Source organism: Dermacentor silvarum, chromosome 1 (genome assembly GCF_013339745.2).
Source record: "Dermacentor silvarum isolate Dsil-2018 chromosome 1, BIME_Dsil_1.4, whole genome shotgun sequence".
NCBI classification, from domain to species: Eukaryota; Metazoa; Arthropoda; class Arachnida; order Ixodida; family Ixodidae; genus Dermacentor; species Dermacentor silvarum.
The window spans coordinates 53,591,112-53,660,706 of NC_051154.1; the positions used below are offsets into that span (position 1 = coordinate 53,591,112).

At 48.0% G+C, this 69,595-nt stretch overlaps 1 protein-coding gene, 1 long non-coding RNA gene and 1 pseudogene across 5 annotated transcripts; 2 read left to right on the plus strand and 1 right to left on the minus strand.

The window, feature by feature from the left end:
* Window positions 1–25,753: 25,753 nt before the first annotated feature.
* LOC119438917 (uncharacterized) lies at window positions 25,754–27,986 on the plus strand. Its single transcript, XM_037704814.2, has one exon. It carries the CDS (start codon window positions 26,214–26,216, stop codon window positions 27,396–27,398), a length of 1,185 nt encoding a protein of 394 aa, XP_037560742.1. The 5' UTR covers window positions 25,754–26,213; the 3' UTR covers window positions 27,399–27,986.
* A 12,392-nt stretch (window positions 27,987–40,378) lies between these two features.
* Window positions 40,379–42,126, minus strand: LOC125942840 (uncharacterized; annotated as a pseudogene).
* Window positions 42,127–55,715: 13,589 nt separating this feature from the next.
* LOC125945842 (uncharacterized) lies at window positions 55,716–60,596 on the plus strand. Of its 4 annotated transcripts, none has more exons than XR_007467151.1 (4): window positions 55,716–55,887; window positions 58,314–58,450; window positions 59,124–59,249; window positions 60,352–60,596. It is a non-coding gene; the product is annotated as an uncharacterized LOC125945842 (long non-coding RNA). The 4 variants fall into 4 exon arrangements; XR_007467152.1 differs by having other exon boundaries at window positions 60,359–60,596; XR_007467153.1 differs by having other exon boundaries at window positions 59,137–59,249.
* Window positions 60,597–69,595: the final 8,999 nt, after the last annotated feature.

Here is a 69,595-nt window from a genome sequence, read left to right on the forward strand (position 1 = left end):
CCTCCACCTTATCGGCGGCGGCCTGCAGTACGTCTTGAATCTCACCGTCTGAGCCACCTGTGACCCAGAGGGTGATGTCGTCCGCGTATAGGGAGAAGTTCAGCCCTGGGATGGTCTTAAGGGAGCGTGCAAGGTGGAGCATGGCGAAATTGAAGAGCAGGGGAGATAGCACGGACCCCTGGGGCGTGCCAAAGCTCCCAAGGTGATAGGTAGGGGATTGCTCCGCGCCAATAAATATTGTCGCGGTGCGGTTGGAGAGGAATGCGGCAATGTAATTGTGGATCCTTTCGCCTACCCCAAGAAGGTTTAGCTCCTGAAGTATGATGCAATGATCCACATTATTAAAAGCGCCATGAAGGTCAAGACCCAGAATTGCTTGTGTGTCGTGAGTAGGGTTGGGTGTCAATATGTCGTGCTTCAAGCGAAGCATAACGTCCTGGCACGACAGGGAGCGGCGGAATCCCACCATCTCTGGTGGAAAGAGGTTGTTGTCCTCAATATATTTATTGAGGCGGTTGAGGATAATGTGTTCGAAAGTTTTGCCAATGCATGAGGTGAGTGAGATTGGTCTGAGGTTTGACGTGTTTACGGGTTTGTGGGGTTTGGGAATAAAGATGATTTGGCATCCTTCCACGAGGATGGAAGGGTGCCAGTGTCGAAGCAGTGGTTGAAGTATGTTGTGAGTGCCTTGACAGAATTGTCGTCCAGGTTTCGGAGAATTTTGTTATTTATCTGGTCGGGGCCAGGAGCGGAGGTCTTGCGGAGGTTAGCCAACGCGTGGCGCACCTCGGCTTCTGTGATCGGTGTAGCAAGGTCCGGATTAGGTATGCCGATGTAGTGGGGAATGGAGAAACGACGTGCGGGGGGAAGGTGTTTTTCTCGAAGCTCAGCAAAGAGTCCCTTTAAGTTGTCTTTGTGAGCGTGTAAGAGTTTGCTTATATGATGGTTGTGTTGTGTGCGTGAGGTGGTGGGATCTATGAGGTGTCGTAATAGTTGCCACGTCCGCTTACTACCAAGCTGACCGTGCATGCTATCGCATATTTGGCCCCACTTTTGATTAGTCAGCTGGGTGGCATATGTTTGAATTTGGAGATCGAGCTGAGCAATTCTAAGTCTCAACCTTCGATTGTGGCGGCGCTTTTTCCAGCGTTTCAGGAGAGATGCCTTGGCTTCCCACATGTGTAGGAGCCTGGCATCGACTGTGGGGAGCGGTGTGTCAAGAGGGAGGGTTGTGGTGTGTGCCTGTGTATCGGCGTGGAGTTGTTGGATCCCATTCCGTGATGTTGGCAATGTCGGCAGGGGCGGACATTTGCTTGCATTGCGGAACTGGTCCCATTTAGTGAGATTGAGGGGCTTTGGTGCGAGGACTTTGTGGCGGAAGCGTAAGGTTGTTTGGATGATGTAATGATCGCTGCCGAGGTTGATTTGTAAGTTAGTCCAATTGGCGTGCTGAATTCTGTGTGTAGTGTTAGGTCGGGGGAAGTATCCCTGGAAACGCTGTTACCAAGTCGTGTGGGTATGTCAGTGTCGTTATGGAGTGTAAGGCGGTGATTTTGTATGTGTGCCCAGAGGGCTCTGCCCTTGGGTGTACTGCCGGAATGACCCCATAATTGGTTAGGGGCATTAAAGTCTCCTAAATTAGGAGGGGGTGTTTACCGGCAGCGGAGAGGGCATGAGCGAATAGTCTGTCGAATTTCTGATGTTTGTCTTTAGCGCGACTGTAAACGTTCAGAATGTATAACGCCGGAGTGCGAATTTTGCGAGGAAGAATTTCGATAAAGTCGTGCTCTATGTCAATGTCTTCGAATTTAGAGTGGGTGGCGGTCAGATGTTTAAGTATGAGTACGGCTGTATTAGGTTTGGTGTTGCATTTTGCTTGCATGATATTGTAACTAGGGAACTGCACGGTTCCATGGGTTTCCTGTAAGGCGATGACGGCAAGCGGATGGTTGCAGCTGGCAATGTACTGCTGAACCCTCTGCAGTTCCATTGCCAGACTACGAGTTCGGAGCGGGCAGGACTACTCGCCATCACTCGGGAGTGCGGGTGGGGAGTTAGTTGGGGGTGGAGTGATGGCTTGGGTGAGAGTGGCTAGTTGTGCCATGACGGACTCAAGAAAGCGGTCGAGTTTGTCATTAAGGGCGACAAATTGCGCGGTGCAGCTTTGTTGGAAGGCCATGAAGTCTTGTTGCAGTTGGTGGACTTTGGATTCAAGAGCGGTTATTCTATCGTTAAACCCAAGGAGGGTATCGTCTAGGCGATCTTCCGTGCGCGGCGTATCGGGGGTTTCGCGTTTGTTGGGGGGAGAGGGTGTCGTAGGTGGCTGAGATTCAGGAGCAACATCTATGGGAGAGGGCGGTTCGTTGGACGTAGGGGTAGGTGATGGGAGTGATGGTGTGAGAGGTTGCGATGATGGGAGAGTATAAGGTTGTGAGGGGGAGGGTGGCTGGGTGGACTGAAGCGACAGGTTTAGCTGGCGAATCTCCTCCGTGAGAGTGGTGTTCTCTCGAAGGAGAGATGTTTCGAGATTGGAGGGCTGAGATGGCGAGGAGCAGGTGGAGGCTACCCTAGCCCAGCTTACCTGGGGTGAGGGTGTTGCTTGCTTTGAGGGAGGCGGCGGTGGTGGTGGTAGGGCGGGCCAGGCTTCGCCCTGGGAGGTAGAGTGTGGCCCTGGGGTCTTGCTGCTGCTCCTGGCGCGGGCTTGGGCTGGATCTATGGCCGGGAATGAGGGTGCTTGTTGGCTCCTTGCCTTGGAGGGAGTCTGTTGGGGCTTGTAGCGCTGCTTGCACAGCTGGGAGCCCGTAGGGTGTGCACCGTTACAGACGATGCACACCGGTTTGCAGTCGTGGTCCATGGAGGGGTCGAGGGTTCCACAATTCGGGCAGCGTGTGTCTGTGGAGAACGGGCACACGTCCTGGCGATGGCCGACTTTGCGGCAGCGAGTGCAAGCCTCGATCTTCTGCCGGTAAGGGATACAGAGGAGGGCACAACCCTCGTAGTTGATGTAGTAGGGGACGCGCTTCCCTTGGAAGGTAATGAGGATGGACTCGGTGTTGCCCAATCGCCTGGCGGATCCTACTGTGAGGTCAGGATTGTAGCTGATGAGGGTGGGGAGGATGGCTTGCTCGGGTGAGTCGATGGGTAGGAGGATGACGCCGCAACAGGTGTCCGAGGGGTCAGCTACGTGGGTGGCCACCTCGTAGGTGGTTCCGTTGAAGTTGAGGGTGCGGATGGTATTGTAGGAGTCGGCCCGGTCCATATTCGGAGTGCTCACTAGGATAGTATTGCTGATTTCGTTGACGCGATGTTGTTCTTGAGCAGTGTGCTCGTTGATTGGTAGGCCGGCCGCCTTGAGGATGATCTGGCGTAGGACGCAGGAGTAAATTTTGCTGCAGTCGAGACCGCTCCGGATCCTGACAATGATTTTGTAGTCGTAATTGGCAGGCAGTGGTGGAGGTTTCGGTGATTTCTTGGATAGATGCGGCGGTGATGCTGCTAATATGGTAAGTGGCGAGAGTTGTTGATGACGACGGGCGATGTTGGTGTGCAGCTCACGCCAGCTATGCGCGCCGCCGACGCCAGCTGCGTCTCGCTCCGATCCTCCGTTCATGCCGGAGAGCTAGGCTAGCGTGGAGGGGTGAACGTCTCGTAAAAACGGCGACGAACTCGGAGTCATTGGCCGGCCGCCAGGTCGAGGAAAAAAGGGAGCCGAGACGGACGCTGCTTTCCCTGCTCCTGGCCTTGGTGGTGGGTCGGTGTTGAGGAGCTCGCTCGAAACACGTCCGGCCTGTTCGAGGAGCGAAGGACGAGTCCATTCTAAGCTAAGTCTTCGTATTCGATACGTATTCGAAAATTTTGGTATCCGCACGCCGCTAATTTTGTCCTTTGCGTATGTGGCAATGCCTTCTGCTCGTGAGTCCATGTGCTGTTCACAAACGATTTCAGTGTACCCATCAACTGAGACAATGCATGTTGATTTATTTATTTCATGTATTATTATTATTATTATTATTATTATTATTATTATTATTATTATTATTATTATTATTATTATTATTATTATTATTATTACTGGCATTAATGAATCTTCTCGCTTTGCTTTCAAGCGGGGTGATTATGTTGGCTTGTATGATTTCTTGTCCACCAGAGATTGGTCCCTGATCAGAGATAAAACCAATGTTGATGACCAAATAGATCAGTTTACGGAGCTTGTTTTGAGCGGTATGCGCAAATACATTCCTCAGTACAGTCCTAGGCGCTCTAAATATCTCCACTGGTTCTCATCTGAACTTATAACTGCCCTAAAGCATAAAGATCGCGCGCACCGTAAATCCAGAATTCCTGTGCCTAATGAGTGGAGAGAAGAATTCCGCTTTTTTCGAACTCTCTGCAAACGCCTCTATAAGTGGGATCATGACTCATATATTGCATTCTTGGAGAAGAGCGCCTCCGACCGGCCGGCGGAACTTTGTAAGTATATCCGCAAGCGTACTAGTAATCGCGGAAAGTTTTCGCCTGCTCGACTCTAGTGGAGTAGAAGTCCAAGCAGTTGCGGATTGTTTTGCTGCCCATTTCTCTTCCTTATATAAACCTTCAGGTTTCAACGCTGGTGTCAGTCAGCAGCACACAACGGCTCCTACATCTAGCCCTGTGGTGTTTGATGAAAAGCTGATCAGCGAATGCCTTAACCGCTTGAAGCCCTCCCTATCCTGCGGTCCGGATGGCATCCCTTCCGCAATCTTAAAAGCGTGTACGCATGCGGCGGTATATTTGCCCCAGTATTGACATCTATATTTAATAGCTCCTTGAATACTTCCACTTTCCCTCGCATGTGGAAAACTGCTCGTGTTTTTCCTGTATTTAAGTCTGGCTGTAAAACCGATGTCTCAAATTATCGCCCGATTTCTCTTCTCTGTGCCACGTCTAAGGTTTTTGAGCTTGCTCTTCACAACGTATTGTCTTGTACTGTGAAGAACACATTGATTCCGAATCAGCATGGATTCCTCACCGGCCGCTCGCTCCACTATCACAAATCTCGCAAGCTTCATGACACATATCTCCGCGCCGGTACTTCAATGGGGGCAAGTAGACATATATTGCGACTTCAGTAAATCTTCTGATGTGGTAAGCCTCTCACTTCTTCTCATCAAGCTTACGCACTTTGGTGCTGACTCGTCAATTGTAAATCTGTTGCGGAGTTATCTTATTGATAGATCACGTTTTGTTAACGTCAACGGCCAAACGTCTTCTTCGTGCATGGTAACCAGCGGCGTTCCTGAAGGATCAGTTTTAGGACCACTCCTTTTTTAAATTTTCATTAATGACGTTCTTTCCGCCATTCGGCATTCTTCATTCCTTCTATATGCTGATGCCATAAAGATTTTTAAGGCAATTCACACTGTTGATGACTGTCGCATCCTGCAGTCTGACCTGCTTTCTTTTTCTAAATGGTGCACAGATAATAACCTCACCTTGAATGCTGCTAAGACCAAAGTCATGACTTTCACCCGCAAAACAGCAAGCATTTCTTTTTCTTATTCAGTAGATTCTGTACCCTTGTGTAAGGTCCGTGAGATCAATGATCTCGGTGTACTTTTTGATACAGCCTTACACTTTTCAGCTCACACTAAACGCGTTGCAATGCGGGGCATGCACACTCTTGGCTCTGTTTGCAGACTGTCGAGAGAATTCGATTCTCCTACACCGTTCCGTAAGTTGTACACAACAATCTGTCTTCTTCAATTCTAATAAGCGTCGGTCGTCTGGAACGGCATTTCTAGAACGGCATATAGATCGGGTCCAGGAAAAGTTTCTAAGCATATATCATCACCGCTTTGCTAACACGGACTCTAGGCCCTGCTCTAGCACTGTTGGATTATTGCCATTGCCCTTACTTCGCTGCCGTATAGAATAGATTCACGACAGACAGAGGTAATGAGTGGCCTCGCTGAATTAAAAGAAAAACAAGCTGAATTAACTAAACAAGTGTTCGATTTAACCGGACATTTGAATCGCTTGTTGAATCACTTGAGCTTAACCCGTCGACAGCTGACATACCTGCAGCTGTATCTCACGCCGTTAAAAATGAAAATGCCTCTCTCCTGACGCGTCTCGATGATCTAGAAGACCGCTCCCGCCGTGATAACTTAATATTTTATGGTATTTCCGACAATCTGTCAGAAACATGGGCGCAGTCCGAAAAATTGGTATGTGAACTTTTATCTCATCATCTTCAGTTTGAGGTCCCCGAGAATATGGTATGTAGAGCCCAACGACTTGGCTAGTACACTGCTAATAAGACTCGATCGCCCGATTATTATTAAATTCTCTTGCTCAAAACTAAAGGATAAAATTCTGGCCCTAAAATAGAATCTGAAATCCACCGGGGTATCTGTGGGCGAAGATTTTTGCCGAGCAACGTGCCAGTCTAGGAAAAAGTTACTAGATTTTGCTAAGGCATCAGGCCAACCATATTCATTACGGCTAAACAAGCTATTTTTGAACAAGAAGTGTTACGTTTACTGTTCTACCACTGACAATGTATGCGAAGTCGACATGCCACGTGCAGCACGCTCTTCAGTTCGGTCGCGTCAAACTGTCGAAGGTAATAGTCCGGCATAACTAGCACATGCGCAATGGAATAACAGAATATCCGTTTTTTTCGCTAACGTGCGAAGCTTACTAAATAAACGTGCTGCAATGTCCTCACTGATTGATTCATGCGCTGCTGACATCGTATGTCTCACGGAAACATGGCTCTCTGCTAAGATAAGAACTAGCGAAATTTTGGTTGTGAGAAACTGTATTCATGTTATCGCTGCGATCGTGGTGTGCGAACAGGTGGAGGTGTCTTGATTGCAGTTACTGAAACTTCTAACTCCGTTTCCATAGAAACACCGCTAGAACTTGTTTGCGTGCGCGTTGTACTCGACAACAGAGATGTCATTTTTTGCACATGCTACCGCCCTCCAATTGCTTCGACGTCATTTTGCGATGACCTTCATGACGCATTAAACAAATTAGTTGTCAGATACCCTAACTCACCGCTTTTTCTTCTCGGTGACTTCAACTTTCCCGATATCATTTCGCATAACGACACGGCAAAGTCCCAGTCTTCTCAGAGTACCCAGTCTTTAAACACTTGTTTGGACTTCCACTTCACTCAGCTTGTACTGAAACCTACACGCGTGTCTGCCTCTTCATCTAACATACTAGACCTGATTCTCACTACGAACCCTGATGTAGTTCCCCCAATTCATTACTTAAAACGCTTAAGTTATCACCTTGCACTCACTTTTCAAATCAACACACGGGCTACTGCTAAGAAAACTGCCAAGGTCATCCGCGATTACAGCAAAGCCGACTTGGCTTCCGTTACCGCTGAAATGGAAACTTTCGCAGCTTCTTACATCGCTAATTGCGATCAGCGCTGTGTTGAGGAAGACTGGTGCATTTTCAAAAATAAATTGTTGTCACTTATCGAACGCTTCGTGCCGCAGAGAACAGTCGTTTGCAAGCCACGGTCCCCTTGGTTCAACCCCTTTTTGAATAGACTTCGTAACAAAAAAATAAAAATAAAAATAAAGCGGTTGTTTCGTCGCGCAAAAGCTTCACGCAGTGAAGTTACTTGGTCCGTTTACTACCGCACTGAAAGTAACCACAACGCAGCTGCCGCTAGTGCGAAACAGCATTTTTATTCTGTCACACTTCCGTCCCTTTTGCAAGCCAATCCTCGTAAATTCTTGACCATAGTTACTCCAACGGTACTCCAAGTAAACTAATCCAATTAATATACCCCAATGATGAACCTGTTGCTCCTGAAGAGTGCTGTAATGTATTTAATGATGTATTTTCTTCCCATGTTACCGCGATGCCACATAGATTACCGCTTGTATCTAATTCAGGTTTTTTGACCATGGATTCAATTTCTATTGACTGGGTTGGTGTTGGCTGCTTAATTAACAATCAAAAAGTGTCTTCCTCTGCCGGTCCAGACTGCCTGAATTCAAAAATTTTGAAGTGCACCAATGTATTTCCTGCTGCTATTTTGTCGCACATTTTCACTCAGTCATTGCAGCAGTCTGTTCTTCCATACGACTGGTGCGTGGGAAAGGTGATTCCAGTTCACAAATCAGGTAACACACACTTACCCAGCGATTACAGGCCTATCTCACTAACAAGAAATTTCACGTAAAATTCTCGAGCATATAATTTATTCGCATGTGGCTGAGTTTTTAAAATCCAACTCCTTTTTCAACCCCTGTCAACATGGTTTCCGTAAGTTCTTTTCGTGTGAAACACAGCTCTTATCATTTACTAACGATCTTTTTGCAATTCCTGATCTAGGTACCGACATCGATTGCACATTTCTTGATTTTGCGGAGTCATTTGATTCTGTGTCGCATGATTTACTTCTGCTTAAGCTGACTGAACTTAACCTGGACGTAAAGGTACTCGAGTGGATAAAAAAAAATTTCTTTCTAACCGGACGCAGTTTGTAAACGCTAATAACTGTACTTCTCGGTTTTCTAATGTACCAGAAGGTGTTCCTCAAGGCTGAGTCCTGGGTCCACTTCTCTTTTTAGTCTATATTAACGATCTTCCGAACTGTGTTCTTTCTTTTTCCATAAAGCTATTCGCGGATGACTGTGTTCTTTACCGTAAAATTACTAATCCTTCCGATTCCCAAGAACTGCAGGACGATCTTAACTGGGTAACTGAGTGGTGTTCTAATTGGTGTATGCAACTAAATTCAAATAAATGCAAGGCCATGCGAATATCTCGTAACACTGCCATTGCACCTACTTTATTAAGCAGCAGGCAGGAACGCGTGACCGCGTTCCTGCCTGCCGATTTGCTTCGCTCCTGCCATGGTGACATTTACACCTTTCCTCTCCTGTATCCTTTTTCTCCCACTCTCCCCTCCACGTTGGCGCTGAGAAACATCCCATAGACTAGAGAAGGCCGCAACGCTCGCTCTGTGACGTTACGAGGTGGAGGCGGGTGTATGTCGGCGGAACGCGCGCAGAAGACGACAGCGCGCACAAATTTATACCCATACTCGCGGACAATTTTCTGTGGCAATGAAGGGAAAGCTACGGGCGCCTGGATGCTGCACATATGTTACCACGCCAGTAGACCGGCAGCGTTTGACAGTGCTTTTGGCTGCTCGGAACAGACGCTGAATCGACGCAGCTTCCACTGCGACGGTTTCGCGTTTGCCCAGACACCGAGGATAAAAGCCGCAAAATAAGTGAAACTCAGTGGTGTGTTATGCCTTATTTAACTGTTGCTAATAAGCAGTTTATGTTTTCTCTTCCCCAGCCTAAACCAGCGTGGACTAAAACGCGAGACTTTTCAGAAGCGCTCTTACTTGTGCGCGCTTTGCCTCAGTAGCTTTCCATTCATTGCCACAGAAAGTTGTCCGCGAGTATAGTTACGCAAGAAATACTAGCATATTATGGGCTTCTAACACATGTACTGCTTATTAAGCTGAAGGGTTGAAGATTGAGCCTGTTGGCACGTTGTACCGTTCATTAAGAGAGGCGCTAGGCGACTAGACGGGACTGCGCCTACGTTTTGTGTTTTCTTGTCCCGTCGCCCAGCGCCTCTCTAAATTAAGAGTGCTTATTAAGTTTGATCTGCCTGATGGGAAGCTGGTCTACTTTTTTTATTTGATCGCCGATGCTTACATGCTGATGCTAATATATGACGCAAAATACACATGTAGAGCAATCAAAACATAAAACTTTATTCGTTTGTAATCAAAAAAGGCTTTAATGTAGATTTCATCCACCATCAGTGTGACAGTACGCTGGTAGTCATCCAAGTCGGAAATCATTGTATATGATAGAAGAAAAGGAGGAAATGGGGTATTGAGGTTACTCCTTTAGGGGAGGAACTGATCTGCCACAACCATTCCTCCCTTTAAGGGGTAAGTGAGAGGGGATGAACTGTTACTCCCCATGCGGAGGACTAACAGTTGCTGTTTTCCGATGCTCCTCAAGGGAGTAACGGTTATTCTTTCCGGTGCTCCTCGAAGATGGAATTAATTAAATGAACCATTTATTCGCTAATAAAAAAATTACTGGGCGAAAAAAAAAACGCACCGGCAAGTAGGATTCGAACTCACGTCCTCTCGCTTACAAGTCGGGTACCCTAACCACTTCACCATGGCAGCTCGGTTGACAAGTCAGGTTACCGAGTCGAGGTTAACCAGCTTAACGCAGGGGCGGCAATAACAGAAGAGACTCGGCATTTGGTGTATGCTATGCCGGAAGAGTATAACGTTGCGCATACTTACAAATCTAAGCGACTTCATAAAGAAAGCTGCCCGATTATTCTTACGGTCATTTAAACTGAGACATTACGCGTGATCTTTGTGTGTATAGCGAACGCAAACGGGGCACGCAAGATGACAGATGACAATTTCTCTATCGCTTAGCGTGCCCCTTTTGAGCTACACATCGCTTCAGTTAAGTTTATAATCTCCTTGCAACGAAAGGAACTCCTTAGGTACTACTGGCCAAGAAAATCTGGCAATCCATTTATGACTTGCGCGCTTAATGCGTATCGTTCACTTATGGTGTGCACGCACACGAAGTGCACGGCTCTTCAGATTCCACCTTTTAAATTTCAGGCAATTTTCTCACGAAGATGCAAAGTGCTGCTTTACATCTAGTTCAGATAGACAGTACACGAACTTCCAACTATTCATGATATATAGACAATACCGCGTTCGCCGCATCACTCCACGAGACGGACGAAAACAGCAAAGTGCATGGGAAGTAACTGTTGCAGTTCGTCCTCGCCGTTCCTCTCTTTCGGACCATGGATCGTACACTTACTCTCCAAAATTTGCACACGCCACGCACACTCCTGCAGTTACTCCCTTGAGGGATGAAAGTGCCGTTTTTTGGATTAACTGTGCAGTTACTCCCGTTTTCCCCGGAATACTTCTTAGAGTATAGCCATGTATTTCAGGAACGCCGAATTTTCATGCTCTATCTGAGGGTTCATGCCGTATGATGAGCATATAGATCTAATCGTCATGAGGTGTGGCAAGATGACATTCCCGTACGTACTTGTATATATAGGCATGGGGCGAAATTGTGAAGAAAAGGTAACGGAACACCATAAATTCAGCTGAATAACGCCTCCGAACCTTGCTCATTGGCAGCAACTTCAACTGCTCACGAATGAATTGGAGGGTGCAAATTCTTTCCTCTGTTGTGTCGCTCAGCTTATCGAGCAGGACAGAAATGGCTTTGAGCATTTCTTCCGATTTCTCAGTAGTTGATTCAAGCTGGCTGTCCCCTTTTTGGACGCCATCGCGAAATTCGTCTAGTTCCCTCTTGCTCTTTGCGGTAGGTGGAACGTGTAAGATAGACGCAAGCTTCGTGGTCAAGCTCTTCATGAAGTGAAACGTAACAACCAAGTCCGGTTTGACAGTCACAGAATACTTAATCCACGGAGCCTCGTCTTCAACGATGTGTAGGAACTGCTCATTGCTCTGAATAGTGTGCCAGAAGGTGGATTTCTCATGTGAGCAACTATGTCCTCAGTTCGCACAATTTTATCGGCTTCTTCCTCTTGACGAAATGTCCCGGCGGATTCCGCAAGAGCTCTTTGCATAGCTAAAGCGTCTAGACGGATCCACTTGGTATCAGGGCTGTCCCATGTGGTGCTCTCAGTCGACAAATACGACGGACAGTCTGGAAATCTCGATGGCACTGCGTTTTTTTCGAAGGCAAGGATAGGGCAAAGGAGCCGTGACTGTTCTCCCTGAAGCATCATCCAAGTATGACGCTTCACTCAGGGTCTCCTCTGGGAGGGACGGGGGGGGGGGGGGGGGGGGATGTGCTTCGCATACCTGAGGAAAATATCACCCAGGCCTGAGCAAATTCCCTCTCTCTAATACACCATAAACGCGAATTCATCAAGTGAAGTGTTTTTTTAAAACCACAATTTTCTTTACTCTTTCCTCATCGCAGGCAAGAAGTTGTTTTGGGGCCATAGGCTAAATACAATACAACGATATAACTATAAAACGTGAAGATAAGTGAACGTAAAATTTTCGTTATTCGCGGCACATAAAAAAGCAAACCCTTCCTCTGTGTACTGTTGCGCAAGCCAAGGTCCGAGCGGCCACGAAGGTTCCATGGATGGTGCCGTGCCAGGTGCCGAGAGGAGGAGATATCCGGGGAGATTAGAAAACTGTTTTATATACAAATGTACATACAGTATTTTACAAGAAGGGCTCCATGATATTGGAGCCGTTTAAATCCTAACATCTTTGCATGTAGTAGCGTTTCCATCTCCGAGCGTTCTACATGGTCGAGCCTCCTCACAACAATCAAGTCCCGCTGTTTTATCCCTTTCGTTTTCCTCTTTCACTCGACGAGGGAATACACTTTAGTTCTTTTAGCCAATCACCATCTTGGACCAGGTCGCCATATCCCGAACATGATGTGCCATCGTTTCCCGTCGGGCTCCACCTCTAATCTTGCCTGGTCGCCCCCGAACACAGGCAGTGGTTGACACCTTGGGAACCGAACGTTGATGTGGCTCCCACGGGATTGCTAGACGCTGGCCCTTTTCAAGAGTCGTCTCTCCGTAGCGGTCAGTTCGCGGAAGCCACCATTTCCAGGGAGGGCGGTGGCTGTTGTCTCGAAAGGGGCTCCAGGTTGGCGCGTCGCAGTCGGCGCCGGGCTTCGTCGTAGTTCGGGCGGCGCTGGTAATTCACGGAAACGCACCAAAGGCGACGTTGCCGTTTCAGCTACGCACGAGGCCGAGGACCCATTGAAATCTGGGGACTAATTGCTCATCCATTAGTCCCAGGTGACTGACGGTGACACTTCCCGGCCGCGAGAAACGACAAGCGTGAAGTGCACTTGATCTGTTCACGCCTGTCAATGAGGCCTCCTTTGTCCCGAAGGACCGCCAGACACAACAGTACAAAGGAAGGATACCAGGACGTCGCTTAATGGATATAGTTCTAATGCCTATCATAATCAATGTGATTAAAGACATCTGTGTACGAACCGGAATTACGAGATAAGCGCGGCTTTTTAAAGTGGGGCCCCCGCGGAACAAATACCCCATGCTAAGCACGATCACACCAGGAAGCGATTTTGCGGAGATTTACAACGAAAGCCTGCTCCACGCTCACAGAAGTACGTCTATTTCAGTTAGCACGACAACGAAGGAGCTTATTACTCATTATTCCACAAAATTAAATAGTAATCAGGACTGGACTGGACTGGACAAACTTTATTTGGGTCCTGACGCGCTTAGGGCGTAGCGGGCGTCTCCCACGCAGGGACCGACAGGGAATACCTGGCGGCCGCTTCGTGGGCCTGCTGGACGGCCCACTGCTGATCGGCGAGAAGCAAGCTTCTGAGGGACTTCTCCCACTTGTCCGAGGTAGAGTCGGGAGGAGCGTTTCTACACTTCCAGAGCATGTCTGCGAGTGTCGCCGTGTATCCGCACGAGGGGCACATGTCGCTGGGATACGCGTCAGGATAGAGAACGTGGAGTTTGGCGGGGTTTGTGTACGTGTCTGTTTGTAATAACCGTAGGGTTAGCGCCTGCGGTCTGTTAAGTTTGGGGTGTGGGGGCGGAAAGATGCGGCGTCCAAGGTAGAAGTGTTTTGTGATTTCATTGTACGTAATGGGTGCATTCCGGTTGGTCTCTATCGCGGCGAGGTGGGGTTGCCCTGGGACGGCGCGGTCAGTAAGCGCACGCGCTCCGTCGTGGGCGATCTCATTGAGGTTTGGCGGGGCACCCGGCACCCGGCCGAGATGGGCGGGGAACCAGATGACGGTGTGGTGCTTGAGGGTACTCTGATCCGCGCTGCGGAGGATGCGTAACGCCTGGTCCGAGACGACGCCGCGTTCGAAGGCTTTGATGGCCGGTCTGGAGTCGCTGTAGATGACTGCCCGTTTGCTGTCGAGCACAGCTAGGGCTATGGCTACTTGCTCCGCTACTTCTGGCTCTCGAGTGAGGATCGTGGCGGAGTTGAGGATCCGCTGCGAGGATGAGACCGCGACCGCGGCGAAGGCTCGGTTTTTGCGATAGGCAGCGGCGTCCACGAACGAGGCATCGTCCGTTTTCATGTCTATTAGCCTGAGAAGGGTGGTCGCTCGCGCAAGGCGCCTGCCTCTGTTTAGGTCAGGATGCATATTTCGCGGAATGGGAGCGATCGTGATAAGGTCTCGGATCTCGCGGGGGACCGGCGTCAAATCTGGGGGATCCCTGGTCATCGAGGAGAAAAAGCCGAGCTCGTGCAGAATGTGGCGGCCCGCCTTGGTGGTCGTGAGTCGGATCATCTGCGTTCGCTCCTGAGCCTCGGCGATCTCTTCCAGCGTGTTGTGCACGCCGAGCTCGAGGAGTTTATACGTGGAAGTGGTGATAGGGCAGAAGTCCTGTCGTGCTATTGCACGAATACTTTTCTTGAGCAGCTCCTTATCTCGTGGGAACCTGAACACGTGTGTTTTGCACTTTCCCGTGTAGTTTCCGCGGCAGCGGGGTACATTCGGCATCGTGCTGGCACAGTACCATCGCTGCAGCTACCCGTCGTCGGCACTTAAAGTCACGTTAGGCACAGAAAATCCAGCAACAGACAAAAAAATAGCACAACCACACGGAGCCCTACGGAGCGACGCCTACGGCATCCTGACACAACGAGAAACATTCAAAGACTGACCAAATAAAAAAGTTCGGCGAACGCTGCTTCACAACAACGCGCAGAACTGTTGTCGACGCCATCGACGTTGTGCCCGCGTTCGCACGCACGGCCGCCTCCGTATGATGACGCGCATCACGTCACCAGAGGCAGCGCTTCGGCCTTCTCTGGTATAGGGGGTGTTGCGCTGAGCCGTGCTCCCTCAAGGGCTGCAGAAGATAGCGCCAACCTTTCCTTTCTCATAACGAACCACTTAGTATTGTAGACCAGACGCGTTCGAGAGGAGAAGCGAGCAGCATGAAACAGCGAGCGAGAGAGAGAGAGCAAGCTCGCTCGGTTTATTCGGAGTGTGGCTTGCATCGCATACGAATCGAATGGTGAAAGAATTTAGGCGAGTCTAATCGAATACTTCTCGAATAGTTTCATGTATTGAACGTCCGTTCTCGAGCATCGATCTTCACACCCGAGTACATTCACAACGTCAGCAAGTTTCTGTCATTACAGGATACGTTATGAAGCGTTGCTTATTAAAGCCACAAATGGAGCATTCGATTCAAGCAAGCAATGTGTTCTCATAGTCGGGACTCGTTGGCGAGTGCTTATGATAGCGGTTTAGCGGGAAAGCAGCGTGCTCTATCACGTAACTATTCGGATTTTATGTCTGTTATGGCTGCCGGGATGAAATTTATCCCCCCGTTGGCGATTTGACGGAATTGAAAACTATTCGAAAAATGGCGGTATTTACGAATAGCGACTATTCGATCCTGTTACCGAATCGATGAAGACAATATTCGATCCATTATTCGAAAGTTTTGAATATTCGCTGACCCGTAGCCCGCGTTCGCTAAAGATACGTGCGGCGTTGGTGACTGTTGCCGGAGCCACTGATATAAATAGGCACTTGGTGCCGCAGCTAAACGCCGCCTCCCTTCCCTCCCCCCCCCCCCCCCTCCGCCACGGCCTCTCGCGCGTCGGAAGACGGAGCGTTTCTCCTCGCCCTCCGGACCGGTTCCGTCTGGCCTGCCGAGCGAAAACATCGCCTCCGCGGAGCCCCCTCGCCTCTCTGCCAAGACTGCGGCGCTACAGAAACGCTGCAGCATCTCCTCTGCGAGTGCCCTGCATTCTTCACGGCGCGCGCCACCCTCGCCCGCATTTACCGTGCGCACGGCCTCCCATGTTCTTCACCACACGAAATTCTGCACCCCTCGGGCTGCTCTTCAAGTCACCTGAAGCTGTACCGTGCCCTCCTTAGCTTCGTTGACGACACCGGCCTCACTGACCGTGTCTAAACCTTGACCTCCCTTTTCCCCGCGCCTCCGGCGCCTCGGATGCTGCTGCGACCGTATACAAATAAATACCCAAGGATAGACGGGATAATGGCCGCCAAAATGGCACGCGTAATTCGAAAGATGTGCGTTTGGACCCACCTGAGGCAAGTTGTTTTTTCGTTTGTCCGCTTTAATCTCCCTTTACCGCGGTGGCTGCATTCCGAAGGGGGCGAAATGGAAAAAAAGTTCGTGTACTTAGGTTTAGGTGCACGGTAAAGAACCCGTGGGGAGAAAAAAATTAATCTGGCATGCTCCGTACGAAGTGCCTCATAAACAGGTCGTGGTGTTGGCGCGTAATGCCCAAGGATCTAATCCTTTATTTCCCTTTACCATTTGTACATCTAATTTAAACAAACAGTTAATTTTTTCCTGTAATTTGGTACGCTTCGTTGTCTATTAGGTTTATGTGGACTATAATTACGAAAGCAAGCCATCGGTTTAAGATTGCCCTCGGCACCACGGTGCACGCGTCACGCCTACGTCACGCCCCGACGGGAAATGGCGGAATGTCAAGAATAGAGTCCCAGAGTAGTACTTCGGCCAGCCCCCGCCTACAGTTTACTAAGCAGAGCGAACACTGGTACTATAGAACTGGGATAGCTGCTGGCACTCCATTCTTCCGCTCGGGCGCCGAACGTGACTGCGCGACCGCTTTGGCGCCAATTGCCGTCGCGCTGTTGTATTGTCACCGCTACTCGATGGAAAAGCACATGGTTGTGTGTTTTAACGCTATAGCGTTAAGGGCCCCGTGTCGCATGCAATCCGGCGTCGGCGCCTTAAGCGGCAAAGAAATTCATCCCGAACCACCCAGACCAAACAGGCCCTCCGCGTGGCGCAAGGCGTTAGTGAACAAAAAATTGAATTTCGGAAAGTAAAATCCGTCAGCAAAATCGTAAAGTACGGCTTAACTACAACCTACAGACATGGTAGCGTCGGATTGTAATTTGAATGCACGAGAAAACATAAGTCTGTTATGAGGAAACTCAACCACAAACCCCTTTTCCAGTATTTCTACCACAACAACAGTGGCGCGCTCGGTTATGTTACTTGCGAAAACCCCATCTAGATGGCGCTGGCTTCCTCGGCAGCGTAAAACGGTAGCGGCGCGTAGAGGCGAAGGTGGAGAAAAAAAGAAAGCTCCAGTTGCCAGGAAGCCTGACAAGCACGCAGGGATCTTTGAATGATATCGCGTTCCACTCTTAGAAGCTTGGGCGTCCTCCAAATTTTTTTTATCGAGCGGTGGTGGCGTTGTTGTATTAGTGAGGTTGGGTGAGCATATAGTGTTGTACTTTTCGAGCTGCTGGTGCCGCCGATGGGGGCAGCGGACAGACGAAGAAGAAACGGGTTCCCGCAGCAGTAGTAGCGAGCAGTAGTAGAGCAGGAGATAGAGCAAGCTCGCACTGTTTAGTGAGTGTGGTGTATCGCGCAGCACGTAGCGAGAACGTTAAGGGACGGCGGGTCAATGTTCAGGCCTACATACAGTCCAGCGCATTTATAACGAAGTGCTTGGGAACCTCCGAAGTCATTCGTAATACAGGTCACTTCGTTGTAGATGCGCTCGACTGTAAGTGAGCCGCCGCCGGTGTGAATTGTGCCACCGGAGCTGGCGGTACAATTAAGCGCGCTACTAGTGTCGAAGAGGGCATTACCGCTTGATTCCGTATTCTGTATCGCAACACTGCTGACAACGATGGCACAACGTGACATGACGGACGAATGGAAGTACACGCTGACCGGCTTCGGCGAGTTCCTCGAGATGCGTCGCGTCTCGTTCGCCGAGGCGATGGCAGCCGCGAGCATTTGCGGCGTATACGCGACCTCTGTATCTTGCCGCACTGTGCAGCTGCCGTGCGGCCACGTTTTCTGCGGGCGAGAGCTGCAATGCGCAGTTCGCGCGAGAAGTCTGATTGTCCCTTCGACGGGAAGAAGTTGGCCCACCCGCCCTGGTTGCGTAGTGGCCATGGTGTTGGGCTGCTCAGCACGAGATCGCGGGATCGAATACCGGCCACGGCGGCCGCATTTCGATGGGGGCGAAATGCGAAAACACCCGTGTACTTAGATTTAGGTGCACGTTAAAGAACCCCAGGTGGTCCAAATTTCCGGAGTCCCCCACTACGGCGTGCCTCATAATCAGATCGTGGTTTTGGCACGTAATACACTATAATTAAATTAATTATTAAAGAAGTTGGCCGACTCCGACGTTCACTCGATGAGTATTGAGCTCTGCGCGCGGTCTGCTCCCGGGTGTGCAGCATCACTGGTAAAGTGTCCGAGCTGGGAGATCACATGACCCGTTGCGGAAGTGGCAAGACGAAGTGCGGGAAATGCAAGCGACTCGCCTTTCGCAACCTGGTGGTCTATCATTATTGGAGGTGTATACTGGTACGGTGGATGCAAAAAGCCGAAGGTGCTCTCAAGAGACCACTCGGACATGATGCCAAGAAAGGCGTCGAAAGGTGCACAGTCTGGAATGTTAGATGTTTGAAGCGCAGAAAAAATCCAGCAGCGACCAGCAGATATCGCTTGCTGCTGCGATGAAGGCGACGGTAATCCAGAGAACGTGTCACGCTTTATGCTCCGAGAGCTGGCGTTTTCACTACCACGTGAAGGTTCACTAGCATTTACGCCGGCACGACTCACTCAGTGAGAAGGAAAAGAAACTCAGGAAATCAACTTATACGTAATCGCTAGGAGGTTACAACTTCAGCCTCGACTGCGAGTGCTCAAATAACGAGCACGATATTAGACTGAGTTCAAGTCTATTTTTGCGCGATGGTGAATAGGACACTTGCGTGGAGTGGGCCTTTCGAGATGAAGCTGACCTTAATCGTCATGCACCCCAGAAATACGGCAAAATACGTGTGTGTGTGTCGATGTTATTTTTTTTATTGATATTGCCACCTGGTGTTTTGAGCCAGCAAACGATCAGCATTGCGTGCCCAGCAAGAACGGCGAAGAAGACGACGAAGTCAGAGATCCCGCGCCAGCTGGAGAACCGTCCCTTCGTGTCGGCCATTCTTCGTGTCTGGCTGCTGGTACTGTTGCTTGCTCTTGCGTTAGCGCGTGACAATATGATATAAGGAGATGTCGACGCACAAATAAGGCGCCGGCTACTCCTTAGCTCTTGATTGAGTCAAACCTACAACATACAGGGTTCAAGATTACATGTCAAACAACCTTCTCATACAAACACTAGAACATAAAAAAAGAGCTTGTCAAGCAACGTTTTCGCAGTCACTACAACGTAAAAAAAAATATGCGATACATACAATAAAGAAGTTAAATAACTCCATGGCACTGCAGAACAAAGTCTCAAAAATACAGAGAATACTGTCACCTAACAATGCAGTCTCTAGTCAGCGGGGGGTGCATACATCGTGTGAATGCATTATCACATATAGTCAGAACAGAATAGTCAACAGAACATAATCCACAAACACATACACATATACAGTGACGTTGAAATAAAAGGAACATTATAAGCGTAATAACGGCCAAAGATTCCGCTGTCTTCTAGAAAAGTTTTAATGCTGTTAAGCGCCCTTCTGCAAGGCCGTTGTTGACCAAGGGCTCAAAAGTTTCCTTAACTGAAAGGTATGTGGTCTAATGTCATTAGAGTTGATTTAAGTAGGCGTCTTGCTGTGTCATGATGTGGGCAATCTAGAAGGAGGTGATATATATCTTCATCTACAAATCCACAATCACATTCGGGGGTTTCCGCACGGCCAATTCTATGTAGAAATGTTTTGTGTAGGCAGTGCCTAACCTTACTCGATGAATAAGGCTTTCCATATTTCTGTCTAATGACAATGGAAATTTGAATTCAATACCACCATACCATCCACCACACCACCGTACCATCGATATGGTACAAATCAGACCTTTTAGAACTCTGGTCAAACCACGTATTTCTACACATTTTGAAAGACGTTGCCCTTATAATGCAGCGTAATTCATTTTTTGATAATGGGAGCGATACCACATCATCTTTGAGGTGTACTTGTCGTGTTGCTTCATCGGCTGCTGTGTTGCCAGGAATGTTGCAAGCCGCTTGAATGCCTGTGTCGATGTTGATGAATGGCTTTGCCACGGCGGGGGTTAGGCGGGCGCAAAAGGGAGGAATGGGGAGAACGCGGTTCCTCTTCGGGTTGGGGTCGGTGAGCGATGCGGACGTCCCGCGCGTGCGCCGATCCACGCTTCGCGAGACCGTCTCGCGTGGCTAGGAGGAGGGCACCGGTATGGATGAACACGGATCGTTCGAACGCGCCACCGTTCGCGTGACCGTTCGCGTGACCGTACCCGCGAACGACTAGGCGATGGTGTCATAGCATGGGGTGAACATATTCGCTCACTATCCGGTCGCGGTGAGTCGGACTTACTTGATTTGTCGCGCGCCCATGTGAATTTTCTATGCGTTGTAACTCGGCTAGATGATATTAGTGTATGAAAGGTGCAATAAATGCCCTTTTGATTGTTAGAACTACTGTGTTGTCGTTTCTTTGTCCCAAGAGCCCGTGTGAGACCCCACAAACTGCAGTAACCCGACGAAGAAAAAATGACAGCATATCCACGAAGTGAATGATGATGAGTGGGCGAAGCACCGGGGGATCATTCGGGTAAACCACTGCTACGGACGAGAGATAAAGAGAGCGCGCGTCGGGAACGAGAGCGAAAGAGAGCGCGCGTCGGGAACGAACGCCCTTGTAAAGCCCCTCAATGAAGAAAAGTAGCGCCATCTCCTCTCTCCTCCTCCTGCGCCGGCGTTCACTCTCTCTTCTGTCGACCGTGGCTCCCCCTACGCGGTGCATGTTCTAGCAGACGCTCTCCGAATGAAACGCTGTGGCTACGTGTCGCTCGCGCTCTTGAACTCGTATTCTGATCGGAATTTTTCGCGTTATGTTATGACTGGCTGCCGAAACAACGAGAGGACGTATAAATGCCGTTGCGCTTAGATGGCTGTACTATTAGCGGTGATACAGTGAGCCTAAAGCCTCTAAGTCGGGCTTTAACTGAGCCATGCCACGCGCGACTTCGGCGTTGGTTGACCTGGCGCCGTCATCTCCGCGTTTCAGTAGCTCCAGTCCCTCGTTGGCCAGCGGCTAACGTGCACAGCGGGCCTCTAACAATGACTACGCTTCGGGAGTGAATGATCCACCAGATGTATATATGCAGTTGTCTTACAGGTTTCACTGACTAGTGAGCTACCGATCATTCGGCGGAAGCGGTCCGTCGATAATGAGGCTAGTGGCTTCGCTCGCTTGCAGGAAGCCTTACACTACTCCACACATTTTTTCATCTTTTTTTTTGCGGACTTGAGTAGCGCGGCAGCGGTCATCTTACAGGTGTATGCGAGGCTGCTTTTGCGGATCATATTGCCGCTTGCATGTGCTGCGCGCGGGTCCGAGAAATTCTACCCTGCGTATTGTATCTACTATCTTATCAAATGCAGAGCAGAAACGATGAGTTAACATCCAGGTTTGTCCTGGCCACTGACAAAGCCACGCAGGAATGAGTTAACTCTATAATCAAGGGCATTGCAATGTGGATAGCATTGCAGGTCCTTGAAGTGCACGGTGTATTCCTACGTTTGGCAGGCGGCTTCCTTGGCTTCAGCTGCTTCCGATGAACGAAGAGCGATGGAATGGCTTGACGCTTCAATTTTAACACGAAAGTGTTTTATGCCGGGGTCCACCAAGACTTCACTGACGTATTTCCGTCACGGAAATACGTCAGCTTACAATGTACACGAACATAATACAAAGAAAGAAACCAGAAGAAAAAGTTCCACAAACATGGAAAATTTGGAAATCGAACCCACGACCTCTCGGTCCGCGACGATAGATCGCCGAGCGTTTAACCCATTGCGCCACAAACGCATTTGCAGAGAGCTACACAGACGCGCCTTATATATCTAACACTCCTCCGTGTACCCGCGCTCTTGCTCGGGGCGGTGCCGCCGCCTACGAGCAGAAAAGAGAAGTACTGCATTATGACACTAACGCGCACCGACAGTGAACGCTTCGGTGGTCTCAGCACTGAAGTTGATCGCGGAGGCTGCAATTACGACGCGCTGTACGCGCTGATTTGACTCCGTGACGATTCAGTTACGTGCTTTGTCTTGCGCGTTGTATTAGTGTGTCAGTTACGTGCTTCGTCTTTCGCGTTGTGCTAGCGTGTGCAGCGTAGTGCAGCTTCCATATGCACGACGGTTGCTCATGGTCATCGACGTTGGTAGTCGTGATGGAGGAGACGTGCCACCAGGCGTCAGCGTGGGTGCATCAACGCCTAAGGGCGCTTTAGCCACAAAACACCAATAGACATTATATATCAATGTGCAATAAACATTACACTACTTCTGTGAAGACACGTTTCACTTTCGTGTTCTATACCGATTCCTATATAAGAGGGATCAACCACATTTTTTGTGCCACAGCTCTGCAGAATCACCGGCTCAAATTGATCATCCGTGAAGTGATCTGCGCAAACGTGAAATCAGAAAACAAGGTCACCGTAAAACCTCACTCCTTCAAATATAAGGCGTAACACAACATTCCCGGCACAAGTTATTATCGCCGGGAAGTCTTGTATACGGTGTTCCTTTTTTAGCTCGCCACCAGCACAGGTCCTTATCTCTTGTTCTGCTACGCGATACACGACTAGAATACTGAGCACACTTTTCACGCGCAGCACTTTTTACCATTTTCGAGATAGTTATCGGTCCTCGAGGATCTAGGACGATAGCGACAAGAACATTGATCTTCGCCGACCACCGATTTGAGTTTTTGCTGAAGGTGCAAAGTCACCCTAACTAAATAGCCCTAATCGTCTTTCCGCAGGTAAGTGCCCATTTTTCCCTACGTACCGTCACCGCTTCGTAACATACTGCGATACACTCAAAACGTGCCGTTCGCATACATTCAGGCCACACAAACACAACGCCATGGATTGTATAACCGAGTCAACAAAAACCACGTGCGTTTGAGGACAAGATGAAATCCGGCCACGAAAGTTGCAAATGCAGCGCGAACATGCAGCGCGAACAGAGCGGCATTTAGGAGGGAGAAAAGCTAACGAAGCCTCACACAGCAAGTGGCAGCATGTGAGATTAGGGATCATTGAATAATCGCTCGCTTACCTCACACACCCGGGACCATTGTGCTGGGTTGAAATCAGCGCGGCTGATTCTTTGAAGCCAGACCTTCCTCTGCGCCGCGTCTCGCTTCGCTGATGGAATCCGGAAGAGTCGCTTGCCGTCTGTTTCGCGTGTTCTGCACCCGAATGCTGAGCAACACGGCATCGCGAACACTACGCCTTAAAAGCGCAAAGGAGACGCGATGCGTGGTGCCTCCATACACGGCTCGCAATGGTCTGGCACCGCGATGGCGGCGGGAGCAAAAAACAAGCAAGAAAAAAAGCGCGCGAGAGCACGTGACAGCATTCGGCCAATCGGAGGGCCGAGCGCCGAGAGAACGGGCAGGAGAGGAGGAAAGCGGCAATCTTCAAAGGATGTCGCTACTTTTTTTTATCGAGGGGCTTTACGCCCTTGTGCAATGCAGCGCCCCTAGCTACGGACGAGAAAGAGAGCGCGCGTCGGACGCGGGCCGTTGGGAACGAGCGCCCTTGTGCACCGCAGCGCCCCTAGCTATGGACGAGAAAGAAAGAGAGCGCGCGTCGGGAACGAGAGAAGACGCGTGCACCGCAGCGCACCTAGCTACGGACGAGAAAGAAAGAGCGCGCGTCGGGAAAGAGAACGCGCGTCGGGAACGAACGCCCTTGTGCACCGCAGCGCACCTAGCTACGGACGAGAGAGAAAAACGCCGAAGCGTTCTCCGGAAGCTGGCTTCCGGAAGTGGAACCGGAACCGGAAGTGGAAACGGAAGCGGAAGTCGGCTTCCGGTTATACTATACATATACATATATATGTATATATGCGTATACATAGATACATATATGCCAACTAGAGCTACGGACTTACGCCATCTAGTGAACACTTCATAAAACTACAGGTGGCTACATACTACATCGGAGGAAGGACAGACCCACGCCCTAAGGAGCTTCGCCCCTAAAAGGCCTGGAATGACATTGAACTACACGGGCATCTCGAAAGCGAGGTCCAATATGTCAACATCGAGTTCGAGTAAAATGAGGAGCATCCATTGTAAAGTTGTATTTATGGCTGCACCCTCACATCGTCCCTAGATTCGGTGAAGTAGATATGTGTACCCCAACCTTGTATCGTTACTCAATTGCATTTCGCACCAGGTGAAGTGAGAACAGTGCACGTAAGAGAGGTCGTTTACAAGACTTCATACGAACCATCAAGTTGCGGCCTTATTACGGCTCAAACCGAATACAACGTTGAGATAGGTCGTTTTTTCATGTGCCATTGTCTAACAGGTTTGCAATAATAGCGTGTGCTACTACTCATTTCCTTTCCGGAATAGCTTTTTCCGCAGCTTGCCATCGGGCGCGTTGTGTGACAGTTGGCCAAATGTAACCGTTGTGACCATCACAGACTTGTCTTGCTTTAGCGCAACTCAGTTTGAGTATGAAGGGAAAAAAGGAACAGGTGACAAGTGAACCCTGTCACTTGTTCCTTTTTTCCCCTTCATACTCAAACTGAGTTGCGCTAAAGCAAGACAAGCTTACCATGCACCAACTTGCCCAATCTGCAGTACTTCTGGAGTATCATAGAGCTCACTATTACACAGTATAATGCGTATTCCAATGATCTTCGCGTAAAAGTCCGTAATTTTAAGTTATCTCTTTAAAGTCGAAAATTTACATTTTGCCTGAGTGATATCCCTTCGCGGTCACTCAGTATGTATCCTAGCATGCACGAAAGTAACCGAAAACTCGTGTGCTCAAGTTTATATGTCAACTCATGTGTCATGACAAAAGTCAATTCATAGTTTGACACCATTAACAAATGTCAATTCATAGTTTGACACCACAACATTCCCTACTTTGATCTCTTTGATGTCTCCAGGACTCTTCGGGACCGGGGTGATGAGACGATGTTATCCCAGTGCTTTTCATTCTCGCGCTAAGTCAGTGAGGCGAGCTGCGTTCCACCGATACACATTCTCGCCAAGATCGGCCTGTCGTGAACGGTGGATGTTCACAATAGAATATAATGGAGCTGAAGGGACTCTTTCATTGTTATGGTGAACCATTTCTGAGAATCGCAGAACGATGATCGAGGCTGGACCTCACCACAGCACGACTGTCAAAAATAATGCAAACGTGGCGGCGACAAACTTGGCGGCGACCTAGTCTCCATGAGCCAGTCGGGTTTTACCACTTCTGTTGCAGTCTGGCAAATGATATCCTTATTCTTCGTTAAAACCTGACACCCGCTCTATTTGTCTATTCCCTGCGTTTACCCCTACCAATACACCTACCCTATACCAAATGTTTCTTGCTTACCTCGACCGCTAACCAAATTATGCTCCCATTCGCTTGAAATCCCAGGCGCTGTTTATGCTGGGAAATAACTGCTGCGTGAAAAACACTGGCGAGGCCGCGCGCATAGAGGGACACTGAAAAAAAAAAAAAAAAAAAAAAAAAAAAAAAAAAAACATAGTCGCATTCAAGACACTTTCCTTGCTGGTTTCGTTTTGCCTCGCTCACTCTAGCTCGACACACGATATTTCGCATAGACACTTTACAACAAAGGTAGTTTCCTAAGATAATTGTACCATTTTTTGTTTCAGTCATCATATTTAGTGATGCGGTTACCAGCGCCCGAAATTTTGTCGAATAAGTTATTTGGTCGGTTTGCATCTTGTTTTCAGACATTGTCAGTCACGCACGAGGCTTTGTCTGATAACAGTGTCGCTGTTCTCCGCGTTTGCGCTGGTTCCCGCTAGAGTACGCTAGCTACTAGTAGAGCCATGGGTGGTGTTCTGTGGTAGAGTCTAGTACACTCTACCTACTACTCATCGGCAACGTTCTTTATTCTGCGAGTGCCACTGTTGGTTACACGTGCTTCGATACCCCCGGTTACCTGGTTGCCTCCGGTATTGTTCATTTTGTACACTCTCCGTACGCTGCGTAACACTGCGGGTGAACGCTTTGGACGTTGAACTGGTTTTCGGGGCCGCTGAGCGTGTTGATTGTGTACACATCGGAGTGAGCGTTGCCCTGCCTGCTTCCGTGCTTTCTCTCCGTTATAAAGGCGCCACTCGCAAGGCACGATGGACGGCTGGGTATACACGCTGACCGGGTTCGGCGACTTCTTCGAGCTGCGAAAGGTCACGTTCGCCGAGCCGATGCCGGAATCCAGGGTATGCAGCCTCTGCGGTGTCCTGCCTTCCCTCACTCACATTATTCCGTGCGGCCACGTTCTGTGCGAACTCTGCTTGGCGCAGATCGCCAAGTCCCGGGGCTGCCCTTTCGACGGGGAGAAATTCTCGCTCGCCGACGTTCGCTCGATCAGCTTCAAGCGTTCCGAGCTCGAGCAGTGCCGCGTCTTCTGCTGCGCGGGAGGTGGCGGCTACGAGTGCGGCTTTGCAGGCCAGCTGTCCCAACTGAGGAATCACCTGTCCCAGTGCGGTAGCGGCAACGCCAAGTGCGGCAAGTGCCTTCGACCCGTAGTTCGTGGACTCTCGCTGCAACACTGTCTGCAATGCTCGGGCGATAGCGTTACTCGGGAGGCGGTGGTGGTGCGTAGTACTACCGACAGACGACTCGCTAGCGTCAATAGCAACGTCGATGGAGGTCGCTGGCGAGAAGAGACGCCGAGCTGGAACGTCGGCCCCGACGCCGCCGCTAACGGCGCGAACGCCTTAACTGAAAGAGTGGCCGACCTGGAACGCGAGTTGCACGACGTGCGGAAAAGGTGTCACGGTAGAGTCAACGAACGAAGCTCGTCGTCGTTTCGAGCTTCGAAGAGGAGGGCGTCTTTGACGGTAATCCCGGGACCGTACCGCGCAGCTTCGCGACCCGGCGTCCTGATCACGACGTGCAAGTTCGCCGACATTTACGTTGGGCACGAGTCGCTGAAGGAGGGCGAGGATGAACTGAGGAAATCGAGCGACACGTACACGCTGGGCGGTTACACGTTCCGACTGAACTGCCAGTTCTCCAAGGAAAAGCACGGGAAGAGCGTGCGTTTCATTCTCCACTTGCGCGACGGCGAATGGGACGGTTACGTGGAGTGGCCTTTCAGCAAGAAGGTGACCTTGATCATCATGCATCCGAGGGATGCCGAGAGGGACGTCCGCCTGCCGCTGCCCATGGACGAACACAGGATGGTGAAGAAACCTCAGGCCGGCGCTTGGAACTGGGGACAATGGACGGCCAAGATAAAGTGGGAGAACATTGAACTGCGAGGCTTTGTCGACAAGGATACCCTGTACGTCAACGTCGAGTTCGACTAATCCGCTTAGTTTGTCTCAGATTTATTTTTGCGCGCCCGCTAACAAGTTTGTTGGGCGTTATTTTCGCAAGGGCGTGGAATGCCCTTCATTGGGATGTTTAGTTTTCGCTTAACGTGGGCGAGATAGATGTGATCACCGTTACTATGATGTGTCGGACTCGTATATCCGAGTGTGTTTCAGTATGTTCCGAACATTGCTGTTCGTCTTGTATATTTGGGTGTTTTCGAAGTATGCCGAATACAGGCTTCTTTGCGCTTGAAAGCGAATAAAACGTTGAGAAGGACCGTTTCCGTGTCTGCGTTGGTAGCAAAACTCGTTTCCTTACAGCATGGCAACGCGACATTTCAATTTCCCCTAGTGCCTCAAATAACGAAGAAATTGAGAAATTATTGTAGTACGACGCACCCTACAACTTCAAATGTATAACCAAAATTTGCAATGGTGCATGGTGAGGGATCCTTTAAACAGTATTGAGATGACATAAAATGCACGTGGGTACTTGGATTTTCGACATTCATAAGCTGATCAATGAAACAATTTATTCCGAAAAACGCGAAGTCGCGGAGAGGTCCGTGACGGAAGCTTCGCTTGAAAAATAATGTAACGTTATTATATATCACTCGCATAGTTCGTTATCGCATAGGTGCTCTTTATTAGCTCGGTTCCCTATCCATACAAGATGCACTGCTTTTTGCTCGCCGTTGTGGGCTGTGAGCAAAATCGCTGTACCTTCCACAGCGTTGTAAGCACAATGCCGTACGTATGAAACGGAGAAGTTCTAGAGATGGGTCGCTCAGGAGCGAGCCGGATCTTGTGAGCGGCTCTTTTTAAAGAGCGAGTGAGGCGGTTCTTTTGGAGAAAAGGAGCCGGTTCTCTCGCGTTAAGAGAGCCGTGCTACTAGCCACTGTAGCCGTGAAGATGCGTTCCGTCCGAGGCGGGTCTCCTGCTGGGTTAGGGTGCCTCGATGCCAGCGCCGCCGTTCAGGGTGGTGCCATCGTTTGACCGCACCCGCGCTACCCGCGCCGCCGCTTTCTCGCTGCGACGCCATCTACCCATCTTGAGTCACAGCGAGCGGTTGCGAGTGCTTGGTGCCGGTGCTTAGTTCGAGACACAGTGCGCGCGGATGCTTCGCTGAAGCTTCTACTTGCTGGACAGTGTTCAGCCGCATGAATGACAAGCTTGTCAAGTGCATCGAGTCGACATGACGGGCTGTTGTGTTTCCAAGTGCACCGGATCGACGCGTAAAGGGCTTCGTTGTTTACGCTTCCCCCGGGACCCAGAGCGAAGCAAGAGATGGGAAGCCCAAGTAAAGCGGTATCACTGGAAGGCAACGGATAGCTCCTACATTTGCGAGGTAAGTGTCAAGAAAGTTTAGACTATCGCATCGTGTTTTTCATAAATAAGAAAGTATTCTCTGATCCTCGCTCACGTACCTACGTTCGCTCACGAACTAAGCACTGCACCGATGCTGAGTAGCCTATGGTTTGCGAGCGCGCGTCGCATAGGCTTTTGCCGTTTTGATCAGCGCAGTCTATGCGAGTAGTACCCTTATTTTAAGGACTGACGAAAATGCTTCGCCGCGAAATAGCCTTACATTAGCTACAAATCGTCATGTAAACCACCTATTTTACTTTTTCACGGGAAGCACACATCGTGTGTCTCTTGTTTCATTTTTTTTTTTCCTCAGTTTCTTTTTTCGCCACTGGTTATTTGGGACTAAAGAACCCAGTGCTTCTTCTGGGGAGAGCGGCTGTTGTGTATACGTGGCAAGCGAAGCATTGTGATTTTCTCTATTATCAGCAGATATCTTGCGGATCTCAAGTTGTTACGTTATATAGCTGATTTTTTAGACGAATATATTTGTAGCGTGGCGCTCGTAAGCCGATGGTCATTCGTGCTCATTCCCGGTCGTAGTGGGTACTGTGACGGTCTTTAAATGCCTGTGCACGGTATGCCCAGGTGTAGTAGAGTTAAGGGGCATCATGGGACCAAAATGTTTCGGCGCTTTCTGGCATGGTGTCTGTTGTAGCCTGTGCATTTCTTCGAAACGTGTGAAGCGAGGTAATACAGCATTACTTCTGCGAAAATTTATTTTTAAGTACTGTAATGGGTTCTCTGTATTTACAAGGCAACTTTTCATATCAATAATCACTTTTGTTGTTTTACTTGTACTTAGAAACACTTTGAAGAGGACTAGTACGAGGGAAATCGACAGGATGGGCACCGTCTCTTAAAGTCAACAGCCCTACATCATCATGGACTATATTTTCGAAGTGAAAAACATTGCTAATCTGTATTTGACTGTCTTTCATTTACGTTTTTTGTACGCGATATGTATGCATTGTTTATTTTTTCAATGTAGTTATCAGTGTTCTAATGGTTATTTATAAAATGTTCTGTACTCGCCATCGATGTGTTTGGCTGATGCGACGTATTCGATGGTAGCTGATGTATTCTGGCTGGATATCTTGATTAATATTACCCGCGGTTGCGTTTTCTTGTTTGCATTCTTGTTTTCGATTTATATTGTGTGTAATAAGGTTGATGTACTCACTTGAACCCCCCCCCCCCCCCATGTAATGAATAAATAAAAAAAAAAACTCTCTATCCCGAATTGTGTGTCGAGCCTACCTTGCGAATTTGTTTTTATCTCGTCTTTCAACATAACCTTCAGGCGCCACACAGTACATATAATTTTTCATGTACATATCTCTTTCATGATTGATTGTAGTAGACATTATAAGTAAATGTATTTTGTGCATCGCTTGGTTTCTTGTGTGTACTACGCAAGATTGACACAGACAAGTTACGTTACATGTTTCTCTACAGCACTAACTAAACCTTATTTTCACATCGCAGTTATTTTTACACCAGCTTAATCCTGTCAGCACACAGTTTTGTGGGCAAAAAGCAAAAGCAAAATTGCGCGTAGATATCGTCAAATAATTGCAACGAACGCGAAGAGCACGCGCAACGCAAGGGAAACTAACCGCCGTGCGCGAGTGGCTGGCTACGGTAAAGGAGGCGTGACGTGTAAACCAAAATACAACAGCGAAAAAGAAAAACTTCCACACACAGGGGGTCGCAAACCTTATATACCAAGCATCGAAGCGTAAAAAAAAAAATAGTGCGTATTTCAAACATACACATGGCATGTTAAATGTAAATTGAATTAGGCAACTTGGGGCATGTTCCCGGCGCCATACATTTACGTCTTGGACCTTCGACGAGTTAACGGCTGTTGGTTATAAATATGTGCAGATGCGATACTGATAAAAAATCCTCATCAAGGCAAAGCACGTGGAAGTGCGCCGCGAGTAACACTATTTATGAACGCAAGCGTAGCTGAGTCTCAGCTCGTGTGACTCAATATGGCGGCGCCAGCGGGGTTGTCTCCACCCTGGAGAGCTCGGCATCGAGGCACCCTACTGCTGGGTGCGACTTCCGCGCCATCTATTAGCGGTACGAGAAAGCAACTGCCCTCCCGCCCTTCCTCGCAAGAGTCGCCTTCACCTCCTCGCCTTCGGCTGAAGAACGAAAGAACCACCGCTCCCTCCCTCTTCAAAAGAGCGGATCAAAAGATCCGCTCCTGAGCGCTCAGGAGCCAGCCGCTCTTTTGAAGACCGAGGGAGCCGTGGTTCAGTAAGTGAGCGGCGGTTCTTTCGGAGTGAGGAAGCCAGTTCTCTCTCCTTGAATGAGCCGTACCGAACCGTTCAGAGCTGAGTCTTCTGCTGGGTTTCGATGTTTTTCGATTTCTGACCGACGAATGGTGGCCAGTGTGGGCCGACTCGCGCTACTGGTACTCGCTCGCAGTGTGTGGTGTGCGCAGCAGTCCCCTTGGTCTTTTGTGCGTCTTATGGTGTGGCACCCGATGCCACCGAGGGGAGAAGTAAAGAAGTAAGATCTTAATTGGCAAAGGATGGTACCGTTCGTTGCCTGCTGCTGTTCGAACGATGTCGCACGACTCTCACCGATCGCACATCGTGCGCTGGTCAAATAACACTTCGAAGATGGTCTTCCGTGTCTTTAAAGGGCCCCTAAACCACCTCAGATACTTTTTGAGCATTTCAAGTAAACGCGCATCGAGTTCAGAATGCCAAGATCAACGATGCCAAACGCTGCAGCGCTACGCGCTGCGGGAGCGCCACAAAAATTAAAAAAAAAAAAAAAAAAAAACAATGGCGTTCTTCTCCCCTCGCCTTTCCGGTATCCCCAGCGGTCGTCACGATGTCAGCAGGGGGAATCTGGTGATGTCAACTGCGGAAACGATGTCCATTGGTTCAGTAGCGCACCCAGGATCTCTGCCAGGGGGGGGTGACAGTTTCCCAATACCATCTAAACAGCACTAATTTCGATTTCTTCACGGGAAATTGTCAAAAAATGCGCTTTTTGCGAGTGTGCAGGCGATTGCGCGCCTTACATCTTAGTTGCAGTACTCAAATGCGTAAGGAAAGAAAAGGGGTTAAACAAAAGGGGGGTGGGGGGTTAAGTCGGCCTCAGGGGGGGGGGGGGTTACAACCCCCGAATCCCCCCCCCCCCCCCCCGGCAGTGCGAAGCCACTGCATTGGTTGAACAAGAACCTACGACTTCCGGTTAGTCTGCTAGCAGGTACGCGCGCTTTCTGCTCTTCCTCGTCGTGTTGCTCGTTCGTGCGCCCTTGGGAATCGGTAATTACAGCCCGCAACGCAAGTGCCAAATCGCTCGCGTTCCAACACAGTCGTGCTTAGCGGTCTGATTAGCTGCGCGAATAGAGTGCGACAGTGTTGGCCTTTCCAGACGTGTGCGCAACGCAGGGTCTATAGCGGTACGCTTCGCATAACACGGGCTGGCACCGCAGCAACAGCGGGTAGCCGAGAAGCGCTGAGTCCACGTCACCGGCACGGTAACTCATCGCACGCCGTTTGCCATTCGCGGGCCGCCGTTCGACAGCGGTTCTTGCTCGCGAACGGCGAGACTTCCTTGCCGTAGGTAGAGAGGATGAGACCGGGACTCATTTGTGCGGCAGATTCACCGCCGTTGATCGCTCGACGGCGCCGATATTGTCGCTAGGCCTTTTCTGGTTCCCTTTAAAGCTAAAACGGACGGCGCTTTGAAATGAAATACCGACGCTCACAAGCCGCAATGTTTTCTTATCGTTGTTATCACTCTTCGCAATACTTGTACACAAAGAAGAAAAATACGCTGATATTAGCGCCGCCGTCGGCTGCGATACGAGCACAGCCGAGCCCGTCGTCTCCCGGCCGGCTGCAGTGATGTTTTCGTTGCCGGTGGCGGAGGCGCGCAGGTTCGCGGTCGTCGGTTGGGCCATTGATGGTGCAGCGGGCGGGGCGCCGGACGAACTGCCGTCTACTTTGGACACCTCTCGCGCGGCAGACGTTCTACGGCACTGGTGGACGGTTCGCCGTCGGTATATGTGCCGCTAGCGTGGACGTGACCGGAAGTATGCAGTGTTTTGAGAAGCGTGTTGGCGATGACGTATGTCACGTGACCTTTCGAGAAGCACTCGGCGAGGAGGGGAGACCAGCCGATGAGGAGAGTAGCGAAGGGCGAGGGCCGTTTTTCGATCATCAAACGCGTGTAACTCCGCTATTACGGCACCATTTAGAAAAATTCTCGCGGCTACGTGTTCGTTGTAGACTCGTGCACAACTGCAACACCACAACTAAATTTCGACCTCTGGGTGGTTTAGGGGCCCTTTAACGACAAGAGATGAACGTACAGTTTACGTCCTGGTCTTCATTTGTGCTAATTAGTGTAGTCATGAAAATATCGCCCATGACATCCACTTCAGTGCATTTTCTGAGCGTGTATCATTAGCACGTCAATCAAACGAGGCCAATGATCTGTTGTGTTGTAATAGAACTTCATTTCTTTTTTTTTTTTTTGTCCTGGTGTATGATGGCATGATCGCCAGTATCGCGCGTGCACTCAAGAGAGAAAAAAAAAAAAAAGAAAAAAAAAACGAAAGGTACGTGCGGCAGTTTTGTGGATCTTTCGTATGATTTTTGTATTGTACTTCAAGAAATGATTTCTACATTCATTTTGCATGGCGTTACAGCTTACTCATATTATAGTGAACGTACGTATGTGAATAAATGAATAAAGTTGAAACATAATGTGCAATCATTTTGTGTTCTTAGTTTGACAAAAGTTGATTTTAAAGTACCACAAAAACGGGCAAGCTTCTGTAATGACGATGAAGTTACATGATTTTTTTTTTCTGAAAAAAGTACGTCGCATTCTGCCTGTCACAGCATCATAAGCATTTTATCCCCAATATCACAAAAGAAAGCTTCATTACAACTAAAAATTCACGCTTTCAATATATGTCAAAATATTCTCTAAACATAGCGAAAATACCAATAACACGGGTATTAAATTATGCATATATCGTTTTTTTTTTTCAAAGCCACATAACTATAGAATATGCATAACACAGGTAACACGTTTAAGTGAACCGGTGAGCCGTTCAAATGAACCGGTTCATTTCAGTGAACTGAGCCGTTCCGAGCCGCTCACTGAAGTGAGCCGTTTTGCCCATCTCTACGGAGAACGGAATAGACGAAGCTACTCGTGAGAGCGTGAGATGTAAATCCGCAAATTCAGCCTTGACAACGCCGTGGCTCTCTACGGACAGCGCGGAACCAGCGGTGCGTTCGGAAGGCACCATATCTTACACTGGAGTATTCACATGGGTCACTCAAGTCAGCAGAAGTTTGCGCGATGACCATTTGAAAGTAGAGTACAGTGTGTGTTGAACTGAGCGACGCTCACAACCGGGTTATATTTGTACACGCGTCACAGAATGTGTCGACGGCCAGCTGCGATAATGGTATGCGGGAATGGAAAACAGTAGCAAAGTGTTATTAGGGGTGGGCGAATAATCCAAGTTTCGAATGGGAATAGTTACTGTTAAGTGTTCGGTTCTTATTCGAAACGGTACAATCCGGTATTTTCGAATATTGAAAACTAACGAAATATTTCGCAACAACCTGCGGCTCAAGTAGTATGTTGTTATGGACGGGTTGGCGTTTCATCTCAGCGTTGTTACCAGTTTGTTGCGGGTCGGAGATTATTCCGCCGCTGCTGCCAATTTGTTGAGACTCGGGTAGCGTTTAGGCCGGTGATCCTTCAGCCAAAGGGATGAGTACGTCCGGGAGTAAGAGCGAGAGAAAAAAGGGTTTATTTTACATATTTACAGTGGCTCCAAATATCGAAGCCCACTCCATGGGGGAGCACTTTGAAAGTCTAAGCTCACTACATGTCTGAGCACATGTCAGAACTCGTCAGGACACCCCACTGCACGCAAGGTGTCTCCTTATAAAACATCGGTCTTCCCTAGTTGACCCGACTAGGGAATCAGATGACCTTGATGCGGCCAATCAGACGGGCCGTCTCGTTCGCTGAACTCCGCCTCCAATGTTGCACCTTCGAAGCAAGGACGAGGCAATCCGGAAACAGGGGGTTGACACTCCTTCCACGAAAGTCGGTGACCTGTTTCTTGCCCTCCGACGGTCATCTTGCCAGGGTCGGGAGAATGGTCTTTGCACTAATCCCCGCGTCTAACGAAGGGGGGCAAGCTTCGTGAGCTTCTTTGTCATCGCGTCCCAGCCGGTGTCGCGCCGCGTCGCCAAGTAGGCGGCTGCTGATGAACGGGGTGGCATCGGGGGAAGCACCTAAAGAATGCGCACTGCCTTGTTGGGACGCTTGTTTGCCCGTCTCGTCGGTGTCTGCCACTGTCGCCAGCTGGGCGACGCTCATGAAAGGGCCTGCCTCGATGGGAAACAATCAAAGAATGCGCCCGGCCGATTCGGGACGCAACAATGTTCATTCTTCTTAATGCGCAAAGGGGACGAAGACACAAGCAGAGAAATTGGGAGGAAATTTTGTCCGCACAAAAAACCGTCAGATTCTTTTTATGGATATGACCCTTTCGATATTACTGCTTTAATGGGCAAGAAGGAAATGCGGAAGCACAAAGTTTACGTGTATCAAGCTGGTTTAACAACCGCAGTGATTGCTGTGTGTTGAGCAACGCCACCAGCCTGGAGGTTAACGTAGAAACAACCCAATGATTTCGAGTCTGCTAGACTTGAAATGCGTGAGAACGATGCCGGTGGCTGACGCAAATGTTTTATAACATTGGCGTTTAGATGTTTCGGGGTTGCATTCAGTTGGCCGCACAGGAGTACTCTTATGTTTTAGTTCCCGCGCCAAGCGATCAAATAGTGAGAAAGGTTTCTAATTCAGACTGGCAATTCACTGACGTCGGTTTTCTTCGGCGAGTGAAAACCGATACCTGCAGCCAAATAGTTTTGAGCACATACAAACACTGCCGCTGATGCAGGTCGCATGTTTGGGCAGCCAAGAGGAATTTCCGCATACTGCTGCTGCACCGAAAGGCTACACAGTGGTTCTTCGACAGCCTTGTACCCGGAGAACAAGCTAGCGGAGAGCGAACGCACGGCGAAGAGCAAACGCCACTTCTTCCGGTGCGCGAAAGGCCGTGGGGGTATGGGAGGGAGGGGGCGACGCTGTGCTTCGGCACCAGTGACCAAATGCGTACCTTGCAACCGGGCGGCGATTTTACAATTGCTAGTAGGTACAGCGGAGACTTCCGCTTAACAAGTGTTGTCATGGCAATCGTGGAGCTCCTAGGTGCCTAGGGACATAATCGCTTAGGGACTTTTGAGGCACTCGTCTCCGCTGAGCGTGGCTCTCTCCGGGACCGGGCGCAGCAACCCTGCCGAGCGCATCTCCTACGTGCGTAGGGAGCGAATCGTTTAGGGCGCGTTGAATGTCTGGTGGTGTCGGGCCCACCCCGGCCACGCTTTATTATTGTAGCGTTTGTTATAGTGGCGGAAATCCTTGCAGTAGTTGTGGTGTGGCATGACGGCTTCTCGTCTCGGTGAACTGTGGTGGTGTAAACAAGCGGATACTGCTCGCGTTTGTACCCCGGGGCCGCGGCGGAAGCCGCGGTGCCGGGCGCCAACGCAAAGCGGTGGTCGTTGGGGTGTTGCTATGCTGCGCACCGCAACACCCCAAATTAAAAAATACTGCTCCAGTCAGGTAGACTGCTCCCTATGTCGGGAACGGGTGGCGTTTAGGCTGGTGATCCTTCAGCCATAGGGATGAGTACGTCCGGGAGTAAAGTGAGGGAAAAAGGGGTTTATTCTACATATTTACAGTGGCTCCAAATGTGGAAGCCCACTTCATGGGAGAGCACTTTGAAAGTTTCAGCTCACTACATGTCTGAGCACATATCAGAACACGTCAGGACACACCACTGCACGCAAGGTGTCTCCTTATAAAACATTCGTTTTCCCTAGTTGACCCGACTAGGTAATCAGAGGACTTTGATGCGGCCAATCAGAGGGGCCGTATTGTTCACTGACGTCCGCCTCTACTGTTGCACCTTCGAAGCAAGGACGAGGCAATCCGGAAACAGGGGGTTCACACACCTTCCACGAAAGTCGGTGGCTTAGTTTCTTGCCCTCCGACGGTCATCTTGCCAGGATCGGGAAAATCGCCTTCGCGCTAATCCCCGCTTCTAACGAAGGGTGGCGGTTGCGGTCGGTCGCTTCTAAGTGAACTTCTTTGTCATCGCGTCACTGCCGGTGTCGGGCCGCGTCGCCAGGTAGGCGGCCGCTGATGAAGGGGGTGGCATCGAGGAAAGCACCCAAAGAATGCACACTACCGAGTTGGGGCGCTTGTTTGCCCGTCTCGTCGGTGTCGGGCATTGTCGCCGTCTGGGCGGCGCTGACGAAAGGGCCTGTGTCACAGCTGTCACCGATTCGTCGTCGGCGCGAAGTCGATCGACGGGGTAGACAAGCCGGTTGGTCGTTCCGTACTCGAGCGAACACAGTGAGCGAGTCAGAGTCGGAAGTAAAAAAAAAGATATTTATCGGCTGCTAAATATACACAGTTAATAAAATAAAATAATAAAAGACACAAGGCAGACTAACACACCTCAACTTAATATAATACAATGATGACGGAGAAATGTGATCAGCAATTAACAATACATATACATATGAAACAGGGCGCGTATCACACATACAAGAATAACATCCAACAGCATTTCACTAAAATAACGTTCAAAAGAAAACAATGATGTCATACGCGTGGCCGGGCAGCAGCAGCAAGTCCATAAACCGTGAAGTCGGCGCGCAGAGCTTTCCCGAAGAATGCTGGCGGGCCGATCTTGTTGAGGTGGAAGCGACTGCTGGGCTGGATTTCGAGGGAGTCTAGATTTGACGTCTTCTCTCAAGCAGGTTGAGCTAACTTGAGGCGAACTACCGTGAGCTTCGTTGTAGACAGGAGAGGCCCCGCCCAGGTGACCGAAGCGCAGCAGCCGATTTCCTCCGCGACTAAAGAAATAGTCCCGCTGACGCGACTCGTCCCGGCTTGAAGCGCGGGCTGCCATGTTCTCCGTCGGCGGGGACACTGGCCGTCCGGCTCATGACGCAAGTCATTAGTGCGCGCCCATTGGTGGAGGCTCGTATGCATCCGCCTTTGAGGGGGCAAATGCCGCTGCCTTCTAAAGTTGTACCCGACTATAGTTCCTCGGAGTTCCGACGTGGCCAGGCGGCCCAGGCGATACTGGACGGCACTAGCCCCCCGACGGCTTCTCAGCAGCGCATAGGTTCAGCTTCTAGACTTAATAGCAGGGCCCAAAACCTGCGCTTAAATAGCCTCTCATTCCCCTAGTTCCCTATGTAGGGGAACTGTCGGTATGCAGAGTTCACCTAATTAATTCATGGCTCCTCCCAAAGGTCTTGGCCGCGCCCCTTTCACCATGGACGAGGGCCGGTAGATTCGCCTCTCTCCAAGGTTGAGTCCTGGCCCTGCACCACACGGACGCCCACGCACACCTCGGGGTCCATAATCGGCGTGTCGCGTCTCGAAATGAGATACCACCCCGTGGGGCCACGACGTTTTTGACGCCCGTAATTCGGCGTGCCGCCTTCTCGAATTTATACGCCGACAGTGAGGACACCACGTTTTTGGCGGCCGCTGATCGGCGTGTCGATGTCTTGAAATGAGATGCCATCCCGTGAGGCCACGACGTTTTTGACGACCGTATTTCGGCGTGTCGCCTTCTCGAAATTATACGCCGCACAGTGAGAACACCACGTTTTTGGCGGCCGTTAATTGGCGTCAAAACCACTCGAAAACTCGAGAAAATTTGGCGCTCCGTGACAGCCTGCCTCGATGGGAAACAATCAAAGAATGCGCCCGGCCGATTCGGGACGCAACACCTCCGTGATAGTGAGATTATATTTGGATTATCAAAACAGTGATGTGTTTATATGAAACGCATAACTGTTTACAAAACGCATCACTGTTTTGATGATCCAAATATAATCTATCAGGGAGGGAGCATGTCTACCTGACTGGAGCAGTACTTTTTATTTGGGGTGTTGCTACGCTGCGCTCTGCAACACCCCAACGACCGCCGCTTCGCGTCGGCGCCCGGCACCGCGGCTTCTGCCGCGGCCCCGGGGTATAAACGCCAGCAGTATCCGCTTGTTTACACCACCACAGTTCACCAAGATGAGAAGCCGTCATGCCACACCACCACTACTGCAAGGATTTCCGCCACTAGAACAAACGCTACAATAATAAAGCGCGGCCGGCGTGGGCCAGACTAAAGTCCCTAGATTCCCTGCTCATTTTTAAGTAGCGACAGCTACTCCGTCGGCCGCCATTATCTTTCTAGATAGCATGCGACCGTCAACGGCCACTGCTATCTACGCTGCTCGCAGCCGCGTGCAAGTGATTGCGGGGGAACAGCGTTAGGAAGAACACGGCTGCCCGAAGGAGCGCCGCCCAATGAGATTCGTCGGCGGTGCTTCAAAGCTTGTCGTTACTTAAAGAAAGCAAAAAATTACTAGGGACTTTTTAGGCCAGACACCGCCAGACATTCAACGCACCATAAACGATTCGCTCCCTACGCACGTATAGGAGCTGCGCTCGGCAAGGTCGCTGCGCCCGGTCCCGGAGATAAGAGAGCCACGCTCAGCGGAGACGAGTGCCTCAAAAGTCCCTAAGCGATTATGTCCCTAGGCACCTAGGAGCTCCACGATTGCCATGACAACACGTGTTAAGCGTAAGTCACGTGACCCGCAGTGCCACGCCCCCGCTGCATCTACTAGCAAAGTCGCGCATGCCGACAGCGCATGCCTTTTATGTTAAATGTTCTCTGACTGAAATATTAAAAGTGCGTAGCAATAACAGTAGATCGGCCCACGCAAGAGGCCGCGTTTCTACCATGAAAGCTCGACTTCGTGCATAGCGTTAGCCGCCAGCATTCCCCGGTAAACATTACGGTTACATAATCTGCAGTTGCCGGGAAGCGTGTCAAGCAGTCGGGGAGCTTTGAATGCAGCACCAGATCGCGGGATCGAATCGCGGCCGCGGTGGACGCATTTCGATGGAAGCGAAATGCAAGAACGCCCGTGTGCTTGCGTTGTAGTGCACGTTAAAGAACCCCAGGTGGTCAAAATTAATCCGGAGCCCTCCACTACGGCGTGCCTCATAATCAGAACTGGTTTTGGCAGGTAAAAACACCAGAAAGAAGAAGCTTTGAATGCTATCACGTTCCACTCTTAAAGGCGAAGCTTAAGCGTCCTCCAATTTTTTTCGGCTGCTTTCTGCTGTCACGGTTAGCTGCAGTTTATTTTTGGAAACAGCGTGGATCGTGAAGAATTGCGACTTGGTTATCGCAAGCTATGTAAAGTTCAAGGGGGTCTGTTGCTTTTACACTGCAAAGGTCTGCCGCGTCTGCTAATAATTTTTTTGTAAAAAGAGTGTTTGCGAATTCAGCATGCAACATGTTCAATAAATCAAAGCTTTATTTCAGTTTGCAATAGAGTGTGCGGTACAAACTGGGGGTTTGAGAGAAAAAGCAGTCTACACGACCGCTTGACAAGGCTCTCGAACCCTTTTAACACATTGACAGCTGCGACAAAAGGAAGAAGGGAAAAAAAGAAAAAAAGTGTAGCAATAATAGGGTACAATATGTGTAATGCAATGAAATCTCTCGGACATTGTTAGTACAACAGTTGCGTATGTCATTATACAATGATACGTAGAACTTCAAATGCAGTAAAACATGTAGTGAATACTCGCATAATAAATACACAGTACGAAAAATATTTGAGTTAACATCAAACAGTGCAAAATTATATTTATAAAAGAAAATGCGAATGCTCTATATTAAGTCAACAAGAACTAAGCCACGAATGAGTCTCGAATAGCATGAAATGACATATAGCATAAATTCTCATAGAATTCCGTGTCTAAGTATTTAGGCAATATGTACAACGACATAGCGAAACCATAGTTAGTTCTGCATCGTGATAAGATATAAGTATGTCGTTTTCTAGTTTCATATGGCGTAATATGCGGGGTAAGCTTTACTATGTGATTAAGGAACGGGTCATTTTTTGCTATCGTTTTTTTTTTTTTGTAAGAACGGGCAAGCCTGTATTCAAACAATTTATTCAGGCTAACAATTTTATATTTCAGGCGTAGGGGAAGTGTTGGGGCATCATACGAGGTATCGGGAATTATCCGGAGCATTTTCTTTTTCTGAAGTGCAAATAATTTCTGAATATTCGAAGCAGTGGTGTTACCCCAGACAAGAAAACAGTAATTTAGGTACGAGTAAAAGAAGCGTAATATAAACTTAGCTTACTCTTGACGGGTAAACTATGCCTGTTGCGTGAAAAAATTCCAACAAATCTGGAAAGAGTATTGCAAGTTTTATTTATGTGAGCGTTCCATGTCAGTGTCTGTGTGTATGATGCTTCAATGAAAACATAACATTCCCTTAGTACTTAGTTATGGCAGGCATTGCATGCATTTTACACGGAACCACAATCTTGGTATTTGGTGTTAACATTATCAATCCGTGTGCTACAAGGATGCTGCGCCTGCGAAGTTTTCATCGAGATTATTTCTGGCGAGTTGTTCTCGAGTCACTGGGTGTCTGTCACTAGGTATGCGTCGCTGTTCAATGCAACACTTTGACGCAAGTGTGGGTCACTGAGAACGTGCCGTGCTTGAATGAAGCTCGTTGACGCCTGCTCGGGTGACTGTATGTTTGCCACATGGTATGTGCTTGCTGTTCATTGACTGCAAGAAATACTTCAAAATTGCCCTTATGGCCATTTGTCACTGCCAGGTTTCAAAGGGATGCCAATAAATCATCATCATCGAAGCGCAAGAGAGGAATGCAGCTGCAGTATGTATGCCTGAAACATGACACGTATCGGCGGTGGTGTGTCGCTACATTGCATCAATGCTAATCGTATTATCATCGACAGTCATCCTGAGATGGCTTCTGTCGGATTTTGTTATTCCTCTTCCTTTAAAATCTTCCTGCAACACTTTTATACGCAACGAAGGCTTTCAAGGCGAAGGCTTCTTTGTGCCGAGCTCGAGGTTTGGCCTTAGTCGTCGTTTCCTCGCCGAATATGTTAGTGCATAGATGGACAATCTGAATCTGAAAGTGACCACGTCAGCAGTCGTTGACGTCATTAACTCAAAGATACTAAAAACAGGATATTAGCCTCGAGTAAAATATTATATCATGCATTCCGGCAATCGCTTTTGACAGGAAAGCTTCCCCATGACAGGAAAATCGTGAAGGTCGTTCCCATCTTTAATGTGGCAATAGAAATCGAGCCCTGAATTACAGACCAGTTTCACTGACTTCCATGTGCTGTAAAATGCTAGAGCATATCATCGCCTCCCATATTTGCAATTATGTAGAGCATAATACTTTTTTCTATGCAAATCAACGTGGATTTAGGAATGGTTTATCGTGCGATATCCAACTATTTGAGTTCACGACTGAATTGCGTTTTAACTTGGACAAAAACTTACGAACTGAATGCATTTTTAAAGATTTGTCAAAAATCTCTTGAACGCGTAGCTCACTGCTGACTAATTTTTATACTAGCTTATTTCTGCTTTGATTTGCTAACGCTATCTTGGATCCGGACCTTTGTTACCAATCGGCAGCAGTTCACCGTTGTTAATAATTTTTCCTCCCCTTTCCTAAGGTGTGCCGCATATGCAATGCGGCAGTGGCGCACCGACGGGGGGCGATTCGGGGGTTGTAACCCCCCCCCCCCCCTGAGGCCGACTGAACCCCCCCTTTTGTTTAACCCCTTTTCTTTCCTTACGCATTTGAGTACTGCAACTAAGATGTAAGACGTGCAATCGTCTGCACATTCGCAAAAAGCGCATTTTTTGACAATTTCCCGTGAATAAATCGAAATTAGTTCTGTTTAGATGGTATTGGCAAACTGTCAACCCCCCCCTGGCTGAGATCCTGGGTGCGCTACTGCAATGCGGCTATGCGCCACACGTGATTTTATAACCGTTAATCGTGACGTAACTGAGGAGCATGTGATGTTACTGATGTCATGGCCGCGCAATCATGTTAGTAATACATACGTACCCTTCCATGCCAATTTTGGTATGTACCAAGCAGTGGCGTAGCCAGAAATTTTGTTCGGGGGGGGGCTCAGGTTTCAGCGCGGCCTCCTCCTTATAGAATTTGTCGTGGGATCAAATGCATGAATAATAACTGCATTGCCAATTTCATTGTATATTAGATGCTGCAAACGAATTATTGAACGCTATGCACTGTCCATTAAAATATGTATGTTTTCATAAAAGAATATATTCGTATGCCCAAAAATTGTGGCAGAAATAACTGCTATCAATGCTTCCGCGTTTTTTTTGCCTAATTAATCAGTAAAGAAAACATCACATGAACTTTAGAACTATTGACCCTTTTCGCGGAGCAGTTTGTTTTAGAGAAACGAGATGGCGCTCACGGCGGCGCGCCATACCTCTCCTCAGCGACCGCGCACGAATACGAAACCATTACCGCTTCTACCTTGCTTCTGTGCGATCAGCTGTCGGAAATGCAACTGAGTTTTCGCTAACACACTGTGCTCCAATCATGCTAGATTGAATAATGTGGATTGAAGACGTGTGCAGTAGTTGGCTGCAAAAATAGTGACTGGCATGTTAAGGAATAGAATGAATCTGTGTGGCGAAGTTCGCGGACCGGTGCTGCAATTGTCCGAACGTGTTACCGGCACTTCGTGATGTACGGCTTTCCTCGAGGATACAGAAATTTACTCATCCGCCAGCCTTCTATCGCTTACCTTCAAAGAAAGGGCTTCATCCCCAGAACGTCGGCAAGAGTGAGTACCACTCGTTAAACAATGACAAAGGGAGTAGCGCCGCTTCCTGCCATAGTAAGTTTCGCGCACGTTATCTATACACATCTGTCCAAATGGCAGGAAAACTTACACCCAATCTATCGCCGACGTATCAAGAATAACTGAATGGACTCACACTTGTATATATGCGCACTGTATACACACAATAAATGACGGACTACACCTATGGCGCACCAATGGTCGAAGCTGAATGTTTCATGACGGTCCACAAGAGTAAGCAAGTTACTAGCTGTAATATATATTTGCTACAAGGTATTACAATGTACAAAACAGCTACGTTGCAAGCCTTGTGCGCAGCAAGAACAAATCTATCGGATTCAGAACTGAGCACACCCGCGAGCGATTAGGCAGAAAATAATCAGATAGTGGCCGCACCGCGGAACTTCACTGAGTCAGAAACTGACAAGCCACTGCTTCAAAATATTTGCCGAATAAAGAACAAAGAGCAAAACACACTAATCCTGACTGAATTCATAATCGCAAAGCTTGAAATGCGTATTTAGCCCCGCTTTTAGAAGCAGCACCATATACACTGCTTGCGCCGTTTGGACATAGCTTAATAAGCTCCGAAAGCGCTTTTGCATGTTCTCTGAAGCTGCAGGTGATCAAAGCTTCGTGTCGTCCACCTAGTCACCGTCTACGATATCTCCTAAAAAAGAGGTTTTCTAAGCCGCGCCGGCGTCATACACTTCCATTGTAAACAAGGAGGCAACGGAGGCAGTTGAGGCATGCAATGGACGCGTCATCACGTGATCAAATATGGCAGCGCCCACGGGATCACCGCGAAAAGGGCCAATATCAGTTCGAAACCAGCAAAGCACTGCATGCAGCTTATATGAAAAACGTAAAGGCCATGAAATGGATAAGTTGAGGACAAATATTTTGATGAATCTTTGTCATTCAAGAACCTTGTTTACATTTTTCTACATATGCAACGGCTAGGAAGAAACCTCAATGATGCTATCCCTCGTTGCAGTCGATTGCGCAGGAGCAGCTGTAATTCGTCGTGTATTGTAATTACACCGAGATAATACTCGCAGCAGTGAGTACAAATAAAAAGTTGGAGTTCTGCAAAATATATATTAGAAATGCGAAGATACAACTCGCTAAAGGGCAAAAAAAGAGTAGCTGGAAACAGAGTTCACTGCTTGTATACACAAAACCTCGCAATAAGATATTTAAGAATACGTATGAGTCTCCACTAAATCTACGTATTTAATCAAACGTCAGTGTATATAATGTGTCAAATAAGACAAATAAACATGTTGCTCAGTCACAGATAGTAAACTTTGCGCACAGAAAGACAGATGATCTAGGCAAGATCATAACTATGATCGCAGAAATCGTGATATGTACTTGGGCCATGCAGCGGTCGCGACAGAGCCATGTGGGTAGAATAATAGAGGAATAATGCATAAATCAGTACGAAAATGTGTAATTTAACTGCCTGCACAACGCCAACAATTATTCTGCACCCAAAATTAAAGGAGGGTATTCATTCGTTTCAAAAAAGAAATAAAAGCAGGTAGCTGAAAAGGAAAGAAAAAGACAAACGAAGGCCACAGATGATGCGGTAAGTTGAACTACCCAATATCCGAGTGTGTTTTTGGCGAACGCCGCGTGGGCCGGGCTTTCAATGAGCAAGGTCGGTCAAAATTGGTTATTGGTATCCTCGTAATTTTTGTATTCGCGTGATAATTGTGATCATGATGTTAACTGCTAGAATAAACGGCGAAAATTTCTGCGGTTTTAAAAGCTAATGAACGGTCATACGTTTTCATAATTAAGAAGTTATGGACCTGAAGGAACAGTGCTTTTCACTTGCATTGATTTTTGCTGCTTCGCTATCTAAAGGACAAACTTCTCACGGCGGGAAAGTTGAGCGAAGCGTTCAATGACTTCGGACACGCTGATGCCGACGTCTCTGTGAGTGTATAGAAGCGCCAGCCTAACCACGCGTTCCACAGACATTGCAGAGCGCAAGTAGTTTTTTAGTAAACTATTGTTAACAAAATATTCTCTCTTTGCTGGCAGTGGTCACTGGAAGGGTGACTAGAAGCTGCAGCAGTATTTACACATTTACATAGAACCGGCTGTCGCAGTGAGAGATGGGCATCTATTCCGGTGCTAAAACCTAAAACACTCCCTTGATGTCGTTGGCATACTTGTTTAGGTACCTGTGAACTAGACGCGGGTTTTCGATAGGATTTTAGCGTGACACCACCGCCATCACCGCCGCCGACGCTTGTGAGGCAATACAGACTTCGCTTGAATAACAACAAACAGAGAGCCTTGCCATCGTTCCGTCCTCTACTCGGTGAGAAACGCACTCCCTCACGCCAAATCCATCGCCCTCTGCTCAGCACATGTTTCGGCTAATCATCTCGTTTTAGGTTACAGATGCCATCCCCAACAAACATCTTCTGTCTGGGGTTTTACGTGCCAAAACCAGTCCTGATTATGGGGCACGCCGTAGTGGAGGGCTCCGGATTAATTTGGACCACCTGGGGTTCTTTAACGTGCACTACAACGCAAGCACACGGGAGTTTTTGCATTTCGCCTACATCGAAATGCGACCGCCGCGGTCGGGATTCGATCCCGCGACCTCGTGCTCAGTAGCGCAACGCCTTAGCTAACTGAGCCACCGCGGCGGGTCCCAACAAATAACCACGCAGAAAGTGGATGAAGTGGCAAAGAAGCTACCGCGCAATAAAAGGCAGACATTGGTCGCTAACCTACCTCACGGAAATCATTTATTGTGTTTAGCCACTCTCGATCGAATGCGAAAGTAACTGGCAAAAGCTTTCTTTTGATTGTTATTTCTGTGCTCTTAGCGGCACATCATTTATCTCTTATAACAATCTTGCGTTAAGATCTAAAAGCAATGGTGAACGACTTCAAATGGTTACAAAAGTTGTCCCCTTTGCGCCCGGTGCTCCATATGAGCATTTCCTCAAACCAAAGTTGTGATGGTGTCCAAGTCTCTCTGCCCCTGCGGCTAACGTTGGAGCCGGTGGCCTTCTGTCACGCGCCGGCGCGTGACTCGGCTAGCGGTTCGCTGAAAACGACTCGCGCACCATCAGAACTGTTGCTTGAGAAAGCGCTCACTCGCAATCTCGCTTTTGATTAAATACCAAAGCTAAAGGATGCACATATCAGAAAGAGAATACTCAAAGCACGATCAATTTCTTTTCTTGATTTCGTCTTTTTTACGTGACCGTAACGTATGTCTCGTGCCCTTGGTTTTCGTCCCCGTCGCTTTTAGCGCTTAATAGATAGCTTTGAAATGAGGTTTATTGATGCAAGCGTAGATGTATATCCTTCGGATATACTGACACAGAACCACAGAACGGGCGGCTAAACAGTTACGTCGGGCAGCGCTCTTAGCGGTCACTTCGGCGTCGTCTTTTGCGGAGCGATCACGATGCTGCTACTGCTGGTGGTGTGCATCATCTGCAGAGCATGTAGCACGTCTTCTTCATCACAATCACTCCCGGGAGAAAAAGCAGCCATCCTGGCGGCTCAAACAGTAGTGATCACGAGCGGCTCACGGTAAAGCTTAAGGCGATCGACGTGAGCAATGTCACGTCCGCGACAGCGGAGGTCAGAGGGGGGTGTACGTCAGTGGTTCAATTAGATAATTCACCGCAGACGTGCGCTGAACAATGCGATAAGGTCCATCGAAGCGGGGAAGAAATGTTGAAGAGAGGCCAGGAGCATGCGCAGGTACTGACAGCCAGACGAGGTCGCCTGGAGAGAAGACAGGTTGCTCACAGTGAGCGTCATGGAGCCTTTTTCTGGCGCTGTTGCGCAGCGGTGGTGAAGTGGCGCGCTAACTTGCGACACTCCTCGGCATGACGTGCTGCAGTCGAAACGGGCACGCACTCAGAAGCATCGGGCTGGTAGGGTAGCAGGGTGTCCATGGTGTGGGATGGATGACGGCCGTAGAGCAAAAAGTAGGGAGAAAATCCAGTGGTAGTCTGGGTTGCAGTGTTGTAGGCGAACGTAACAAATGGTAGGAGAAGGTCCCAATCTGTGTGGTCAGATGCGACGTACATGGCCAGCATGTCACCCAGGATGCGTTTGAAACGTTCCGTGAGTCCATTCGTCTGGGGATGGTAGGCGGTGGTTGTCCTATGAGTAACGTGGCACTGAGCCAGAAGAGCTTCGACAACCTCAGACAAAAAGACGCGCCCTCTGTCGCTGAGAAGTTCACGAGGTGGGCCGTGACGGAGGATGAAACAGCGGAGCAGGAAGGAAGCGACGTCGCGCGCAGTGGCGGCAGGTAGTGCCGCAGTTTCAGCATATCGCGTAAGATGGTCGACGGCGACGATGATCCAGCGGTTACCGGCGGGTGTCATAGGAAGCGGACCATAGAGATCAATGCCCACTCGATCAAATGGTCGGGCGGGACAGGGAAGGGGCTGCAAAGCTCCAGCTGAACGGCAAAGTGCAGATTTCCGACGTTGGCAGTCCGTACATGAGCGAACGAATTTGCGGACGTTAGTAAACATTCCTGGCCAGTAGTAGCGCTGACGAAGTCGTTCATATGTTTTGAAGACTCCAGCGTGGGCGCACTGCGGGTCAACGTGAAAGTATGCGCAGATAGTGGAGCGCAGACTGCGCGGTATGACGAGTAGCCATTTACGGCCGTCAGATGCGTAGTTGCGTCGGTGCAGAAGGTCGTCACGAATGGTGAAGTGAACAGCTTGGCGGCGAAGTGCGCGAGAGGCTGGCAGCGTGGACGTGTCAGAAAGTAGGTCGAGGAGAGCCGCTATCCAGGGGTCGAGGCGCTGCTCTGAAGCTATTCTGTCGATGGTGAGAGGCGAGACGATGGGTGTTAGTGTTGACAGGCAACTAAGGCCGGTAGGCAGAGGAGACCGTGACAGAGCATCAGCATCCGAGTGCTTGCGGCCAGAGCGGTAGACGACGTTGATATCGAACTCTTGAAGTCGAAGAGCCCATCGGGCAAGGCGGCCACATGGGTCTTTCAAATTTGATAGCCAACAAAGGGCGTGATGGTCTGTGACGACGTCAAACGGGCGGCCGTACAAGTAAGGGCGGAACTTGCTAAGGGCCCATACGATGGCTAAGCATTCTTTTTCAGTCACAGTATAGTTGGTCTCCGCTTTGGTGAGGGTACGGCTGGCATAAGCAACAACGTATTCAGGATGTCCGGGTTTTCGTTGTGCTAGCACGGCGCCGAGACCTATTCCGCTGGCGTCTGTGTGTACTTCCGTCGAAGCTGCAGGATCGAAGTGACGCAGAATAGGAGGTGAAGCGAGAAGACGGCGTAAAGTAGTGAACGCCTCGTCGCAGGCTGGAGACCATGATGACAGGTCGCCGGAGCTACCCAGAAGCTGTGTCAGAGGGCGTATTATAGACGCGAAGTTGCGAATGAAACGTCGAAAGTATGAACATAAGCCGACGAAACTGCGAAGTTCTTTGAGATTTGTCGGTCTTGGAAAGTCAGTAACGGCACGCAATTTCACGGGATCAGGTTGGACGCCGTGCTTAGACACGACGTGGCCAAGAATGGTTAACTTTCGAGCGGCAAAGTGGCATTTTTTGAGATTAAGTTGGAGCCCAGCGTTGGTAAGACATGTCAGAACGCACCTGAGGCGGTGAAGATGTGTCGTAAAATCCGGAGCGAAGACGACAATATCGTCGAAGTAACACAGACACGTTTGCCATTTCAATCCACGCAAAATAGTGTCCATCATTCACTCGAACGTTGCGGGGGCATTACAGAGGCCAAAGGGCATCACGTTGAACTCATAAAGTCCATCAGGGGTAACAAATGCAGTTTTGGGCTTGTCAGCGGCGGCCATGGGAACCTGCCAATACCCTGATCGCAAGTCGAGTGAAGAGAAGAATTCAGACCCCTGTAAACAGTCAAGGGCATCATCTATTCTCGGTAGAGGGTACACGTCCTTGCGGGTGATCTTATTTAGGCGGCGAAAGTCAACACAGAAGCGGATAGAGTCATCCTTCTTCTTAACGAGAACGACCGGCGAGGCCCAGGGACTGTGAGAGGGCTGAACAATGTTGCGTCGAAGCATGTCGTCGACATGCTCACTAATCACACGGCGCTCCGTAGGTGACACACGGTATGGTCGTTGCCGCAGTGGTGAATGTGAGCCCGTGTCGATGTGGTGCGTGACAGTGGACGTGCGTCCAAGGGAAGGCTGAATAGCGTCGAAAGAAGATCGAAAATGGTACAGGACGGCGATAAGCTCCGAACGCTGCTCTGGTGTAAGGCCGTCAGCGATGGATGGGCTAAAGATGTCGATGCAAGACTTGTCGGAAGCAGAAAGAGTGCAGATGTCAGTAAGGTCGTCGCGAGAAGTAGCATCGGGCGCGTCGACGATGTGCAGGGACTGAATGGCTTGGACATGGCCGAGACACTGGCCACGGAGCAATGTGAGCGGAGCGGACAAAAGGTTGCATACGAAAATATGGCTGAAACCAGCCGAAAAATCGAGGGTCGCGAAGGGAAGCAGTACAGTATTTTTGGCGATGAATGTCTCAGAAAGGGCGAACAAAACAGTGGCGTCAGAGATGCTTCCACAGGACACAGGTAAAACAACAGCGGCGTGCGGAGGAATGTCAGTCTCCTCAGCGACCACTAATTTAGGGGGATGTTCGGGAGAATCGTCGGAATGGAGATCGCACAAGGGAGAAAGTTCGACTTCGGCCCGCTCGCAGTCGATGATGGCTTTGTGTCGTGAGAGGAAATCCCATCCAAGAATGACGTCGTGAGAGCAGGACGGCAGCACAATGAACTCAATAATGTACATCATGTGCTCAATTACAACTCGGGCCGTACAAGCTGCTAACGGCTGAACATGCTGCGCTGTTGCGGTACGGAGGGCTACACCAGCAACTGGCGTCGTCACTTTCCGGATGGAGCGACAGTGTCTTTCATTTATTACACAAACGGCGGCTCCAGTGTCCACAAGGGCAAGAGTTGATACTCCCTCAACAGAAACAGCAAGTACATTCGGCGGAGAATTGTGAGGACTTGGACGCTGTGACGGCGACGCAGTTCTTGCCTCATGAACTGCGGCGTTTAGTTTTCCTCTTCTGAAGGCATGGGACGACGACGCATTGGGGAGAGAGAACGCCGACGTGTTGACAGAGATCGTCGGGCGAAGGACGTATGACGATCAGGAACTCTTGGAGGTGATCCTGGAGTGTAGCGGAGCGGTGGCTGGTCGGGATAGCGAGTCGTTGGTTCATAGCCATATGAGACGGCCAAAGGCATGCGGCGGCGACAGTAGCGAGCGATATGTCCGGGGCGGCCACAGGCAAAGCAAATTGGTTTGTCGTCAGGAGTACGCCAATTGTTTGCGGCCATGGGGCCAGCGCAAGGGGTGCGGGGTGGAGTCTGCGCGAGCAGTGGTTGACGCGGTGTGAAAGCAGGGTGCGTTCGAGGCCGTGCGACGACGTCGGCGTACGTGAGAGGAGCAGCTACCGGATGCGACTGAGAGGACACTGGCACAGCGTCGGCAATTTCTGCTTCAATCGCCTGCCGAATAGCGGGTGACAGCTAAGGAGCAGGACGGGGCTGGGGCTGTTGCTGAGCAAACTGCAGCAGTGAGAGCTGCCGAGCTACTTCCTCGCGTATGAACGCCTGGAGCTGTGGCATCAGTGTTGACTGGTCCGAGTGAACGGCCAGGCCTGCGAGGCTGTCGTCGTTAGTAACCGGGCGACGAGTCAAGGCCCGCTGTTTCCGGAGTTCATCGTAGCTCTGACACAGTTTGATGAGTTCCGCTACGCTGGTCGGGTTTTTTGCAAGAAGCATCTGAAAGACGTCATCGTCAATGCCTTTCATGATGTGCTTGATTCTGTCAGATTCGGGCATCGAGGCATTGACGCGCTTCGAGAGGTCGAGAACGTCCTCAATGTAGCTTGTGAACGACTCGCCCGGTTGCTGGGCGCGCTGGCGCAAACGCTGTTCAGCGCGCAACTGGCGCACGGCGGGGCGTCCGAACACATCTATGAGGGCGGCCTTGAATGCAGACCAGGTGGAAAAATCTTTCTCATGGTTTTTAAACCACAGATGAGCCACATGTGAAAGGTAGAAGAGGACATTGTTCAGTTTGGCGGTTTCATCCCATCGGTTGTGGACGCTTACCCTATCGTAAGTCGATAGCCAGTCCTCCACATCACTGTCGTCAGTGCCGCTGAAGACCACCGGATCCCTCAGGTAAGGCACCCCGGAGCAAATGACGGGTGGAGGGGGCGTGGAAGGAGGGGCCGTGGATGGCGGGGCCGTGGATGGCGGGGCCGTGGATGGCGGGGCCGTGGATGGCAGGGCCGTGGATGGCAGGGCCGTGGATGGCAAGGCCGTGGACGGTGGGGGCGTGGTTGCGTCTTCGGGCATAGCGGGACGAAGCGTACGGGAGCGGAGTTCCAGGATGTAAGCTTGGCAGGTCGCACCCAGCACCTTCCACCAATTGAAATGAGGTTTATTGATGCAAGCGTAGATGTATATCCTTCGGATATACTGACACAGAACCACAGAACGGGCGGCTAAAAAGTTACGTCGGGCAGCGCTCTTAGCGGTCACTTCGGCGTCGTCTTTTGCGGAGCGATCACGATGCTGCTACTGCTGGTGGTGTGCATCATCTGCAGAGCATGTAGCACGTCTTCTTCATCACAGCTTTAGTATAGCGTATATCAGCAAACGCAAGGATCTAGCGTGAGCGTTAGCAATGCGCCCTCTCGCAAGTGACGTCATGGCCGGGACGCCACTGGCTCGGCTACCGGGCACGCTCGTTCGCTTCGTGCATGCCCGAGGTTTAGATCGCGCCAGCGGTACTTACTGAAGGATGTTAACGCGACAACGTTAAGGGTCCCGTGTCGCAGAAAACACGTTGTCGGCGTCGTAGCCGGCGTATAGGCGTCCCGTGAGCGAAAAATATTCTTTACGGCACTAAAGTTGTTCTTCTATCACTAAAGTTGTTCATACCTTGTCTTACACTGTTTACAAAGTTATTCCTCGGAATTTTGAGATGACAGACGACAAAAAAATGTCATCTAACAAAACACCCACAGCGCATGCGTTTTACGTTAAATCTTCTCATACTAAAGTACTAAAAGTGCGAAACAACAACAGAACATCGGCCCCTGCAAGAGGCCGCGTTTCTACCAGAAAGCTCGCCTTCGTGCAAAGCGTTCGCCGCCAGCATTTCCCGGTAAACATCAGGGCTACACAAGCTGCATTTGCCGGGAAACGTGACAAGCAGTCAGGGATCTTTAATGCTATAGCGTTCCACTTTTAAAGGCGAAGATTAAGCGTCCTCCAAATTTTTTTCGGCTGCTTTCTGCTGTCACGGTTAGCTCCAGTTTATTTTTGGAAACTGCGTGAATAGTGAAGAATTGCGACTTGGATATCCCAAGCTATGTAAAGTTCAAGGGGGCTGTTGCTTTTACACTGCAAAGGTCTGCCGCGTCTGCTAATAAATTTTGTGTAAAAAGAACGTTTGCAAATTCAGCATGCAAGATATTCAATCAATCAATCAATCAATCAATCAATCAATCAAAGCTTTATTTCAGTTTGCAATAGAGTGTGCGGTACAAACTGGGGGTTTGAGAGAAAATGCAGTCTACACGACCGCTTGACAAGGCTCTCGAACACTTTTAACACATTGACAGCTGCGACAAAAGGAAGAAGGAAAAAAAAAGAAAAAAAGTGTAGCAATAATAGGGTACAATATGTGTAATGCAATGAAATCTCTCGGACATTGTTAGTACAACAGTTGCGTATGTCATTATACAATGATACGTAGAACTTCAAATGCAGTAAAACATGTAGTGAATACTCGCATAATAAATACACAGTACGAAAAATATTTGAGTTAACATCAAACAGTGCAAAATTATATTTATAAAAGAAAATGCGAATGCTCTATATTAAGTCAACAAGAACTAAGCCACGAATGAGTCTCGAATAGCATGAAATGACATATAGCATAAATTCTCATAGAATTCAGTGTTTAAGTATTTAGGCAATATGTACAACAACATAGCGAAACCATAGTTACACTCTTAATCTGGTTCCATATAAGTTCCAGTTAAAAAGGTGATTCACATATTTTTATCTGGATCGGAACAGTCAATGAGTGGAACGAGACATATAAGTGGATCTTATGTGGAACGTTCGTTCTGTTTTCTTTATGTTTGTCGTTCTTATTTGGAACTCAGTAAAGGGGGGGAGGCGGTGTTGTATGATCCAGTTATCGTTCCACTTAGATTCCAGTAACATTTCTAGACAGTGCGCTTGTATGTTTTTTGCTTGTGTCTTGTTCCACATAACTGGTGCGCTGCAGTGAAGTGTGCATTGCACCACATATAAATTTGGCGCTCTTTGGGCGGAAATGCCCTTGGACCATACACACATGGCATATAAAATTGCAGAAACTTACGCTGTATCTGTGAAGCTATCTTACAGCAGTTGACATTTATAAACTGCTAAGGAGGATATTTAGTGATGTCATTTTACATTAAAAAGATCCCTGTTCAACAACGCCGTAGAAAGATTAAACGACGCAAGCAAAGGATATATCTTAGCGAAAAGTAGAACTTGCAGGATCCTCTTGTCAGGTTGTCTGCGGCGATCAAACGGCCTTTGCGAACCTGGTCTTGCTGTCACTAATTTGAGACGCGCAGTACACCAAAGCGAAGGTGTCGTTGCCCTCTCTTGTGCTTGTCTCAGTTTACGGTTCCGTTTCAATGACGAATGTTCACCAGCTAGCTCGTCTCTCCATTTTACTTCAGTGCGTCTAAAGTCATCAATAACTTGAATTCCAGAAGGTCTGGCGTCTTTCGGTGCCCACTCTGCTGTTTGGACGAAGCCCATAACTGCCTGGGCTCAAGAATTTCTGGTGGACATCGCGCTTTTCTGGACACCTCGGTTATAAAATAATTCTTGAGGCTATCACGTGTTGTGCATTTGACTAACAAGTAGCACCATAGAAACAATGGCTTTGGTTCAACGTTCAGCCATTTGCGCGCTGTGGTCTAGTACGTACACAGTCTTCAACGCTTAAACAATAAGTCAATGACTACAGCCTTCAGTTATAATGCACCCTTGGGTCAAGTTGCGGTATATTGCGCATGCTTATACGCATGCAAGTGTGGTTGCATTTTCCTGCTCCTGGTAGCTCTTTGATTTCCACAAGCAAACAAAAATATCAGTTTGCAGGGAAAGGTCGACTGTATACGATTCAGAAGTGAGGAACGAAATTAAACTTAGAGAACTTAAAATACTTCGCAGTATCTGCAGTAAACTCTGTGTATTAATACTGATATCATAATATTTTTCTAAATTATGCACTTCAATAAAGGAAAGATTCGCAGTGTAAACATCGATTTCTTCATGGTAACTGTAGCGCACCGAATGACCCTTCCGTCTCCTGCTGCTCCCTTGTATATTGTTTTTCTGCAGTGCTGGCCTTAAGGAGGAGAAGAACTGTTTTGAAACGGGCCGGTGCTTTACTTTCTAATAAACTGTGTCACACCTTGCCCTGGCTGTACGCGAGTAATTTGTCATGTGTATATCAATGAGCGTCGCATTATATTTTTTGGTAATGAACAGGCTTGCTGTGGTCAAGGAAACGCAGCAAATGAAGCAGCGTACATTTCGCGCTTATTGTAAACAGCAACGCTGAAAAGCTTTCTTCAGAAATTATGTACGGTTATTGCGCGCGCTCACGGCCAGCAGTGCGAAACAACTTAAGTACAAATTAACGTGTTAAGCGGTCTGCTAATATCTTTGTAAAATGCATTAACACCTGTATTACGTACATTGCATGTATTAAGTACAATAATATATATATTAACGTGTTAATAACTAAACACTGCGCCCTGAGGGCGCGCGGCGCGTTGTCATTTCCGGGAAAAAAAAAAGAAAAAAAAAAAAAAAAAAAAAAAACGGCGACGGCCGCGCAGTTTTCACGCGCTGTACCGCGGGCACATCGCCCATACAATCGCTACCTCCAGATGCGCATGCGCGACGTCTGACGAGCTCTCCTCGCCGGCGCGGTTTACGTTGTGACACATGGGTGTTCTGTGGTGACACGCACAGTGCAGTGGCGCTTGCCCCGCCTGATGCGAACTGCAAGAAATGACGGTGGTGTGCTGTCGGACATTTTGGCGGTAACCGTTACGACGAGGCGGAGTGGTGGAGTTGCTAGGAGGCGCAAACAAAGGTCAGTGCTGCATATTTATGTGCTCATTACGGTTGTTGTTCAGTGAAACATAAAATATCATTATGTCGGGTAGGAATAATTCAACTGTATTCAGTTGTATGTATTCAGTTGATTCAGGCACGCCTGCCAAACTCGCTCCACGAAGACAATTACTGCTTATATAGTCCGATAGCTTAATTTGAGTACCATCCCGGCGGATTTGTTTCCAGCGCGCGTAATAGAGCATTTTAAATGACGGAATGGTGGCAGTTTTTCCCCCAAATTGCGGATCACGAGGCAAAGGGCGAAAAGACAATTCCTGTTAATATGCTTATTTCGTCATTTACGCTGTCTTAAATTCTGCGCGGAAATTTTTTTCGTAGCGTGCAACTTCACTTTGTTTTGGCGAAACGTAATCGGTAAATGGTAATTCGCGTCAATTTGCGTGCTCGTTTCCCGGAATCCGCTGGCCATTTATGACTCCGACCACGTTGCTGGTTCGCGTGTTTCCCAGTAATCTGTATGCCCCCTTACAGTATGTTGCTTAGTAAGATATTGACGGTCGCTTTAGCTGACAGCAGTTGTGGATCTTCGCACCATGCGACCGCGTGTTTGCCGCTCGCAATCTCAGCGCGCTCACACGCTTAGCAACTTCCAAGCAAATTTGCCAGAGCTTGCGTCCTTGAACGTATCGGTATTTTTTTTTTAAACTTGTGGGTTATTCCCGCTGTTTTATTCTGCTAGGTAGCATGGATCTACAGTGCTTGCAAAACCGGGATCTTCGTCCCGGGAATATTTGTCCTTGCCGCTTGCACGCACGTAATGCACCAATTAAAGAGAGAGCGCGAGTAAGATGCCATTCTGCATAACTGTTAATAATGGTTCAATGCGTTGGCGGCCGCACTGCCTAGGTTTGGCTGTGTACGTTAGGTAGTTTCTTGTTTCTTCCAATGCCGCCGGCTTTTTCAGATCTTATGTCCACGCCACCCTTAGCTTGCTCCCTGACGTAGAGAAATCTAAGGGACAGTGGTTGTCTTAGCAGTAGCGTAAGTTCACGCTGCTGTCGCTTCATAATATAACTCTTTTGGGGCAGCTTATATTAGTTAACAAAAACATTTCATTGGTGGAGGGAAGAAAGTGAGGAACGCATGCCTGGCCTGGTATCACCGTGCCTGGTATTCAGAAATTGTGCCGCCATTTCTATGCCGTGGATTTCAGTTCTGGTTGCACGACAGAATAATTGCCTACAACGCGTACGTGCTGAATAAGTTCTTACATCATGATGTGCCCACAAAAATTATGCCATTTCTGCGCGTCCTCAAACTTAATAATCTGCAAACGTAGCTACGTTCTCAGTTCGACAATAACCTGTGCAGAAACCGAATATCGCTGTGCCCACTTGGATAGTTTGTGACAAATGTTCCTGCTTTTGTATGAAAAATAAAAATGAAACCATTATTTCCAGTCTCTACGCGAACCCTTCGCGTCATGGCTGTGGTATGCACTGTGGACACATGTAATAGGCATGTAGTTATGATTTGTGAGAAACTTATGCAGCAGCCTAATCCACCAGCAGTTCTAGTTTGGTTGATGCCACCACGTAGGGTCAGAGTCAGAAGTGGTTTTATTTGGGCATTGAATGAATTACAAAATATGTGTATACAGAAGGAGGTCCCATAGTCGGAGACTGAATCGGGACCTCCTACAGTAGTTAATGTAGAAAAATTAATTAAAGCAGCAAACAGCAGTAGCGAAAACAAAAATAATATGGATTGCAGACAAAACAAAGAAATTGAGAAAGAAAAAAAAATGAAAGAAAAAAAAGAACAGCAAAAAAAAAAACAACAGCAATAATTAGACAGGATAAGAAACAAAAGGTAATTCAACACATCTAAGCTGTTGTCGGATGGTTACAGGGTGAAAAGTAGTGAAAATAAAAAAAGAAGTCGCATCTATTTTCAACAATGTAAAACAACCCCTGATGAGATGTTTCTTCGATAAAAGGTTGTGAACTACTTGGTATGATAGGGAGCGGGACAACAAAAGGAAATAAAAAGAAGTAACCACAATTACGCAGAATATGACATGGATGTTAGGAAAGTTTTCACTTCTTTTTTGAATTTGCCAATTGATTGTGAGGTTTTGATTGCATTTTGTATATATACCTAGAGGATAAGATTTGGACACACCTTTGTAACATTAATTTTACTCCACAACACAAAATTTATCACATCCTGTGACTTGGAACTGTAATGTTTATACGTGGTAGCAGCATTCCAAAAACACATCGTGAATACATTCGTTATGTATTTTGTTATGTTAGATGTATAATACCATATTTATAACCATTCCATATTGAGCACTCGATTCCCGCATAATCTGGAAAGGCCACTAGCATGTCAGGTATATACCGCCATTTATTTCAACGTTGACTCATGCTATTTCAGAAAGCATTCTTGCGATCTGTGAGTGCAACGAGGAAAACGCGGCTGCTTTGGATGAAAAAGTATCTGAGAAGCCTGCAGAAAGTGACCACGCTTCCAGCAACCCAATCCCTTGTCCTGATGCACTACTTGAACTGAAGGTGAGAATTTAGTTTTTCAAAGGCCTTGTTCAAACATTGCCCGACAACATGTTAGTTACCTCTATGGTGAAAGTGGCAGCTGACGATATTATGCTTATAAGCAACCACCTGCTACTTCTTGCATTGGTAAACCATTTTTCGGCAGGCAAAGTGTGATATCTTGTGGAACTACTAGATGTTAACAGGTATTGAGGGTTGTGCTGGTTGTCAGTCCAAGCATTTATGCCTATTGACCGCAGCTGTGGCAGACAAGAAATGTAAGGAACGCCTGTGCTGCTACTCAATTTGGAAGCTGCACTTTTGTAAAACAATTTGAGATTCTCGAATGAAAGTGCTTTGTTGGCTCACTGCCTTTACTTCCTGTGTTGTGCCCCGGCATCATTTCCTTAGGCTCTAAGTTCCAAACAGGAGGATTTTGTATTTATTTTGTTGATGAGCTGCTTGCCATCTCTTCAGCTATGCTATCAATTTTCATTTATGTGCATATATTTATCTGCGCTCAGCTGGAATGCATTTAGCCATTTTAGCTGTTAACGTGAAGCGTTTTTTCATGGATATTACTATGTGTGGTTTGTCAGAAGCACAAAAACGTAGCTTATTTTATAATCTGTGCTTTGATGATGTGTACAGTTCTTTATTTATCGGCTTTGATTTTTTTGCCTATGCAATTGAGGACATGGTCACAGATCCCTTTTGCATGGACCTTGGGCGAACGAAAATGCTTTTGGCCGCAACTGCAGAGGCCCACAGCTCCAATGCACCAGATGATTTGCCATCATACTTTTTAAATCCGGACGTGGTAAGATAACTTATGTTTTTCAAATCGTGTGGATCTGCTCTGTAAGGTTAAGAGTGTGTTATTTTGTTAGCTGTGATTTATGTTTAGTCAGCTGTGCTCTGTCGGTAGCATTTGGTAAATGATAAAAAGTGAGTGGTCAATAACCATACCGGCTCGCACTTTATAACCCTTAACACTGGTGAAAAGGCATTCCTGTAACAATGAATGTTGAAAGATGTCATCTAAGTCAAGATGAATATAAAATCAACTCCGCTGCTTGAGTAGTTGTGTAAAGGTGATGTTTTCTCTCATCGTATTGTTCAGCAGAATTAAAGTATTTGAAGCTATCCTAGGGCCTGTTTTTGTTTCATTGGGCCATAAAGTGTCACTCAATGTGCATTTTTTTCAGCTTGGCTTAGAAGCAGAAATAAGATTTAGAGACACAATGGAGGCTGTGGAGTTGGCCAAGCTAAGCAAAATGCAAGCGATTTTGAACCGGTGAAGTCTCATGGGACTTGAAGAATTTGTTCAACCCAAGAAGGCTGATGCTGCAGTTTTTACTATGCTAAGACAGCACTTTCTGATCTCTTGAATGAAAAGGGAGGGATAAAAAAACTTCAGGGCTGTAGTTCCGTACACAAAATACCTAAAAAAGGTATGGAAAGGTGAATTTCAAATCGTACTTTTAAAATCATGTTTTACCTGTAAGTTACGTTAAGCATCATAACAGCACTACAAAGCACATAATGGAGTAAAGAGGACATTTATTTGTAGTGGGAAAGTGCATGAAGTGTGAAGTGCGCAAAGATTAAGATATTGTTTGGTTGGTAACTAACAATCCATCAAGGCTGGAAAAGCCAATTGATGCTCAGGTCATTCAACCAGAAAAGTGTAATGCTTTTTCCAGAAATAAAGCACCGATTCCATTCACACTAAGAAATCGTCGATGCGGCATGCTCATAGAATTTTTGTGCACACTGGCACCTTTTGCAGGTTTGAAAGAAAGGAAACCAAGAAATTATAGTGAAATAAATTATTAGTTTTATAAAAAGGGTATCATCACGAACACCACAATTTAAAGCCATTGTGTTGTTAAAATTTGCTGCTTCTCTTTTCTTTAAAGGCACAAGAACTTGGCAACAGGTGTCCACCAGGCCCATGCATTTTGAAAGAGAATGGCAACTTCAAAATTGCCTGCAAGGAAAACATTGTGGCGTTACCACCTGCATCATCACCTGAGAAGGCAGTCATCCTCCTGTTGACTGTATATTTTATTCTAAATCTGTCATACACATACGCTTTTGGACAGTTTTTGGTACTTGTGCAGGCAGTTGTTGTGAAGGGTGAGCCATTTGACAGTGGCTTGATGCCATTGTCACCACCTTTTTCAAAAAAAGTTTTAGTTTTGGCCATTAAATTTTTATTTCACATTGACCTTATAAAGGACCATTTTAAATGATATTCAAAAGCAAGAAAGAGTGAAAAAATTATACTGGCATTTGTTATTGACAAAACATTGCCCAAACTTGGCTGTTACGTGAACATTCATAACTAGCGAATGGAGTGCAGGAATCGTAAACTTTTTGGCACAGAGGTAGCCAACTAACCATACTGTGCAACGAACTAGGATCTTTGCCATCCGATGATTGGGAATCAAGATATAGTAAAAATACCAAAGAAAACAAAAAAAAGTGTCATTTTTGTCTGCATTGCTTGGAATAAAACTTGAGAACATCAAAACTTATCATTCGTTTTCATTAATCCTAGTTCATTGCACAGTCTAGTAATAAAGGAACGAGCGTGCAAAGTTTCGTTGAAAACTATTCATTGATTTTGAAGTTACAACTGTTTGCGCAACAGGAAAGTGCAAGAAATCAAGTTTTGAGAAAAACAAGATTAAAGTTTTCCAATCCTTGCACAAACAAGATCATCACGCCCTAATAAGTTAAAATCCCCTAGGTTCATAGCTAGGGCCCTTCTTAGCTGCCACGAGCTCTGTTTTGGCTTTTGTTGCAGCCCACATTTTCTTGCGGAGATATTTTGCCTCACCCATTGATTGACGCTGGGCCTTCTTTACACGGTACTGGTCACTGGTGCAACATGCTACGAGTGTGTGATGGCCAGGTTCAATGCCTGCTTGCCTCAAAATATCTGTTGTACTTCTGTTGCTATCTTTGAAGTGGCACACAGCATCATATAAACCAAAAAGGAGGATGGGCAGGCCACATAATAAAGGGCAGGCTCACGCGGACGTCTTTGGCACCCGTTGCCATATCATACCGTTGAAACTCTCGTTACTTTTTGGGATTTTCCGTGCAGGCACTTCTTTAAATCCGTACAAAGGTTAGCATAAACCGGCTTCAGTTTCGTTTGAATCTTTGTTCGAATGTTTTCTATTTTTTCGAAAGTTTTGATTGAAGCTTTTGTTTCAATCGCCTTTTTACCTTGAACTTGGCCATGCCCTCCTATAAAAACGTTCAGCCTATGTTATTACTGTTGCTACTAAAAATAATAGCTATAAAAACGACGATCCCGGTAGCATTCACAGCGGCAGCATAAAGCGCGCGCAACGTGAACAACAGAGACGCACTTTTAACGCTTGTAGCGTCAGGCATCCCCCTTACGGAAATTTGGGCAATGTTTTAAAAAAAGGAAGCCTTACAAATTCTCTTTGAATAATATTTTACGTATCAATCTAAAACATAACAGAAAAATCTCAATATACGCCGTTCATTTTCGCTGAGTTATCAGTTTCTGTTACCACACCACATTCGTTTCGGTTTCAGAACCGTTCGCCAGCTGTTAGTAAGTTGGCTATAACTTTTGAACTAAATAAGATAAGAACATAATTCTTTCTGCAGAACATTTTTGAATCTTTGGGAATTCTCAAAATCTAATAAAGAGAAAATGTATATTTTTCTTAAAAAGTGCCTTTTCAAAGGTGGTGACATACCTTAAGGTAAAGTCTCTGTTGAAAAACCTGAAGCGGTCAGGCCTAATATTGACGTGCTGTTTGGTAGGTAGAAGCAGCATGTCAGCTGCAACACTGTGACATCGTGCCTTCTTTTATGATTTTTTATCACCGAGGCAAAGCGCTGGCTGCAGGTTTCAAGGCTGGCTTGTTTTTTTTTTTTTTTTGTTTTTTTTTTAGGTATCTCACTTGTATTTTTCAAGGCTAAGTTGTTTGTTATTTATAGATTTCTCACTTGTTTTCCGGAGTCTCTTACCTTTATATTTCGCTGTTGCCTTGTCGACGTTAAAATGTGCAACATGCTTCCAGATACATTTGGTGCATAAAATTTTATAAACATTAACACTAGCTTTCAAGGTAGTGTTTGGGATGAGTGATCCCAAACTACACAATGCTGGGGCAAGTAACCTGCCTGGAGTGGGAGGCTTTTTCAGGGGCTTATAAAGTGTTTTGGTCACAATTAGCTTTGTATTATACATACATCTGTTATCTGCCTACTGTATTGTTTCTAGTGTTCATGTTTTTCTTGTGATATTTGCCACATGCTTCTGGCAAGTTTTTGTGTGCAAATGTTTCATTGTTTATTTTGGCTTGCACTGTCTTTTCCCTTTAATAACTTATCCACTACATTCTTCATTGGGCTTGTCTTAATTCAACTCTGTAAGCCCATTTTTTAAGCCTTTTTCATAAAATTCTTAGAGTACTGAATTCTTTTGGAACAGGGATGCGTAAACTCGGTAAATGGCATATGGCTACTTGCGCATTTCAGTTACCTTATTTCCTGTGATAAGCCAGCTTATTCTATAGCCTTGTTTAATGTTTCTTTTTTCCATAGCCGATGGGCAAGTTTATTTGAATGTGGTGCACTTATGTGTCGGGCCATTTTTCTTACCCACTTTTTTAATATAGGCGCATACACGTGAATGCCACTTAATGCCTGGTCTCTCTTCTTTTTGGTATTTGTTCCTTGTTGACTAGTCATTTTCTATGACATTTGAGACACGTCTTCAGTGTATGCAATACTGCCATTCAATAAAGTTGGCTCATGTTGAGAAGCATTGTAATAATTTGTTACATACGTGTTTTAATTTAGGTACCATGTTTCTTTTATATGCAGCTAAAGGCCAGAACAGGATCAGGCAGCCGAAGCCAAGGTTTCCACTGTGCCATTCCAGGTACCTCAAAGCTACTTTTATATAGAACTGTGCTCTAATAGGCAACTATCGGGAACTGTCGGGGACCACACTACTGCAAAATTTCTACTTTCCAATAGTTGGTATCACTGCAGGCCACATGCCAAGCCAACTTGGCATATGACCTCAGTTTGTTCTGACAGGGGAAAGCAAAAATATTGCAGAAGTGGGAACCCATAGACAGCTTCCTAACTGTCTATTAGAACATTGTTTTATATAAAAAGCAGGTCTGAGAGTACCTGGAACGGCGCACCGGATATATCCATCACTATTTTATTTGGAACAGGGTTCCATATACTCTTATGTGGAACCACGATCCACATAATTGATAAGTAAAAATAAGTGGTGCACTGTTCCATCTACTTTTTAAAGTATGTGGAACGTGGTTCCAAATATATAAGTAGAACTTTTTTGCAAAAAAGTTCCAGCTACTAAGTGGATCTTAAGTGGATCCTAAGTGGATCCAAATTAAGAGTGTAGTTCTGTATCGTGGTAAGATATAAGTATGTCGTTTTCTAGTTTCATATGGCGTAATATGCGGGGTAAGCTTTACTATGTGATTAAGGAATGGTTCATTTTTTGCTATCGTTTTTTTTTTGTAAGAACAGGCAAACCTGTATTCAAACTATTTAGGCCAACAATTTTATATTTCAGGCGTAGGGGAAGTGTTGGGGCATCATACGAGGTATCGGCAATTATCCGGAGCATTTTCTTTTTCTGAAGTACAAATAATTTCTGAATATTCGAAGCAGTGGTGTTACCCCAGACTAGAAAACAGTAATTTAGGTACGAGTAAAAAAAGCGTAATATAAACTTAGCTTACTCTTGGCGGGTAAACTATGCCTGTTGCGTGAAAAAAATTCCAACAAATCTGGAAAGAGTATTGCAAGTTTTATTTATGTGAGCGTCCCATGTAGTGTCTGTGTCTATGATGCTTCACTGAAAACATAACATTCCCTTAGTACTTAGTTATGGCAGGCATTGCATGCATTTTACACGGAACCACAATCTTGGTATTTGGTGTTCACTTTATCAATCCGTGCGCTACAAGGATGCTGCGCCTGCGAAGTTTTCATCGAGATTCTTTCTGGCGAGTTGTTCTCGAGTCACTGGGTGTCTGTCACTAGGTATGCGTCGCTGTTCAATGCAACACTTTGACGCAAGTGTGGGTCACTGAGAACGTGCCGTGCTTGAATGAAACTCGTTGACGCCTGCTCGGGTGACTGTATGTGTGCCACATGGTATGTGCTTGCTGTTCATTGACTGCAAGAAATACTTCAAAATTGCCCTTATGGCCATTTGTCACTGCCAGGTTTCAAAGGGATGCCAATAAATCATCATCATCGAAGCGCAAGAGAGGAATGCAGCTGCAGTACGTATGCCTGAAACATGACACGTATCGGCGGTGGTGTGTCGCTACATTGCATCAATGCTAATCGCATTATCATCGACAGTCATCCTGAGATGGCTTCTGTCGGATTTTGTTATTCCTCTTCCTTTAAAATCTTCCTGCAACACTTTTATACGCAACGAAGGCTTTCAAGGCGAAGGCTTCTTTGTCCCGAGCTCGAGGTTTGGCCTTAGTCGTCGTTTCCTCGCCGAATATGTTAGTGGATAGATGGACAATCTGAATCTGAGAGTGACCACGTCAGCAGTCGTTGACGTCATTAACTGAAAGATACTAAAAACAGGATATTAGCCTCGAGTAAAATATATCATGCATTCCGGCAATCGCTATTGACAGGAAAGCTTCCCCATGGCAGGAAAATCGTGAAGGTCGTTCCCATCTTTAATGTGGCAATAGAAATCGACCCCTGAATTACAGACCAGTTTCACTGACTTCCATGTGCTATAAAATGCTAGACCATATCATCGCCTCCCATATTTGCAATTATGTAGAGCATAATACTTTCTTCTATGCAAATCAGCGTGGATTTAGGAATGGTTTATCGTGCGATATCCAACTATTTGAGTTCACGACTGAATTGCGTTTTAACTTGGACAAAAACTTACGAACTGAATGCATTTTTAAAGATTTGTCAAAAATCTCTTCAACGCGTAGCTCACTGCTGACTAATTTTTATACTAGCTTATTTCTGCTTTGATTTGCTAACGCTATCTTGGATCCGGACCTTTCTTACCAATCGGCAGCAGTTCACCGTTGTTAATAATTTTTCCTCCCCTTTCCTTTCCTTTCCTCGGCCTTCCTCCAGGCACCGGAACAACGAAACTTCTATCCCTGGGCATCCACAACACCTTAGAAGAACTAATTGAAGCACACCGACATGCGCAAATCACGCGCCTCAACCTCACTAGAACAGGCAGAGCAACACTTCGAAGGTTGCAATACCCTGTGGCGACAACCAACAATCAAGAAGTACTCCGCAAGTCCCTACACGAGCAAATAATGGTGGCGCCTGTTCCGCGTAACATGCACTCGGAATATCACTTGGGCAGGAGAAAAGCACGAGCGATAACAATAGAAAGGAGATACGGCACTCTCTCCACTGCTCGCTGGACAGATGCGGCCATGTACCCGAATGGAGAGGGCATGGTAATCAGCGTGGCTGGACACAGACAGCAAGAACTGGTATCTGCCTCCGTTCGTACGCAGAACGTCGCCGCAGCCGAAGAGGCCGCTATTGCCCTCGCCATCTCTGCCTCGAGACAAAACGAAGAACTATATATTCTTACAGACTGTCAGTCAGCATGTCGAGCCTACGCGAACGGCCATCTACATAAAATCGCATGCGATATTCTACATCGCCTCAACGAAATACCCCGCACCACGATAATTTGGACACCGGGACATGAAGGCGTCAGCGGAAACCATCGTGCACACACGATAGCCCGAGGTCACTGCAACCGGGCACTGCAAGAGACGCCAGAAGACCCAAGTCCAGACACACTACAAACTTACTACGATATACTGCAGCACTACCGCCTTTCGAGAAGAACGATGCCGCCACCCCACCCATCCCTCACCAGAGCTGAAGCCACGACTTGGAGGCAACTCCAGACCAACACCTATCCTCACCTGACGCTCCTTCACGTGATGTACCCCACCCTTTATCAGCCCCTTTGTCCTTTCTGTACAGAGCGAGCTACCCTCTACCACACCACATGGGCATGCCAAAATATCCCCAATAACTCCCCAAATCGAAACGCAACGCACGAGCAGTGGGAGATGGTGCTGACCAGCTCGGCACTGGAGGATCAGCGAAAGCTTATCGCCAGAGCCGAAAGTGCTGCCACCGCCGCTGGGGCCCTGGACTGAAGGCTCCACCAACCACGGAGATCGACGCTTCTCCGTGCCTCATCAAAATAAAGTTTTGTCTCTCTCTCTCTCTCTCCCCTTTCCTATGGTGTGCCGCATATGCAATGCGGCTATGCGCCACACGTGATTTTATAACCGTTAATCGTAACGTAACTGAGGAGCATGTGATGTTACTGATGTCATGGCCTCTCAGTCATGTTAGTAATACATACGTACCCTTCCATGCCAATTTTGGTATGTACCAAGCGAACTAGACGCGAGTTTTCGATAGGATTTGTGGGGATGCGCGACTCTCACGCGTCCCCTGATGTTGTTTTCCCCGCATGTCTCCTGTAGTCCGGCTTCTCTGCGTGGCTAAGCCCGGCGGTGGTTGCGGCGCGGTGGTTGCGAGAGATGGCGCTAGTGTCGCGATGCTAACGCCACCGAACGGCGAGGTCACTTGGGAGAAAAAGGTCGGAGGGGCTCTCTCTTTGGCTTGGGATCGGCGACCAACACGCACGAACGCTTCGCGCGTGCGCCGGCCTGCTCGCGCGACCGTCGCGCGACGCTAAGAGCAGGACACCGGTATGGACGAACACGGATCGTTCGAGCGTGCCACCGTTCGCGTGACTGTACACGTGAACGACTAGGCGATGGTGTCATAACATGGGGCGAACGTATTCGCTCGCTATCGGGTCGCGGTGAGTCGGACTTCCTTGATTTGTCGCGCGCCCGTGTGAATGTTCTATTGGTTGTAATTCGGCTAGTATGTATTAGTGTATGAAAGGTGCAATAAATGCCCTTTTGATTGTTTGCCCTACTGTGTTGTCGTTCCTTTGTCCCAAGAGCACATGTGAGACCCCACAGATTTTAGCGTGACACCACCACCATCACCGCCGCCGACGCTTGTGAGGCAATACAGGCTTCGCTTGAATAACAACAAACAGAGAGCCTTGCCATCGTTCCGTCCTCTACTCGGTGAGAAACGCACTCCCTCACGCCAAATCCATCGCCCTCTGCTCAGCACATGTTTCGGCTAATCATCTCAATTTAGGTTACAGATGCCATCCCCAACAAACATCTTCTGTCTGGGGTTTTACGTGCCAAAGCCAGTCCTGATTATGGGGCACGCCGTAGTGGAGGGCTCCGGATTAATTTGGACCACCTGGGGTTCTTTAACGTGCACTACAACGCAAGCACACGGGCGTTTTTGCATTTCGCCTACATCGAAATGCGGCCGCCGCGGCCGGGAATGGATCCCGCGACCTCGTGCTCAGTAGCGCAACGCCTTAGCTAACTGAGCCACCGCGGCGGGTCCCAACAAATAACCACGCAGAAAGTGGATGAAGTGGCAAAGAAGCTACCGCGCAATAAAAGGCAGCCATTGGTCGCTAACCTACCTCACGGAAATCATTTATTGTGTTTAGCCACTCTCGATTGAATGCCACAGTAACTGGCAAAATCTTTCTTTTGATTGTTATTTTTGTGTTCTTAGCAGCACATCATTTATGTCTTATAACGATCTTGTGTTGAGGACTAGAGATAATGATGTCCACAATAATGTTTCCAAAAGTTGTCCACCTCTGTGCCCGGCGCTCCATATGAGCATTTCCTCAAACCAAACTTGTGATGGTGTCCAAGTCTCTCTGCCCCTGCGGCTAACGGTGGAGCCGGTGGCCTTCTGTCACGCGCCGCGCGTGACTCGTCTAGCGGTTCGCTGAAAACGATTCGCGCACCATCAGAACTGTTGCTTGAGAAAGCGCTCACTCGCAATCTCGCTTTTGAATAAATACCAAAGCTAAAGGATGCACATAACAGAAAGAAAATACTCAAAGTACGATCAATTTCTTTTCTGGCTTTTGTCTGTTTTACGTGACCGTAACGCATGTCTCGTGCCCTTGGTTTTCGGCCCCGTCGCTTTTAGCGCTTAATAGATCGCTATAGTATAGCGTATATCAGCAAACGCAAGGATCTAGCGTGAGCGTTAGCAATGCGCCCTCTCGCAAGTGACGTCATGGCCGGGACGCCACTGGCTCGGCTACCGGGCACGCTCGTTCGCTTCGTGCATGCCCGAGGTTTAGATCGCGCCAGCGGTACTTACTGAAGGATATTAGCGCGACCACGTTAAGGGTCGCGTGTCGCAGAAAATACGGTGGCGGCGTCGTAGCCGGCGTATAGGCGTCCCGTGAGCGAAAAATATTCTTTACGGCACCAAAGCTGTTCTTCTATCACTAAAATTACTCATACCTTGTCTTACACTGTTTACAAAGTTATTCCTCGGAATTTTGAGATGACAGACGACAAAAAAATGCCATGAAACAAAACACCCACAGCGCATGCGTTTTATGTTAAATCTTCTCATACTAAAGTACTAAAAGTGCGAAACAACAACAGAACATCGGCCCATGCAAGAGGCCGCGTTTCTACCAGAAAGCTCGCCTTCGTGCAAAGCGTTCTCCGCCAGCATTTCCCGGTAAACATCAGGGCTACATAAGCTGCATTTGCCGGGAAACGTGACAAGCAGTCAGGGATCTTTAATGCTATCGCATTCCACTTTTAAAGGCGAAGATTAAGCGTCCTCCAAATGCCAAAACCAAAACCAGTCCTGATTATGAGGCACGCCGTAGTGGAGGGCTCCGGATTAATTCGGACCACCTGGGGTTCTTTAACGTGCACTACAACGCAAGCTCACGGGCGTTTTTGCATTTCGCCTACATCGAAATGCGGCCGCCGCGGCCGGGATTCGGTCCCGCGACCTCGTGCTCAGTAGCGCAACGCCTTAGCTAACTGAGCCACCGCGGCGGGTCCCAACAAATAACCACGCAGAAAGTGGATGAAGTGGCAAAGAAGCTACCGCGCAATAAAAGGCAGCCATTGGTCGCTAACCTACCTCACGGAAATCACTTTGTAATGAAGAAGACAAGACGACGACGAAGCAGTCAGCAAG

Excerpts from the sequence above, each read along its gene's own strand:
- LOC119438917 (XM_037704814.2), top strand. The coding sequence starts at position 26,214 with ATGGACGGCTGGGTATACACGCTGACCGGGTTCGGCGACTTCTTCGAG.